The following is a 72,089-nucleotide window of genomic DNA, read 5'->3' as shown; positions in this document are numbered from 1 at the left end:
AAATGTTTGTGCTTTTTTTGCTGCATTGAAAAAATGAAAATTAAATTGTAAAATGAAACTGAATGGCTCTGGAAGATTTATATTTTTAAGTCCAAATCCACACACTTTGTCCCCTGAGACAGAGAGAGAGAGAGAGAGAGAGAGAGAGAACCCACGTCTCTACATGTTTGTGTTCTTGTATTTCTGTGCTATGCCAGGCCTGCACTATTGGAACCAAATGTTCTCACAACGAGAGAAAGATTAGAATCCAACAATTTTAGAGTTAAAACTGGGGTTCAAAGTTGAGTTTAGTTTGTAGGGTTAGGTAACTGAAGTGTGTTGGGTTTCAAGTGGTAAATATGGAATGTGTGCCATTATGCCATTATACCCCAACCACCATCACCGGACCCACACACTTGTATTCTGATTTTATGCTAAGATTAACACCTGCTGTGTGTTGGGAGGGCAGGGTCTCTAGTGGCTGCACCTGAGCATGAAAGCAGCGCTGATTTGCTTTGTTGTCCCCATGTGAGTGTGTATCACAGAAAACAACAGAAGCTAAGACAGATGAATACACCTGGAACAATGCACTAGCATTATTTCTTCAATTACATAAAAATGCATTGTCTTCTTTTGTTTTGATTCTCTGGGTTAAAATACACATAAAAATACAATTAGTGTAAATATAAATTCTAAATAACATTGATCCGTTTCTTCACTATAAAAATGTGACAAATGAAGTCAAGTTGAAAATGGTTAGGGTTAGAGTTTTACCAAACAGGATGATACATACTTAAAAGGTCACATTTCTTAGGTCTACAATGAATTGGAAGATAGGAAACCGTCTCCATTTGCCTCCCTCTCGATCTCCAAATTATATTCCAAAAACATATGTGATAACCACGGTGGAAGGCCCATCATGGATAATTGCATAGCTTTCCAGAGAGTGGGAAGACCACAGATGCAAACAGTGACGTTCACTTAGAGGTTTGGTAGGTGGTGTCCCTGGCATTTCCTGCATGCGGAGGAATTCTAATGGCAGCAACGTGTTAAATTGATGTACTTGTTTGCTTTTTTTCCTTAAAGAAACAGTACAGCCTGTATGTCAATACATTGAATGGCATAAAAGAAAATTACGACCATACATTTTTTTTTAAATGAGGTTTGATTTCATGTAAATCTGACTTTATCTGACTTTATCATGTCAGTAGATGTTGTGCTTTAGTAGTGCATATTCCCAAAGGAAATTATAATTAACCAAATTACCACAAACCAATTGACATAGAGTGAAACTGGGTCTAGGGCCCCTAGGAATCTGGGGCCGCTGGGCAGTTGTTGGTTTTGCTCGACAAATAATCAAGTCTTAAGTAAAAAAGAAGATTGTTGTATGCTTGTACTTTTTTTAAAATTTTTTAATGCACAACTGAAATACAGCTGTCTAACCTACCAAATCTATACACTAAGATTTCTTTTAGGCAGAAAGAATCTACTTTTATTGTTCCTGTGTTTCATCACTGTTACCATAACCTCAACGCTGCTACAGCACAGCTAAGATAAAGTGTAACAAATGTCTGTCTGCTCAGTAATGAAAAAACAATTCGTCGTCTGAAGCTGACACAGTAACCAACCCTCACTCGAATAATCAAATCTCTATGGAAACTGTTACCAGTACACAAAACAGAAAGCAGGGCACTCAAACCTGCTTAAAGCTGGGTACTGAAAAAATAATAATAATAATAATAATAATAATAATAGAATAATTATATATCACCTTTACAAAGTTGCAAAGTGCTTTACAATAAAAGATAAATGTAAATAAGCTCCAGAACTTAAGATATAACAATATACAATAATATAAATAGTTACAGCATGTTTATCATTGAATAAGAAAAAAACAAGTCTTAAGAAGAGCTGTAAAGTAAGATTCTGAGTTTGTCAGCCTGAGATCCTCAGCAGACCTTACACACACACAAACATACACACATACACACACACACACACACACACACACACACACACACACACACACATTTTCCTATCCAAATGAAGGACATTTGTTGGCTCTACATTGGCACACCTGACTGGGAGAAAAAGTTCAAACTCAAGCATGTTTGCATCTGATATGCATATCAATGTGGTCTTCTACAAAATGAACAGTGAGTTAAATAAGGTGTCTAATAAACATCCATAAACAATGTTCATGTTTGTTCATGTTAACTAAGGTATTAATTGATGCATTATTTACCATTATTTAATGCCTTAACTAATTGTTAATTACAGTTGTAATTAATATAACTGTTTGATTATGGTTTAGTAATGCTTATTCAGTATTATTATACATTAATCAAGTGAGCAGGTATGTTAAGTAATGCTTATATAGCATGCACAATAATTTATATAGGTTGGGTTTAAGTTAATGTCTACATGAAGACAAAGGAACAAGCAAACCTCTGCATGGAGACTATGGAGTCTTTTCACTGATCTCACCCTCTAACAAAAGTAAGTCATATGTTGGAAGATGGACAAATATAGTCCACATGTTATCAAACATCTTTATCAACCACCTAGTAATATTAGGAAATACCCTTAAAGTAAACCCTTAGTTGATGTTATCAAGAGACGTTTGTCAACATTTACCTAATGTATTGTATGATGAACTGTTAAGTGATGCTTATTACTGTAATAACTAATAATAATAAATAATAAATAGCATCTTACAAACCATTAAACAATGAATCAATCATTACCTTAGTTAACATTAACAACATTTGTAAATGATAGTTAGACACTTTAGTTAGCTGTTATTTCCAGTTTAGTCTTATTAGTACATTAACTAATGCTAAAATAGACACCTTAGTTAACTGTTATTAACAGTTAGTCAAGGCTTATTACTGCATTAAGTAATGGTAAAATAGACACCTTATTGTAAAGTTTTACCAATTTGGCTTTGATTTCTGCATATATCCCAGTCCTCATCAGGAATAATCCTATGCAATTTAAGTAAATACAGCTAATATTGTTGCAAGCCTGACATCACAACAGGCTAAAATAAATTATGACAGCATGAGTTACTGCTGTTCAATGCGTGATGCACCAAATTGTCTCTTCTAATCTCTTCATCTTTGTCTGCGTCAGTTATATGAGAACAGGTATTGTTTACATCATCAGATTCACTGAATGATCTCATTTCAATGCTTCTACCATCTTATCTGGTATTATAAAGGATATGAGAGAATTAGTTACTAATGGCTGCAAGTGTAATGAGGGGTTTTGTTGGCTTTGTTTGTTTTTTCTCTCTTTTCTGTCACATATACAGTATAGAGTAAGCTTTATGGAAAGACACTACAGTACTGATACGGGAGAAAGAGTAAGAGAGAGAAACAGAAATACAGTATGATGAGTCACAGAACATACGTGCTGCACACAAAATGGATATATATGCTAAAAATACACAGGGAACTGCTGCTTGATGATTATTACCGAAGCCTGGCTGAACACACTCACTCATCCCAGACGGCAGCTAGCAGCTAACAGGGTAGGTGAATTTAAATAATGTCTGAGTTGAAAACGCATCTTGTTGTCATGTAAGGGCCCTGTTCATGTTGCACAGACATTTTAATTGCATTTTGTGTCTGTTAAGAGGCACAAAGGCACTCTTTATGATATGCCCCCAAAACTGCCGTTCTAGCTAAGTGGGAGCTCTCGGCATTAGCTGCAGCAGCTCCAGTTAGCTAGCACTGATTCAGCTCGTTTTTTTTGCTATCGACAGTACTCACATACTTATAGCGATTAAGATTAACGTAAAAATTGCCCGGAGTTCTCCTTTAAGGAAATAGTCTATATACAATATGTTGTGAGGCATGATTCCTCCATTTGTCTGAATGTAAAATAAAAACTTCCCGTTGACTTGATTTTTCTCTTTGATTTCTACCATCCCTGTGCTTCTCCCCACCTGACTAAATCCTTAAAGAGGATGCATGCCCCAAAGTGGAGGAAGAACATAGACACAAACACTGACACATGCACTTCAAAACTAAAGTCACGAGATGTTCGACACATCGGGACATCACATCATGTCCCATGACACTGTGGGTGAAATGTTAAGGATACAATCAGCAGTTTTTCCCTTGCAGTTTTGGATTTACGTTCAGCATTAAGGAGATCTGAAACTGAGCTCACAAACACAGGAAACACAGCTTTGTTCTGTGGTGAAAACATGGGGTGCTGAAATGGTTAAAAAATGGCGGTAAAGAAACGTCACAGTGAGTTTTTTTCTGTCTCTATCAAACAAGATAATAGCCCCCCAGCAAGCAGAACACCATGTGCAGTAGCAGTAGCTACTGTCATAGCTAATGATTAACAATTTGACCAGCTTTGGAAACGCAATTTTGCCTCACATATTGGCCTTGGGTAAATCTCCTCACCGTCATGCACACAGTCCAGTTGAGATACACCTTACTTCCTATCACAGCAAACATTGATAGATACTGACCTTAATAACACTAAAGTTTAGTTCCACAGCTTGAACTGAAGTACTGAAGCAATTTAAGCTCTTTACAGTTATAAAATGCAGAACATTTTGGCATTTCTCAGTTGTGTCAGGGTTTTATATCCAGAAGATGTATACATTTCTACTGTCCATAAACTTTTCTCACTGACAACACACGTTAAAATCTGTGCCAGCATGTTTGCTGGTCAAACTTTGATGAAGGCACAAATGTGAAAGTGTGTCACGGTTGCAGAACGGCACGGCAGCAGGAGAAGAACCCAAATGCAGACAAAGGACTGGTGCTTTAAAATAATGTAATTACTTAGGGTTTACAGAGTCCAAAAACAGGCAGGACATAAACAAAACTCCAAACATCAACAAGGGTGACAAGTAGAAAGAACCAGAAAGGCAGTAAAAAACAGTAACACTGAAAACCAGCATACCGCAGTCTTAGCACTGGGGAGATGACAAACTGACAACAGATAAAGGGAGCACACAGACTAGGCCTAAATACACAAGGCAACAAAGGTGGTAACAAGGGACATGTGACATGAAGCTGATGAACAGGCAAAACACATCAGGGCGGGGCAGACAATCACAAAGGCAAGAAAACACACAAGGCAGGCACATGAGAAGAGAACCTACAAAATTAACAGGAAACTTAAAGTGCTCATATTATGCTCATTTTCAGGTTCATATTTGTATTTAAAGTAGGGATGTCCCGATCAGGTTTTTTTGCCCTCGAGTCCGAGTCCGAGTCATTTGATTTTGAGTATCTACCGATACCGAGTCCCGATCCGATACTTCTATAAAATATAAAAAAAGAATAAAGAAGAGCGAAAAAACAGATCCAGGATGTTCCTTGTTTTTTATTTAATTCACCTTATTTTAACATTCAACAACTCTGTTAACAAACAGAGCACTTCTGTTACATATCTCACAGTTTGCTATGGCAATGTTGTTGTCATCAACTTTATAATCCCTCCAGACCGCAGACATACTCGCGCTTTCCGCTTCAAGCTGCTTCCGTGTTCTACTTTGCCGGCATTTAACCAATAGCGTCTCTGCAACAAAGTGATGTCATGCCGCACGCGTTGCTGTTTCTGTGTGGAGTCAAAAGGGTCTAACTCTGTGCCACCGCATAACTATAGATATGTTAAAAAATAATGAGAATATATATACATATATATCCTAGTCCTGATCGGGAGGTAACGTCCGATTCCGATCGAGTCTGAAACCACGTGATCGGGCCCGATTTCCTATCACGTGATCGGATCTGGACATCCCTAATTTAGAGGTTGTACCAGAATAGGTTTAAGTGGTTTAATTTTTTTTTAAACTATATTTTTGTTGTACTGCACATTGCTGCAGCTCCTCTTTTCACCCTGTGTGTTGAGCTCTCTGTTTTAGCTACAGAGTGAGACATCACACTTCTGTTCCATCTTTGTTGGGAGTCGCACATGCGCAGTAGCTGAGTAAGGACTACTAGCCAGTCAGAAGCAGAGTATGAGGGCGTGCCACACTAGCAGCTAAGTGAGCATTATAACTTGTGTTACAAAGTGACGCACGTTTGTCACGGAAGTAAAGGCTGGACTACAATAGAGCTGTTTGGAGCAGTTTGTGAACAGTGTTTTCTCTGGAAGATGGTAAGTCCCTTTGGGGTGGACTTTGGGCTTTTTCACTTTGTAAACCTATAATGTGCACAGAAATATATATAACAATAAAGGAAAGGGAAAAAGTCAAAAAGCATAATATGAGCACTTTAAAACCACAAGCTAGATAAAGTTGAGTGACTATGTCTGCAGTTTCTCAGCAACATGTCACAGATTCTGCTGCAGAGTGTGTGAGTTGAAAAACCACAACAGCAGTAAATCTGAAATGACACCTTAAAGGTCATTCAAATATAAAGGCTTCCTACGGATCAATTGTGATTCAAGTGCCCTCTGTTGAAGCTCAACACACACACACACACACACACACACACACACACACACACACACACACACACACTCACATGCTCCCTCCCATACTCACTTCCACTCATCAACCTTTAAAGTGCTCATATTAGGCTCATTTTCAGGTTCATAATTGTATTTAGAGGTTATATCAGAATAGGTCTATGTGGTTTAATTTTCAAAAAACACCATATTTTTGTTGTACTGCACATTGCTGCAGCTCCTCTTTTCACCCTGTGTGTTGAGCTCTCTGTTTTAGCTACAGAGTGATGCATCTCACTTCTATTCCATCTTTGATGGGAGTCACACATGCGCAGTACCTAGGTAAGCACTGCACAGAGTATAAGGGCGTGCCACGCTAGCAGCTAGGCGAGGATTATAACGTGTGTTGCAAAGTGGCGCACGTTTGTCTCTGAAGTAAAGGCTGGACTACAATAGAGCTGTTTGGAGCAGTTTGTGAACAGTGTTTTCTGGACTTTCGGCTTTTTCACTTTGTAAACTTATAATGTGCACAAAAATATGACACAATAAAGGACAGGGAAAAAGCCAAAAAGCATAATATGAGCACTTTAACAAAACACAGGATTATGACAAAGTTGGAGGAATAATCTAGTATTTAGGTAGTTAACGCACATTGTTTTGTGCTTGAAAAAGTGTATGAAACAACCTTACATTCCACTTGAAGCAAAATTGGAATTATAAATATATTTTCTCCTGCGTTTGCCCTATTACTACTACTACTACTATTGAATTTTTCACGCTTTGGTCCTCATTCACCATTTATAGCCGTCATTTTTACCTGTCAAAGTTTTCACAGGAAGCCAGAGCTGGGAATGACGTCACACCTGAGTTGAATGCATTCCATTTACAAGTCACATTTTTCATTATGGGGTAGGGTCTAGCCAGGTTAGCCATTTTTAGCAATACCAGTTGATAACAATGAATGACACTGTTTTTTTGTGCACAAACACTATAGCAACATGTCCGCAGATAAAAGTTGGACAGGACTGTGTGATCAACTGATTTGGTGAGACACAAATGAGACAGAAGTGCTTATAATGTATGTTACTACAGCTTTCACAACTGTTGATGCACCGGGCAGCCTTGTTGGATTTTTAGCTCGGGGTACTCGGTTGTTGTCCGAGTTCCGAGCTCAGAAATCCAAGGTCAGGGGGCATGTTTTCGACTTTGACCTCGGAAAATCCGACTTCCGAGTACCAATGGAACGCACTATGTGTCATCAGCCAGTAGATGCAGGTAATGTCTACATTTCCTTTCTAAATGAATGGTCTGATCAGTGATCACCACCATCTATAGTCAAAAAGCCTTCTGATTTGCCCGCACCAATCACAGCAAAAGAGGGCTTGGATTGTGTTAGAGGAACGAACAGACGGACACCCGGGACCCAAAGTCACAGGACCCAAGGACATCGCTGCCAGGATCTGGGCAAAGAGCTACAAAGCTGCTATTGTTCCAAGAGGAGCCTCGAGAAAACAAATGACAAAGAATTTCAACCACCCCTCCCCTTACATCAAGAGTTACTGTAGAAGAAAAAGAAAACTCTGGGTTTAGCATGTTAATCATTTCAACCATAACTTTTCCTGGGAGGGTTTATTTAGTTTGCATGTGTCTACTCAGCAACACAACATGTTGTGCATTCAATCCAAGAGCCTAATCCCAGCAACATTTTTAGTTTGTTGATGCAAAGGAGAAATGTAAAATAAAAACTGAGTTACAAGTTTATTCTTCCATCCATCCATCCATCTTCTTCCGCTTATCCGGTAACGGGTCGCGGGGGTAGCAGCTCCAGCAGGGGACCCCAAACTTCCCTTTCCCGAGCCACATTAACCAGCTCCGACTGGGGGATCCCGAGGCGTTCCCAGGCCAGGTTGGAGATATAATCCCTCCACCTAGTCCTGGGTCTTCCCCGAGGCCTCCTCCCAGCTGGATGTGCCTGGAACACCTCCCTAGGGAGGCGCCCAGGGGGCATCCTTACCAGATGCCCGAACCACCTCAACTGGCTCCTTTCGATGCGAAGGAGCAGCGGCTCTACTCCGAGCTCCTAACGGATGACTGAGCTTCTCACCCTATCTCTAAGGGAGACGCCAGCCACCCTCCTGAGGAAACCCATTTCGGCCGCTTGTACCCTGGATCTCGTTCTTTCGGTCATGACCCAGCCTTCATGACCATAGGTGAGGGTAGGAACGAAAACTGACCGGTAGATTGAGAGCTTTGCCTTCTGGCTCAGCTCTCTTTTCGTCACAACGGTGCGATAAATTGAGTGTAATACCGCACCCGCTGCGCCGATTCTCCGACCAATCTCCCGCTCCATTGTTCCCTCACTCGCGAACAAGACTCCAAGGTACTTGAACTCCTTCACTTGGGGTAAAGACTCATTCCCTACCTGGAGAAGGCACTCCATCGGTTTCCTGCTGAGAACCATGGCCTCAGATTTAGAGGTGCTGATCCTCATCCCAGCCGCTTCACACTCGGCTGCGAACCGATCCAGTGAGTGCTGAAGGTCACAGGCCGACGATGCCATCAGGACCACATCATCCGCAAAAAGCAGCGATGAGATCCCCAGCTCACCAAACTGCAACCCCTCTCCACCCCGACTACGCCTCGATATCCTGTCCATAAATACTACAAACAGGATTGGTGACAAAGCGCAGCCCTGGCGGAGGCCAACTCTCACCTGAAACGAGTCCGACTTACTGCCGAGAACCCGGACACAGCTCTCGCTTTGGTCGTACAGAGATTGGATGGCCCTGAGAAGGGACCCCCTCACCCCATACTCCCGCAGCACCTCCCACAGTATCTCCCGGGGGACCCGGTCATACGCCTTCTCCAGATCCACAAAGCACATGTAGACTGGTTGGGCATACTCCCAGGCTCCCTCCAGGATCCTTGCGAGAGTAAAGATCTGGTCCGTTGTTCCACGACCAGGACGGAATCCGCATTGTTCCTCTTCAACCTGAGGTTCGACTATCGACCGAACCCTCCTTTCCAGCACCTTGGAGTAGACTTTACCGGGGAGGCTGAGAAGTGTGATACCCCTGTAATTGGCACACACCCTCTGGTCCCCCTTTTTGAAAAGGGGAACCACCACCCCGGTCTGCCACTCCTTAGGCACCGTCCCCGACTTCCACGCAATGTTGAAGAGGCGTGTCAACCAAGACAACCCCTCCACACCCAGAGCTTTAAGCATTTCTGGACGGATCTCATCAATCCCTGGGGCTTTGCCACTGTGGAGTTGTTTAACTACCTCAGCAACTTCCACCAGGGAAATTGACGACAATCCCCCATCATCCTCCAGCTCTGCCTCTACCATAGAGGGCGTATTAGTCGGATTTAGGAGTTCCTCAAAGTGCTCCTTCCGCCGCCCTATTACCTCCTCAGTTGAGGTCAGCAGCGTCCCATCCTTACTGTACACAGCTTGGATGGTTCCCCGCTTCCCCCTCCTGAGGTGGCGAACGGTTTTCCAGAAGCACCTTGGTGCCGACCGAAAGTCCTTCTCCATGTCTTCTCCGAACTTCTCCCACACCCGCTGCTTTGCCTCTTTCACGGCAGAGGCTGCAGCCCTTCGGGCCCTTCGGTACCTTGCAACTGCCTCCGGAGTCCTCTGGGATAACATATCCCGGAAAGACTCCTTCTTCAGTCGGACGGCTTCCCTGACCACCGGTGTCCACCACGGTGTTCGTGGGTTACCGCCCCTTGAGGCACCTAAGACCCTAAGACCACAGCTCCCCGCCGCAGCTTCAGCAATGGAAACTTTGAACATTGTCCACTCGGGTTCAATGCCCCCAGCCTCCACAGGGATGCACGAAAAGCTCCGCCGGAGGTGTGAGTTGAAAGTCTGTCGGACAGGGGCCTCCTCCAGACGTTCCCAATTTACCCGCACTACCCGTTTGGGCTTACCAGGTCTGTCCAGAGTCTTCCCCCACCCTCTGACCCAACTCACCACCAGATGGTGATCAGTTGACAGCTCTGCCCCTCTCTTCACCCGAGTGTCCAAAACATACGGCCTCAGATCAGATGAAACGATTATAAAATCGATCATTGACCTTTGGCCTAGGGTGCTCTGGTACCAAGTACACTTATGAGCATCCCTATGTTCGAACATGGTGTTCGTTATAGACAATCCATGACTAGCACAGAAGTCCAACAACAAACAACCACTCTGGTTTAGATCAGGGAGGCCGTTCCTCCCAATCACGCCTCTCCATGTGTCTCCATCATTTCCCACGTGCGCGTTGAAGTCCCCCAGTAGAACTATGGAGTCCCCTACTGGAGCCCCATACAGGACTCCATTCAAGGTCTCCAAGAAGGCCGAATACTCCGAACTCTTGTTTGGTGCATATGCACAAACAACAGTCAGAGTTTTCCCCCCCACAACCCGCAGGCGTAGGGAGGCGACCCTCTCGTCCACCGGGGTAAACTCCAACGTAGCGGCGCTCAGCCGGGGGCTTGTGAGTATCCCCACACCCGCCCGGCGCCTCACACCCTGGGCAACTCCAGAGAAGAAAAGAGTCCAACCCCTATCCAGGAGTATGGTTCCAGAACCGAGACTGTGCGTAGAGGTAAGCCCCACCAGATCCAACTGGTAGCGCTCCACCTCCCGCACAAGTTCCGGCTCCTTCCCCCACAGAGAGGTGACGTTCCACGTCCCCAGAGCCAGCGTCTGCCGCCCGGGTCTGGTCCGTCGAGGCCCCTGACCTTCAGTACCCGACCCCAGCGGTTCCTCCCACAGGTGGTGGGCCCATGGGTTGGAGAGATAGGTGCCACGTAGCTATTTCGGGCTGTGCCCGGCCGGGCTCCGTGGCAAACCCGGCCACCAGGCGCTCGCTGACGGGCCCTCCATCTGGGCCTGGCTCCAGACGGGGGCCCCGGGCTTCCTCCGGGCAGGGTCACTCCATCTCTACCTCGTTTTTTCATAGGGTTTTTGAACCATTCTTTGTCTGGCCCCTCCCCTGAGACCACTTTGCCCTGGGAGACCCTACCAGGAGCACAAAGCTCCAGACAACACAGCCCTCAGGTTCATAGGGACACACAAACCTCTCCACCACGATAAGGTGATGGTTCCAGGAGAGGCAGTTTATTCTTACGCAGTTTTATTTTACTATATTGCAAAAGCCCTGCTATAAATCCTACATTTGTGAGAAATAAATATATTTTTAAGATACCGGTTTAAAAACTGCCTAAACCAGGGCCACAGCATCATAACGGGATTGTGTGCTCATCTGGTTGACATTTAACCTGTATGCCATTGAAGCCAGCACCAGGATTTTAAAACGGAAGTTTCCAAATCCCCACCCGACACCAGACACCAGAAATACTCTGTAAATATTTTAAGTATTTGCATTCTTCATATTATATCTATTGAGTTATATGTTCAATTATATTGTCAAGCTATTTTGTTTTTAAGGTCTAAATTTAGTTTTACTGTCCACACTGCCAGGAATAAAACTCCTGGAAGTAGCCAGATTCAAAATGTAATATTAAGTCTAAAATACACTGCACATTTCCATCTGTCAACACCCTCAGTCTTTTGCTTTAGCCACGAAGTACTCCAACATGGCCTTGAAACATTAGCAATAGCTAACATTGCATGGCTGCTGGTCTGATCGAATGGGGTATGGAGTGGGAAAGTTCATTTGAGCCATTTGTCGTGCAGCCTTATACAAAGTATTTTCCCATGACTCTCACCTGTTGCACAACTGAGCTACTTTCACTTCAGACCTTCAGAGTGCTGTTTTTGTGTTTTATGTAAAAGTTACATGATGTATTCTAAATATCTGAGTGTGTGTGGGTTTATATGTGACCATGTAGATGCCACAGTTGATAAAGAGGACTCTCTCCAGCTTGACCCAGAAGCACAATGTCTCTGCTGCTCAGAGACGTCTCAGGAATTTCCCATCATAAACTTGGATCCCAACAGCAGTTTGTTGTGGTTTAGATGACCTCAATCGCCCTGTGTGATGCTTTGTCTTCCTGTGTTTACAATTCACATTAAGGCTTTCTTTAGAATATGTATGGAACCCCCAAAGTGTTCAAGATTGAATAAATAAAAAAAGACATTATGACACAAATAATCATATAAATGAATTGTGTAAAATATCTGAAATTGAGCTACAGTTTGAAAGTTTACAAAGATTAGAATACAGGGGAGATTTGGACTTGAGACTTGGTGACTTAAACTCGAGCCGACTTGAGTCACCGTTATGATGACTTGCGACTTGACTTGAGGCATGAAGACTCGGATGACATACGTGTATTCATAAGTTTAATTGTCAGCTGTTAAATATAAAATAATATAATTTACTGTTGTCACATTTCTGTCTAACTATCAAGTATGCTATGCAGCGGCAGCAGCACAAACAGTGAATCATGATTGGATGACTCAAAAAGCTCCCACTTATGTGATTGTCATGACTGGATGACTGGCTCTCAAACTCCTTTATAAGGACCAGATACTACAGATACGAGTCCTTATCTTGGGTGTAAAAAAGTGACTTCATTTTGGGACTTGACTTGCCTTAAAGCAGCCATATTATGCTCATTTTCAGTTTCATAATTGTATTTTAAGGTTGTTCCAGAATAGGTTTACATGGTTTAATTTTCAAAAAATACCATATTTTTGTTGTACTGCACCGCTCTCTCTCGCTGCTGCAGATCCTCTTTTCAGCTGGTCTCTGTTTTAGCTACAGAGTGAGACCTCTGTTCTTCTTCTTCTTCTGTACTATCTTTGATTGCACCCGCACATGCCCAGTAGCTCAGATGTAGATCATGTCAGCTAGCTAGCTCCATAGACAGTAAAACAAAGGCTGTTTCTACAACTTCGGTCAGTTACAAGGCAGGATTAGCTGGGAGACTTCTAAATGAGGGCGCACATGTAAGTAGTTCTTTTGTAGATTATGGTGAACTTGTGTGTGTTGTAGCAGTGCTTTGCTATTGAGAACGAGGTAGCATGCTAGCGTTAGCATGCTAGCATTAGCGTTAGCATGCTAACGCTAACGCTACGAGCTAATGGTTGCGGTTAGCCTGCTCGTTTCGGCTTGTGATGTCACAAGCCGTGCCGATTTTGAACAGCTCACCCAGAGACTGAAGGCAGGACACATTCAGAAACTGTATCTCACTCTAAACAGCATGGATGGATTTTTTTCAAAGTTTGTATGTGTGTGGAAGCACCAGAGACACAACAGAACACCCCAAATCCCAGAAAAAGTGATTTTTTCATAATATGGGCACTTTAACTAAGGACTTGACTTAACTTGACTTGCCCCCCCAAAAATAACTTAAGACATGCTTGAGACTTGGACCAAATTACTTTTCGACTTACTTGGCACTTGAGCAAAGATGACTTGGTCACAACACTGGCATACAGTATGCTCAGCATGTGTCTATGCAACCTAAAAGAGTTTCATTTCAGGCTTGTAAGAGTATCATTTTTACAGTTGTTTTCAATTGCTTACACACTAAATTTAAAACTTTCCCACAATAAGCAAAACCTTACACTCAAGGAGTAAAACACTGGCCTAGATTTGCACAACTGTAAGCACATTGTCAGCTTCACACTTTTTGCAAAACATTACACACAGTGATTTGCAAAACACTAAACACCCTTGTATGCATTTGACACAGAAATTTATCATGATGTCATTTCCTTACAATTTCAAAACAAAGGCTTTCAAATGAACACACCCATGAACCAATTGGTTAAACACAGCCACCAGGTACGTAAACACATGATTGCTTAATTGTAGACACACCAATCAGGTTTAAGCACTATATAAAATGCAGCAGGTAAGTTCACCTACCTTCAACCAAAATGGAAGGAGTCAGAAGAAGAAGACTGAGAGTGAGAGGGGGAATCCACAGAGGAGGAGAAGGAGGTAGAGGAAGAGGAAAAGGTGCAGCCAGAGGTAGAGGCCGGGGTGGAGGTAGAGGAAGAGGAAGAGGAAGAGGTAGAGGTAGAGGAAGAGGGAGAGGGAGAGGAAGACCTGAAGCCGGAGAATATGCTCAAAGAAGAAGAGGAACAAATTTATCAAATGAAAGTCGCACAACACTAGTGGACCATGTTGTGAACCACGGATTGACGCTGAGGGAGGCTGGACTAAGAGTTCAGCCAAATCTTAGTATATATACAGTGGCATCTGTCATAAGGACATTTCGACAAGGAAACAGGTAAAAGAAAATCTGTCTACAGTTACAGTAATCAGCTGCTCATTGTATGCACCATATCAGCACTTTTGATACCCCTCCCTGTGACATTTTACAGTAGGTTACATGTATTATTTTCTACATAGGATTGAGGGTCAAGAACAACAAGGAGGAAGGGGGTCCATATTCACGCGAGGGTTTACGATCTCCGGCCCCAGGCTCAGGTACCCCTCATTGAGGCCATGGAGGACACCCGTGACCAAGTCGATGACGCAGCTGTGCAAGGATGGATTCGACATTCAAGACGGTTGTCTTGCCAATGAGGATATTTCCTGTGATGTTGATGAATTCTCTGGCCAGATCCACCTAGGCGAAGAGATAATGTCTAGTATTTTCTGTACTTTTTCAGATAATTTTTGTTGAAAAAGTTTGTTGTTGTTTTTTCTGTAATTGTAACCTGTACTGGATACCGTATTTTATGTTTGTCTGTTGTTTGCTGAGCTAACAGTGTTATGCACACTACTGTAGTAGCATGAAAACTGGGACTTGTTTTGTTGTTGATTCTCCATGTCGACATGTTGACTGATTTGGGTATATAGAGAGAAATAAATTATATTTTCCTCAGTCTGCAGAATTGGTCTTGTGTAGTGTTTGGTGAACTTATTGTAAATTTGCACTTTCTCTGTGTAGTTCATTTACAGTACTCTAATCACTGAGAAGTGTTTTAGGTTAGCAACAGCAGTGTGTATCTGGTTCAAACATAATTAAGTCAGTGTGTTTCATATAGTAACAAAATATGTTTTTTATAAATTAGTGTATAGTTTTTGCAAAGGGTCTGAGGTGTTCTGCTAATTGGGTGTGTGGTTGTGCTAATTGTGTGTAGTGTCTTTTCAAAATTGTGCTTAAGCAACTGAAAAAAACTGTAAGCAGTTGCATCTTGGTTTACTCCTCAGGAGGTGCCACATTTTTCATGTCAGCCGTCATTCATCCTCCACATTGTTGTAGAAATTACAAACCAGGAAATGACTGATCTGTCATTACCTCCACGTTGTTGGCACTGAAATATTTCACAGCACTGTGGTTTAACTTTTTACATTGTTATCTCATGTTGTCACAATAACCATTTTATTTTGTAAACAAAGGGTTTTCTACACACTAGCTCTATATGAGAGCAGTCAGACCCACCTTTGCTGTACATAAGCTCAGTGTTTAACATAACTGACATTAGCAACGGCAATCTTTTATTTATTAGCAATGACCGTGTGTGTGTGTGTGTGTGTGTGTGTGTGTGTGTGTCAAAAGCTGACATTTCAACCGTTTAACTGCACTATAAAAATTACAACACATGTAGCCGAGTGTTACTACTATTCATCAAGTATTGCTTCCTGTTTCTGAATCAACGTTTTACTGGAAATGGAAAGTGTGTGTGTGTTGAGTCTTGGCTCAGTTACCCTAAACAGCATCGCACTCATTAAATATACAGATGAACTGCGCTTAAACGCATAGAGGCTGAGCTGCGACAGCATTATAAAAATTAAAAGATCTGGAGAGAAATATTTAAAGCAATATATAATATATAGTTTTGTATAATTATGTATAGTTTTTGGTAAGATTTGTGTCTTCATTTCAGATCCCATCATTTAACCAAATTGCATATTTTGAATGGAAATCCCAAAACAAAAATTTGACTGAGTCTGCTGGTCATTTCAGGCGTATCGTCACACACAAATTAGTACAATTCATTCTCACACTTGGTCTGAAATCTGCTCGGGTGAAATTAATTCAATGAATTAACTTAGGTTCGGGAGCTGGGCCACGCTTCAACCACACCTCTAATCCCCTGACGAGCCTTTATATTCCTTGCCAACCCACTCAGTGCTTTTTGTCTCCGACTTCTCGACCCACCCACCCTTTCCCTTTGATACCTCAACCTTCCCCCTACCTCATTCATTCATCCCCTCTTCCCTCATCTCTTCCTACTCAACCCAGTGCATACCTCTCTCATTTCTCATTCTCAGTAACTGAGATGGAACCCCACACTGAGTCTCACTCCACCCGGTCTCCAGTACATCCTCCCGGACCAACCAAGCAGACGACATCCCCTTTTCAATCTCACCCCAATCTATTCCTACGTTCACATTCAACATAAGCAAGAATTCAATAAATCTTTATACAACATATTGTTGTGGCGTGGTCCTTGCTGGTGAACCAGTCTTTAGTCATCAGTGCTACTCACATCATTTGTTCCATATTGTATCCAGTGTCAGCAAAGTCTTCCTGTCAGTCACTACTGCGATGTGAGCAAACTTAAAGTGAGTAAACTCGATTCACCTTAAAAACACAGATCAAAACACTTCAGTCAGGCAAAAGATTTCTTGTTTAAATCAGTTGTTTCATCTGAGCCTCTTTGTGTGCAGCGACCCTTTTATTCCTCACTCTCTTTTCCTGCCCCTCATTAACAGCAGTGTGTGTCAGTCCCACTCTGATTAAACCTGATACACGAGCAGCTGGGTGGCAGCAGTACCAGCCTATTCTCTATAGACACCCTTGGGTGATCACTACACAACAAACAATGCATCACTGACCACCTGAGACTCTGGGAGGTGGACAGAAGAGACACCTGAGTCCTGGCTGTCTGCAGGCTTCCTCACACCCGCTGCTCCGTTGGTCATCCTATCCCATCTTGTTACGGTAACATCATTAGACCGGATTAGCACTCTGCCCTCTGTTCTGTTGACATAGTAATTGGGGGAGGGCTTGAATGTACGACAGGCAATTAACTCTAACCCACATTGGACCATATGCATGCATGTATACACGTGTATGACATTAATCTCTAAGAAAAATGAGGTGATCCGCTCATTATATTCAGGACAACTGTGAGGTAATGTCAGTGTAGGGAATCTTTTTTTGTTGAGAAGAGTGGTGAGGATGTGATGGTGATCCATCATATCTAAGCCTTAAAATATTAATATATTAATTCTGCTAGCAGATAATCATATAGGAGGAAATGTTGATGACAAATGCATTAGTCTGCTTCTGAAGGCTAATGTGGTTTTCTCTTAGCACTTTAATATACATTACATTAGAATAAGCCTGTCGTTATTTTATATTTTTGTTATTTGACCAAAGCCAACAGTCTCATTAAACTTTTTGAATTCCCTATCCTGTGGCATGCAGCCCCAAGCCCATTGGTTCTCGCTGTCCTGTCCTAAAATTTTTTGAAGCCTCAGTAATTTCCTAAAACAGCTGGACAGTGTAGCCTTCTTTAGGGACTATTTTCAACTTTTGATTAACTGAAACTTGGTGCACTAGTGCGTATTTAAATCAGCCGGATGGTGTGTGGTGGTTTGGGATTGAGTCACATAAACTACAGTGTGTGTGTGTGTGTGTGTGTGTGTGTGTGTGTGTGTGTGTGTGTGTGTGTGTGTGTGTGTGTGTGTGTGTGTGTGTGTTCATGGTAATGAAGGAACATGTCACCGAGTGCAACAGTGTGGGTCATTGATGTGTTTTTAATAGTTTTCGGACAACAAAGGAGCTCTATGGGACAGGGGACTAGGTTACTCTTTATCAGACTTTTGCTACACAGACAATATAAGAGTCAATTCATTGTTGGTTTCTGTCTTTTCCTGGGATTTGTTGACAATAAGAAAAACATAGAATATCTTTATCTTTAGCCCTGCAGTAAAAAATGATTTTGCATGTTCTTGACATCACTGTTAAACACACTTTCTGCAAATGGCTGCTGCAAATGTACTTATAGCAGCTAGAGGATTAATGAGGAGGAGATACCAGGAGGAGCCTGTGAGGCAAAATGGAAACTACAGTCTTTTTCCATTTTTGCTCACCAGCACTACTTAATTTCCAGTATCTCTATATAATTCTTGAAAACTCACCTGCTCCTTAAAACAAGAACTGAAATCCATTAATGAGTAGTTGAAAGGTGTTACAGTAAAGAAAAAAAATGGCATTCTTGACCGATTGTAGGCAAGAATGTAATGGGTAACAGTGAACCTGACTTTATGAAAATATTTTGCCTGCAACTATGCTATGTGACTAGTTTGTTTGTTTCTTCACTTTACTTCCATATAGATTGTGTAACTCTGCCTGTTGTTTTGGGGAAATCTTGAAGTCATATCTGTACCATCAAGAGAACACACCTGGAGTTCCAGTCATTATTGGACATGAATCTGAAACCACAAGTTTGATCTCCTGTGCTTCGTTGAGCAGTTTGGGGAGAGCGAAGAAAGAGACAACACTGAAAACATAACTTTCAGTCAGAGTTCCTGAGTGTGTGCATGTACAGCATAATCATATGTGAACCTCAGGATTATTATTATTTATGAGCTTAGGCTTGGTGTCCATTGTTTCCATGGGGTGACCAGCTGTGGGTCTGTTACACAGAGGGATGTAGAACCTCCAGTCTTGTACACAGCAGACCCCCTTTTGTCTTGGCCTGGGTCATTAGAGGACAGCCTGATGACTGCCCCCCTGCTGTTTGGAGAAGCCACACCCATCACATACACACACACACACACACACACACAAACACACAGACCTCTGACAAACTTCCATCTGGGGGCCTCTTGTTTGGACCCAAACATGAAGTGAAACAAGAAAAAAAAAAAAAAAAAAGACCGAGACAAAGAATTGGCATATTACGTAATGGGGATGGAGCAAAAGTGTGATCTGGATGACGACATATGAAGCAATTCTCAGTTCATCAATTAAACAAGCTAAACAAGACGTCTTTGTCTAACTAGTAAATGAATAATATTAAAGACCTGCTCTGTCTCAATAATTCTCTGTCTTCATTGTATCTGTAATCCCTCCCACTGAACTGTAACAGGTGTAACTGGTCTATGTTTACAGACTGACAACAGTCTGACAGACTGTTTGTGAGTAAGAGCAAACAAAGAGACAAACGACTTGTCAGCCTGATCACTGTTATAATAAAATAGATGAGTGGAGGGATATTAATATCCAGCCTTGTATGAGTGAGGTATCAATCTTCTCATCTAACTCTTGGCGGATAAAGTGTGCTAGGTGTATTCTCCACAATGTTAAATCATTCCTATAAAGGAAGATAGCTAATGTTTCCCAAAAAAAAACCTGGCCAGTGTCTTCAGACAAATCAAGCTGCCAAATGGATCTTAAAAGTTGCTACTGCTACTGTGAAGACCCTGCTAATAGTCAGCAGTGTCTGTCTGGTCAATTGGTTGATTATGTGATGGGCTACAGTAGTAGTTATCAATGCCTTCTGGTGGCACCAGGGCCTGGTGCTCCTAGATTATAAATTTGGGCTCTGATACTTAATCACTCAGACAGGCACCCTCCCTGGTGATATGGCAACTTTACTTTACCCTTGGTTCTCATTTATCTCGTTTTGTACACTGTACCACATGCACAAAAACCACAATGTCATCCATACACACCCTACAATACTGATCTTAGTTTATTTCAGGTACCTGAAACAAGGCATTGTTTGGTTTTCAGGCACTTCTGTATTAATAAAGAAATGAGTTTGACATTTTGAGAAGTATAGACAGATCGTTGCCTAGAGTTGGAAAAAAAGATTGATACCACTGGCATATATGTATTCAGCTGGACCCAGCAGTCAGTGGCATTAGCATTAAGACCAGGCTGCAGCCTGGCTGTGTCTTATGGTGACAAAAGTTGCCTAGCAGCACCTCTAATGCTTTATAAAAAGCCTAATAAAGCCTCATATTAACTTCAGATAAACTGTTTGCACAGAGCAAGAACTTTGGTCCCCGATCTCTTCCCTTGGAAGCATGTGAGGAAGGGATCTTTTGATGGCTACTATGAACATGAGAAATGATTACAGCAAGTAAAGTGTTCAATGTTGATGTGAGCCTGTGAGTTTTAGACAGACTATTAGACAGAAAATGTGAATTTATAGGCTTAAGTATTCTCATCAACGCAGCAAACACGACACATTTGAAAGCATCATAAATTGGGTTTCAAGTGTGCCTCATTGGAAAGTAGTAGAAAGTAAGCAAGTATTTAAAGTACTGCACTTATAGTACAATTTTAAGGAAGCCTACTTGTTCCTTAATTGAGTATTTGCATTTTTGGCTTCTTTATATTGCAGTATAAAGTTAATTGTATTACTTTATATACTGCAGTAAGCTATAAAGTAATTGAAATTAGCTCCAGCTTTACCAGGTGCAATATTAAAGTGATGAACACATGAATCAATAAATATACTCCAATAGGCCTACACATCCCAATAACGTCAGTCAGTTAATCCGAGACCATTACAGTCAGTCAAACAGTTATAAAAAGAAACTGACTTATATAAAGTACAGTTATTAAGGAAATATTCCAATCTTAGTAATCTAGATAGCCTATGTAAAATGGAGCCTCCTTAACCGTGTGTGTGTGTGTGTGTGTGTGTGTGTGTGTGTGTGTGTGTGTGTGTGTGAGTGTGTGTGTGTGTGTGTGTGTGTGTGTGTGTGTGTGAGAGAGAGAGAGAGAGAGAGAGAGAGAGAGAGAGAGAGACTCGCTCCGCCCAGAATAAAGAGCACAGCGTCATCATCAACATTGAGAGCGTTGAAAGAAAGACAGTTCCGATAGTCTTCAGTCTTGAGTTGTCGGCGGAGTGAGAACAGTAGCAACAATACACGGCAAAATACGTTTTTTTTAGCCGCCGAAAAGACAGTCGCATGGATTTATTCAACTGGTCCGCCATTGTTTGGGTGACGAAGGACGGCTGAAAACGAGTGAGTTAACCAAGCCCCGGAGGAGTTTTCTGTCAGGACTTTAAAGGACAAACTGCGTTCGTATCACTGGCGACAATCTAGCCGCTCATAGAAGTAACGTTAAGCTAACTGAGTTTACCTTAGCTGACTTATTGCATCAAAGTGTGACTTAGGAATACGTTTAACGAACATGTTAATGTGGTTATAAGGTGCATGCGTGTGTAACTTTAATTTGGAAAGATGACCAAAACTCAGAAAAGAAGAGTTAGGCTAGTAACGAATACATGAAACGTGAGAAACACGATATCCTATAGCGATATGAAAGCAGTACGTCAACATTGAAGTTACAGCATTAGGCTACGCTAACTATAGGCGAGGTCTAGTGCCGTAAGGAGTAACGTTAGTGAAAATTGATTAATTGATCGATATAAATTGAATCAACAATTCCATGATTGATTAAGGCATTTATCAATCCAAAATAACAGTCACTGCTTCCAGCTTCTCAAGTCTGAGTATCTGCGGCTTTTCTCTGTTTTTGTATCATAAAAATTACAATGTAGCCCAATAATAGTTTGTCACCTTAGGCTCATGGAAGTTGTTCCATTTTCCACATATTGATTGAGACTAAAATATAGATTAATTTATGGTTTAAAAAAATCATTAGGCTAGTTGCTGTCTTGGGTAGGCTAACATTTGCAAAGTGTACCACACTAGAGGTGCAACGATGAATCGATTTAATCGATTAGTTGTCAACTATTAAATTAATCGCCAACTATTTTGATAATCGATTAATCGTTTGAGTCATATTTTTATTAAAAAAAATAAGATTTCTCTGATTCCAGCTTGTTAAATGTGAATATCTTCTAGTTTCTTCTGTCATTTGTGACAGTAAACTGAATATCTTTGAGTTTTGGACAAAACAAGACATTTGAGGACGTCCTCTTAGGCTTTGGGAAACACTGATCCACATTTTTCACCATGTTTTGACACTTTTATAGATCAAACAACTAATTGATTAATCGAGAAAATAATCGACAGATTAATCGACTATGAAAATAATCGTTAGTTGCAGCCCTATACCACACAAAGTGCTAAGTGACCCTTAAACCTCCTACACAAACAATAACATTATATGGAAAGCAGGCAAACGTTAATCCAGTATTTGAAGGAGATAACTGAGAGAATGTTTTCTGAATGGTGCTTTTGTCTGCCCATTGATTGGTTTCAGGTAGTCTAACCTATATTTCTAATCTGGAGAATTAAGCTACTACTCCAGACCTAGTCTACTCATATTTCCTCCGCCTATACTCTCTCCTCTCTCTCTCTCTATCTCTGATGCCATATGTGCTCTCCATGATACGTTTTTCATCACATGAGCAACATTTTCCAGAGTTGCTGCACAGATGTGTGTGTGTGTGTGTCAGCAGTGTATGTATGCCTGCTATGTTTAGACAGAAAAGTCCAAACCACACTTTGGATGAGTAGCCTCCATCCAGCAGAGGGTAAGTTTCTGTCTTGCTGCTAAAGCGTGACCAGACAGTAATAATCATTAAGCAAATGACAACAAAAGTGTAAATTTCAGGCAACCATCTGTTTTTCAATTGTGCAAACCCCTTTTCGGATTGATTATGGTCTTGACTTTCAAACGACTTTATATTGAAAATACAGCCTTTTGGAACAAAATGATTGGCTTGGTAGTAAACTACTAAAGTATATATATTTTATCTTGGTTGTTGCATTTATATCTCTGTTCTGTGCACCAGGTTGTGCAGTTGCTATGGTAGAGAAAGAGGTGCTGGGATCATTTAAAATATATAATGTATATTATTTATCATCAACTTGTGCTGTATTGTATGGATTTTTCTTTTAAATACAGAAGAGGTTAGTTTGCCAAATGGTATAATGGAGTCTCCTTGATTATCTCAAAGCCATGTTGCCATTCAGACACAACCAACACTCTGAATGATAGGCAGTCATTTCTCCACACCATGTGTTTTTTTTTTGCCATTTTAGGCCTTTATTGGATAGGACAGCTTAGGCATGAAAGGGGAGAGAGGGGGAATGACATGCAGCAAAGGGCTGCAGGTCGGAACCGAACCTGTGGCCACTGCTTCGAGGACTGAGCCTCTGTACATGGGCGCGTGCTCTACCCAGCTACCCAGGCGCCCAGAATCCTTACTTTTAGACATTTACTGATGTCCTCCTCCAGCTCAGTGAGCAGGCACCAGCTCCAGTTTCCTGCTCAAGGACACTTTGACCGTCACAGGATGTACATTCACGTGTTAACAGTCATCTACATAAGGCACAGAGTTTCTTCCTAATGTGTTCAAGAACACAAATGTCAAAGGGGGTCGACTATTTATTTGATGGATGTGCATTTGACTTTATTTAATAGCAGAAAACAGGCTGCTTCAGTTGCAGGCTAGGCCTAGTTGAAGGAATTTGGCTTTCTCAAGTGTTGAATGAAGTACTGAATTGCGCTTGAAGGCTGCAGCAGATTTAAAGATCTGCCCCTTCACCAGCCAGCCTTTCCATTTCAAGGTCAGTAATTTAGCACATCCCAAATGGGAGATCTGGAGCTACCCAGAGGTGCTGCTTATTATGGTAACATCCCATCGAGTCTGTCCTATAACCATGTTGTCATTCGTGTTCGTACAGAAATATGCTCTGTCCTGTTTAGAGAGACTGTCACACAATCTCGAATAGTACTAGTTTGACACCTCAGACCCAAGCGGCAACCTCCTGTGCTGTAAAGGCCCAGACACACCGACCAGACGGCCGACCCTCTGCAGAAAAGTCAGTTGGACTGATCAGTCTCCCCGAGTTGGTCAAAAAAATGCCTCTGAACACACCAAAGCAACGAGACGTAATACGTCTCCATAACAGCAGGTGGCGCTAATCTGTATTGTCGCCCAAAAATGAAAACCGGCAGCTGATTGGACGAACGCGTCACATTGGTCTGGTTTCTCCGGAAATTCAAAGACAGACTGTCATGGCGGCTTGTTCAGAATATGATCTCATATTGTACTAAAATAGTTCACTGAAACATGTTTCTGAAAACATTTTAAGCGAAAAATAGGCCATGCTGTTGCTGAATCTGTCTTCATTTCAGATCAACAAAGGTCAGTTTAAAAGATTTTCGTCAGATTTTGAGAGACTCTAGTCACGCTCATTCCGCTCCCCGTTTCCGAGTTAGCACTCTACCAATCAGATGGGTCATTTGAGTCCGACTGCCAGCAGTGCCCGCCTTCCGATTCAACATGTCAGATTGGCCAAAATGAAGGACGACGGCCCCTCGGACAGACGACGGCCCGGAACACACAACGAACAGACTCGAGTCACTGACCTCACCAAACTGTCCGACGGCCGATTATCGCCTCGGTGTGTCTCGGGCTTTAAATGAAGCCAATGGGGAAGCTCCAAAAAACTGCAGTTTTGACTATCCACTTGAGGTTGGCTCCAAAAGGGAGTAAATCCCCATTGATCCCCATGTTAAAATGCACAACTTTACAACGATATTAACATGCCTGGTACAAAAACTTTGACCAAGTTCTCCCTTCATGAAACTACTGTAACTCACCTTTTTAAAAATGATGTTGTGTTTCACTTTGAGTGACTCTTGGCAGAAAAAAGTGAACTGTGTATTCATTTTTGGCTCTTCAGAAACCTATAGATGACATCACTAAGACTATATCCAAATTGTATACAGTCCATGCTCCGACCAGTTTACAGAGTGAATGCGTTTACCTGCCTGTTAGCCTGAGCTCCTTATAGACAAAATGGGCACTGTCTGTATGATTATGATACCAACAGAAACATGTCTACAGTTGGGCAGATGGAACAGCTAAATAAAGTAATAAACATCCCCTTGTTAACGCTGCTCACTAGCTACCATCTGCAGATATTTTGTTGTATTTAGCAATTACATAAACAAACGAAAGCTGGCTATATACAGTCATAGCATTGGTCTATGTAAACACTCAGTAAATCAACCAGCTCTAGTGTTCCTCTTGGTTCTGGTTCATCTTTAAAGGAATTTTCATGTCCTGCGTTGCCACCAACACGGTCACCACTGTCTGTTCATGAACTATGAAACTCAGGATAAATACTCAGTTTCAGCTAACATTAGTGAGCGACCAGAGCAGAAATACTACTAGCTTTTCCCAGCGATTTCCCTACGACGCTAGCTGGCCGCTAACCAGGGGGGTCACAACATTTTCCCCCAGGATAAATAAAGTTCTATCGTATCTTAACACAACCAGCAGTCTTCTGCATTTTTGTTAGCAGCGGCTTCAGGCTCACCAAACTTCATTCAGAGACAAAAGGCTTGATGAAACTTGATAATTATAAAATTAGCTGTTCAAAAAACCTTTGTTTGCAGCATAGTAAGAAAATATACAGTATTTTGTACACATGGCAGCAGATATAGTTGATAGATGTCACTTTGGCCATTTTGATCTCCAGACCTACTGTGTCACTCTGATAGGAGGCTTATTCTCTGATGAGACACTAGTTAAACCACAGAAGCAAAATAAAATTCAGACTACACAAACCAAAATTGAAGCTCTTTTTAAACACTTGTCCATCCAGATTTCATTTAACCCTTAAAATGGAGCCAGGGTTGAAAGGCCAGGTTTTGGTTCTTTTTCTTTATCACCAATAATGCCTATAACAAGTCTAAACCCAAATGTGTAGGCTGTTTTACAAAGTCGGAAGCTGCTGCTGCTGCTACTAGAGTGCTTGGCTGCTGTTTTCCAAGGTCCATTAAAACCAGCTTACAGGGATATGCTGCTGCATGAACACAACAACTAATCCATAATGTTACAGTAAATGTTCCGACAGCAGTAGCTCCTGACAATGGCAAATACATCAGTGGGTTTAAATGCTTTATAGGCATTAAGGGGAAGATATAAACTGACATCAGTATTGCCTATAATGGCCTTCATGTAAGTGGTACCTTGCATGGATTCGGCACACTGAGCAAACTAAAGTTTCAATTCATTCTAGGTAAATGCATTTAGACGGTAGGACAGTGACACACATTTGTTTTGTTGGCTCTGTACTCAAACACACTATGAGGTGACTCTCTGCTTTACATTTAGTATATAACACTGTCTGTGGGTGGATGTCTTTAACCCACAGACTCTGCCTTGTCTGTTTTGCAGCAATCTTTGCTTCTTGCGTGTGACACAGTCATTGTCCCCTAAACACTATCAAATGACTGAATAGCATTCAACAATTTGGCCACCAGAGGAATTCCTCAGTCTGACTCTGTGATGTTCAGTCACTTTCCAGTCACTTTTCGTTCACTTAATGTACCTGGATCAGCTTTGGGAGTAGGAACATTTGATGAAGGCAATTAGACTGTAGAAGTGCTAAACACAGTATGTCACAAATATAACAACACAAAGCCACTCAGCAGAGCAGTCTTTATTTTATTTTTTATATATTTGTATTGAACGCAATGGTCAATTTACAATCAATATGCAGTTATACAGTTGCTGTTTTTCATTTTCATAAAGAATATCCCCAAACAGATCCCCACCCCCTGTTCCTCCATCCAACCCCTCACACCCCCAATGATCTATAGAAGCAAGCTATACAGGCTAAAAGTACAGCCACTAGTTTGGTGTGGCAAAGTAGGCTGGTAATTTTGTCCTTCCTTTCTGTTAACTGTCTGGCAATGACAATGAGATGGGTTAATGAGGCAACCCTCAGTGCTTGTGCAACAGGATATGACCGTTAGGAGTTAGGCTAAGCGATGTGAGCAGTTGCCATGACACGCACAAACGCACAAGGATGCAACACAGTCACGAAGAAAATTAGCACTCAGTAATTCCACAAGCACGGTACCTCCCTGAAACACAATGAAATCACGCCACAAATACATGTGAAGTTAGTAGAAACCAAAGTTAAACTAAAAATATAAGTTCTTATTGCTTATGCCAGAAAGGTGGACACATCCGTTTCTTGTAACCTTGTCTGCACACTTCCTCTCTCTCTCTCTCTCTCTCTCTTCCCCATGCCCTCTTCGTATCCCCAGGCCCTGAGGATGTGTGACATGCTTATTTAGCCGTTGGTAGTTTATAATCCAGACGTGATGCTAGATATGATGTTTTAAAGGGAGCCAATTGGACTTCCTTAACTTGTTCGTAAAAGGCTCTTCATTTAGCTTTTTAGTTAAGATTAAGCACAGTTGCACAAACACAATGTGATTGCTGCACCATATACTGTAGATACTTCAGTATCCTGTTTTGAAATGTGCTCATGTGTCGTATCATTGTGTCGTGTAAGAAGATAGGAAGTGCACCGGGTGAGGCCGAGTCTGCGCTCACTCTGACGTAAAATAGACATTTTTAGATTATCGGGAAACGAAAGAAGGGTGGATTTAAAACAATAGCTCGCAAAGTTTGAGATGTTTCATATTTCCTCACTCTGATGTTTAAAATACATTTCATGCAACTGCGAAATTATATGTACTAAAATATTATTTCTCCCTGTTTGCTTGTAGCAACTTAAGTGCTTCATTTATTATTGGATTTATCTTCAGAGTTGCAAAGTACTCATCACTTAAACGGCTTAATGAGAATTGTCTTCCTGAATGCAGCGTTAGTTTCATTACTGTAAACAAAGCCACTGCCTGTGTGTTGTTTCATACAGTATACTGACACTCACTACTTCGACTGCCTCACCTTATCTTACAAGCATTCCGTTTGTTTTCTTGTGGTCCTGTGTTTTTTTTTTTTTTTCTTTTTCAAGATGTACTCGGTAATGGGTAGAGACTGTATTTCTCTGGTGATTTATTTGCCTTCCTGTATAACTGCTGTCATTAGTTGCAATTTCCCAGTGAAAGGCTTAACAGCCACATCCCCCATATCTGTAGTGAGGCTTTTTGTCAGTCCATTTAAATCTATACAATTGCAAAAACTCAGAGCAGTGGAACCAGAGTAAAGCCAGAAGTCTTTCTTTTTAACTCTTCATAGTTGCTTTATCATCCCAAAAAAAGCAAACCGTAAGAATGGATACTTCATCAAAAGAATTTTGACTTCTTTAGGATAAAATATTGGATTGCATTTTTCGACCACAATTGTGCCATTTATCAAAGTGTCTGTTTTTTTAATATTTTGAAGAAGAAAAAAAGGCAAGGCAGCTTTATTTGTTTAGTACATTTCAGCAACAAGTCAATTCAATTTATGTAAAAGAAATGGCAGTTAAAAGTATTAAAAAAACAGCTAAAAGAAACTTTTATTTGGTTCATTCTCACCACTCTCATCAACACCATCTCCAGCCACATCAAGCTTCTGTTTTCAAGAAGAAGAAAAAAACTCCCTGCCCAGCCCTAGATGACAGACAGACAGTTGGTGTGTAGCTGATGAACATAATGGAGCATTTAGAAGCTAAATAGCCAAATATTTTTCACAGGAGCTGGTGGAGACCAGTGCGAAGCTAGAAAAATGTATAATAATATTTGCTAAATGTGTAAGTGGGAAAGTGTTTGCTAACAAGTTTGGAAAATGGTTCCTAATAATTTGGTACCTGATGACACTGAGCGCTGTAGATTATTCTAAGCAGCTGCATTGGGACATGCAGGATAATTATAGGTTTTAACTCTATTGCCATTGTATCCATGGATGTAACGCTGCTTTATAATGCCATTAATCTTAATCCTGACTATTTGATGTAGGGTATATATCACTACTCCTACAGTTATTTATCTTGAAGTATAATCATGACAGTATATACTAGTACATGATTTTGCAGCCTGAGATATGTACACAATGTCTTTGCTCATCAGGTCACACTGTTGAGTCATGTGTCAGGATTAAACTCGGCATGTTCTGTGTACATGTTTTATATAATGCATTAACTGAGCATCGGCATAGACAGCAAAAGTGTTTGTCACTCCGGACACACACACAAACACCTTAAGTTTAGATTTGAGTGTAAGTGAACGGGTCACGCCGAAGAGAGAGGTGACCTTTAGCTGCTTGTGTGCGTGCGTGTGCATGCATGCATGTCCACAACCGTCCAAACGGCGAGATATTAACCGATTAGTGCAGAGAACACTCTTGTATACTTTTTATAGCCTGTTGGCGTACAGCGTTTCACAACGACTAAACCCCTTGTCTAATTCAGAGTCCTGCCATTATGTTTGGCTAACAGAAAAGCAGGTTGTGCTAATCAGTGTTACCTCATTAATTGTGTTCTCAGCTGTGTATGCTGAATATCAATTCCATATATTGGCCTTTATTCTATATTTATTATTTTCAACAGTTACTTTGTATATAGATTTGTTTTTTTCTGTAGTTATTGTTTATTTTATATTAATGTTTAATATGTTTGTTTATGGATGCACCTTTTGAGAGACAGACAGACACTCCGCCCAGAATAATATTTATGTAGAATTATAGTTTGCTCTTCTTTTGTAAAATATGCACCTCTGGTAGATGTTTGCGATTGGTCATGCTGTGCAAACACCGCCTCTTTTATATGAACGTGCGCATCGCTGGATTGGGAAACCCTGGGTTGATTGAACTAGTTATTAACCACCGTCGTGACACACCTTATGTGGGTCCGCGGTTGTTAGGTTAGGTGAAGCCGGGTAACTGAAATAAATCCAGGGCATGTTGATCTTGCTTCGTAGTACAGGCCTCTGACCTCCTCCGTCTATCAAAGCAACTGAATGTTTAAAAAAAAAAAAAAGATACTGTAGCTATTTTGCAAACAGGATTACATTACATTAAATGTTCATTCAGAACATGTTGTGTGCGTCTGACTAAAAAATAAATAAAATGACAGCCAGTTTTAAAAGCCAAAGAGATCATCAGTCAAGTTCATGTGTCTGTGACTAGCTGTAATAGCTGAAGTAGGACCTTTAGCCCCCGTAATACTGGTGTTGACTGTCGATATTTGGTGGGTAGACTCCAGCTCCAGGAAGGCCCATCTCTCGGTTTCAGTCCTCGAGGCTATTTATGGTTCTCTCTCTTCGCACCATGTCGCTATTAGGCCCACATTCCCTGATGCAGTAACGTCCTCTTGTATTCTTCAGACCTGGGTTAAGTATAGCGCATAAATATCTCTTTGGTAGTTATAATATACACAGGTGCAAGATGCAATGTGTGTGGAAACAAGGAAGTTATGTATATAGCATGAATCATGCAGAAAGGCAAACCAAAGTGCTTTTCATAATGTATAAAAGCATGAAATAAAACATGCAGCAATAAAAAGTTAAAACGGAGAAAAATGGCAATGACATCCAGGGCTCGACAGTAACGGTTGCCATTGGCAACCAGATTGAGTCAATTATTTTGCGGCCTCTGGTTGCCCCCCTTGGCAACCACCTGTTCAATATTTGTGATGTTTAAATTAAAACAAATAAAAAATGACAGAACTGGAAAATATTCTTATTTCAAAAGAAGTTTAAACACTATGTTCGTGCGCAAACACAACATTTCGGCTGTTGTGCGACCACAACGCAATTTTCTGTCCACGTAAACGGCGCATGTTAAAATCTGGTGCCAATATGGCACCGGTGCCCGGTATCTACCAGACGGAATATCAATGCGGATTTCAGTGCCTCATCGCTGCATGTCACGCTAGTAACACTAATAACACGGTATACTTGGCAGCAGGTAACGTTAGCCTACCGTTAGCTACAGGATTAAACACGGTTAAAATGCTGACAGCTAAATGGTGTAAACTGTGACTGGATTTCACTGTAGAGGATTCCGTCTGCTGCTAAAACAAACAAAAACAAATTACACAACCTAGCACTATGGTCATTGCTGTTGTCAGGAAAACAACACAGATGGGACTAAACGTTGCGTTTACTTAAAACTAGGGCCGTCAAACTAACGCGTTAATTTCGATTAATTAATCTGAGAAAAAATAACCCATTAAAAAAAATAACGCAGATTAATCCATTCCATATTGACGTTTGACCCGGAGCCGTTCTAGCCACCATTCAACTGTAAAATGAAGGAGAAAGATGAGAATGCGCTGCCTAGATCATTGATTGGAACATTTACTTGTAAAAATCTATGCTGTGAAGACGATACAGACAACACAAACACCGCTGCACGTGACGCTAGTTACAGTGAGGAAAATAAGTATTTGAACACCCTGCTATTTTGCAAGTTCTCCCACTTAGAAATCATGGAGGGGTCTGAAATTGTCATCGTAGGTGCATGTCCACTGTGAGAGACATAATCTAAAAAAAAAATTCTAGAAATCACAATGTATGATTTTTTAACTCTTTATTTGTATGATACAGCTGCAAATAAGTATTTGAACACCTGTCTATCAGCTAGAATTCTGACCCTCAAAGACCTGTTAGTCTGCCTTTAAAATGTCCACCTCCACTCCATTTATTATCCTAAATTAGATGCACCTGTTGGAGGTCGTTAGCTGCATAAAGACACCTGTCCACCCCATACAATCAGTAAGAATCCAACTACTAACATGGCCAAGATCAAAGAGCTGTCCAAAGACACTAGAGACAAAATTGTACACCTCCACAAGGCTGGAAAGGGCTACGGGGAAATTGCCAAGCAGCTTGGTGAAAAAAGGTCCACTGTTGGAGCAATCATTAGAATCAGAATCAGAATCAGAAAAAGCTTTATTGCCAAGTACGTTTACACACACAAGGAATTTGTCCTGGTGCTGTAGGTGCATGTCACATTAAAGCAACATGCACAGACACACCGAGTCGCCATATGCGGCGCCAAAACAACTCTCTTAACTCTCGCAGGGACAATACAGCATGACATGAGGAGAGGAGAGGGAAAAAAAAAGCAACTCTCAGACTATCCTCATAAAGATAAGAACAGTGTGGGAACAGGAAAAAACACCTCGGCACATAAGCACACAAACAGTACATTTGCACTGCTGAACATAACATAACATAACATAAATGTACAGTTGCACATTTGGCGGCGAAGGCGTGGGACTGGGGAGAGGGTAGGTTGGGGGAGTTTGGCCTGCTGAGAAACGCACAGCCCGGCAGTCCCACTAGTAGAAAATGGAAGAAGCTAAACATGACTGTCAATCTCCCTCGGACTGGGGCTCCATGCAAGATCTCACCTTGTGGGGTCTCAATAATCCTAAGAAAGGTGAGAAATCAGCCCAGAACTACACGGGAGGAGCTGGTCAATGACCTGAAAAGAGCTGGGACCACCGTTTCCAAGGTTACTGTTGGTAATACACTAAGACGTCATGGTTTGAAATCATGCATGGCACGGAAGGTTCCCCTGCTTAAACCAGCACATGTCAAGGCCCGTCTTAAGTTTGCCAATGACCATTTGGATGATCCAGAGGAGTCATGGGAGAAAGTCATGTGGTCAGATGAGACCAAAATAGAACTTTTTGGTCATAATTCCACTAACCGTGTTTGGAGGAAGAAGAATGATGAGTACCATCCCAAGAACACCATCCCTACTGTGAAGCATGGGGGTGGTAGCATCATGCTTTGGGGGTGTTTTTCTGCACATGGGACAGGGCGACTGCACTGTATTAAGGAGAGGATGACCGGGGCCATGTATTGCGAGATTTTGGGGAACAACCTCCTTCCCTCAGTTAGAGCATTGAAGATGGGTCGAGGCTGGGTCTTCCAACATGACAATGACCCGAAGCACACAGCCAGGATAACCAAGGAGTGGCTCTGTAAGAAGCATATCAAGGTTCTGGCGTGGCCTAGCCAGTCTCCAGACCTAAACCCAATAGAGAATCTTTGGAGGGAGCTCAAACTCTGTGTTTCTCAGCGACAGCCCAGAAACATGACTGATCTAGAGAAGATCTGTGTGGAGGAGTGGGCCAAAATCCCTCCTGCAGTGTGTGCAAACCTGGTGAAAAACTACAGGAAACGTTTGACCTCTGTAATTGCAAACAAAGGCTACTGTACCAAATATTAACACTGATTTTCTCAGGTGTTCAAATACTTATTTGCAGCTGTATCATACAAATAAATAGTTAAAAAATCATACATTGTGATTTCTGGATTTTTTTTTTTTAGATTAGGTCTCTCACAGTGGACATGCACCTACGATGACAATTTCAGACCCCTCCATGATTTCTAAGTGGGAGAACTTGCAAAATAGCAGCGTGTTCAAATACTTATTTTCCTCACTGTAACACTATACTCGACAGCAGCTAACGTTAGCCTACCGCTAGCTAGTAGCTGGATTAAAAACGGTTACAATGCTGACAGCTAACGCTAAACGGTGTAAAGTTTGACTGTGTTTTACTGTAGAGGATTCAACACCGGTATGTAACAATCTGCAGCTGCTGTTGTCGGAAAAATAACACAGATGGTGCGTTCAATGAAACTGGTAAACTACAGCCTTGTGGTGCATTCAAAGTTATTGTTAAATGTCCTTTTCCCATCTGGTGGTTGTTTTTGTCGTTCAACAGCAATTTACTAGAAAAATAAGTTGTTAGGGCCCGAGCGCCGACAGCGGCGAAGGCCCTATTGGAACTGAAGGAATTATTATTTTCCCGGCAAATGAATTGGCTTTTTGAGGGGCTTACCATATTCAAAAACTCACCAAATTTAGCGGTCGCATCAAGTCTGGTGAAAATTTACGTATTTTAAGGGTTTCGGTAATAGGCGCGCAAAAATGGCTCGCTAGCGCCCACTACAAAATTTAAAAAATTGAGCCCTTGCAGTACGTTTAACGTAGACTCACGAAACTTGGTAGACATATGTATCATGTCAAGCCGCACAGAAAATGTCGTTGGAGCCATACCCTAAACCCAACAGGAAGTCCGCCATTTTGAATTGAAAGTTAGGAATTAGTGCGATTTTGGCCATTTCCACATGTCGTACTTTAACGAACTCCTCCTATAGATTTCATCTGATCAACTTCAAATTTGGTCTGTGCCATCTTAAGACATTAAAGATGAAACGTTGTTAAAAGAAAAGAATTTCGTCATAGGGCGTGGCTGTGGCGGGGCGGCCATTTTGTGCGTTTCGCCATCGAAACAGGAAGTGGGTGTAAATTGAGTGTACATTGCCCAATTGGTTCGGAACTTTTCATGATTCATAAGACTCTAACTCTGAGGACATTTACTGGACAAAATTGACTCAATGTCATAGTTCCCCCTAGTGGCAACAGGAAGTAGGCCTAAAAGTCAAGGTGCTATACTTTAACGAACTCCTCCTAGAGATTTCATCCAGCGGACATCAAATTTGGTTTGTACCATCTCAACACCTTACAGATGAAAAGTTATTAAAAGAAAAACTTTTCCTCAAACGGTGTGGGTGTGGCGTGGCGGCCATTTTGAGTGTTTAGCGATGAACGAGAAAGTGGCTGTAACTACAGTGTACATTGTCATATCTGCTTGAAATTTCCCACAACCAACAAGAGTCCAGGTCTGAGGACATATACAGGCCAATATTGACTTTTGGTCATAGCGCCTCCCGCTGGCAACAGGAAATAAGCCTTATATGACAAACCATCTGATTTACATGAAACTTATAATGTGTGGTCGACATGTGATACTGAGCCGCCCCCTATACTTTAACCACGCCCATCATAATCATTCCCCCCCTTTTTTGTGCCGATCCGAAAAACCGATCTGTGAGTCTTGTGATCCGTTGCACCCCTATTTGAGAGGGATGGGAAATTATATTGCAAGCTATTATCTAATTGTTTCATAATTTAAATGTGTGGTATAGTTACATAAGAAATGAATTGCTCCAAATATAGGCTGTTTAAAACATGGCAACCATAATGTCAATTTCGGCAACCAAAAGCTGATGCCTGGTTGCCAAGCCGGCAACCACTGCCCTGACGTCCATATGTAACGTACTCTTCAAAACAAACGTCTTAGTGAACCACAGTAGTAAAACGTATTATTTATTCCTGATTGGCATGCTCTTTGATTGAATGTATGAATAATGATTCTGCTTTGTTTGTGTAACTACAGATTCCTCTGTATACATAGGCCATTTGGAGGACACATTAACGCTGGCAGTGTTTTCACGTAGAGGCATTTTTAGCATGGCATGCATTAGGGCTGCACGATATTTTGTTTCATGCGCAGTAGTCACATCGCAGGACGTTGCGATGTTGACGCTAAAACTTTTTTGCTGCTTGATAGAAAAGTAAACTTTCACCATTCTCTTTTTTACGCGATTGTTACCGGCCGACCCATCCTCTTTAAGACAGGTAGCCATGTGGGCAGCGTGAGTATATGACGTAACGTTAGTCCGACAGGGTTTATTGTTATGGGAAGTGAGGCTCTCCGTGTGTAGAAAAGTACCTTAGGCGGCAGCTGCTGCTGACACAGTGATGCGCATGCTTTTTGATGGGTAGTGAAGCTACAGTAGTCAGTGTTTTATGTTCGCTGCAAATACAAACTAAATCACCTGAATAATACAACGTAATCACATCTCCCAGCCATTTTTCACTGCAGAAAGCTGCTACCAGCCAGGCTAAAGCTAATATAGTTAGCCTAAAGAAACAAGGCGTCTGTCCCAACTAACGTTACGGTTCGGAGCCACAACGCTGGAAACGTAACACTAATCTACAACAGAAGTCTGTGTCTGATATAACGTAATTTACACTGATTTAATTGTTCTTGGATACACAGTTTGTTGCTAGTGCGCGTGACATGCGGGTCTCTGCACAGCAAACCAACAATCACAACCAATGTTGATCAATTTATCAAACAAACAAGCAGGCCCTGCTAGTCGACCACAACCTGAAATTTAGAGGAAGCAACATGCATGCATTTTTAATATCATATACTTTAGCCTGGATTGATAGTATTATATGAATAGGCTAAAATGGTGTCATGTCAGTCAACCAGCGTATTTCTACCTAATTTCCCTCTCAAAAATCACTTCAGAAGAATAGTCACAGCGCTTACTTGCTTTGGTGTTTGTGAAGCTTTAAAGTTCAACAAAGAATGGTTCACATTAATTTTCTATGTAGATGCACTCCCCTATAAAATCACCACAGTAGTCAAGAATGATTTATTATTTCCAAATAGAGCTATTTATGTCATCTTGTAAAAATTACAGTCTTTTATTCATATTGCTGGGAAAAAAGATATCGCAATGTCAGTTTTTTCCAATATCGTGCAGGCCTAGCATGCATGTGTGGCTTCCTTTCTATTTCACACTGAGAACGTATTGAAATTAGAAAGTGGAACATGACAGAAGTAGATAAATTAAAACATGGCTGAAAGAGACAGTCTCTAGTATTGTTTGTCCCTCCTTCTTGTGTTCTTCTCTGGTTGATTGATTCCCCTCTGCCAGTTTAGAGTTGAACTTTGTCCAGAGACCTGATGTGGCCTCAGTGGACACTTGTCTGCTGTGCTGCCTCTTTATCTGCTATTACACACACAAACACATTAGACATGGGCCGGTTACCGGTTTCAAGGTATACCGCGGTTTGAAAAAGTCACGGTTTCAAAACCACTACAATTTCCCATCATACCATTCCTGTGGTATGAGCTGTTTTTTATGAGTCGTCAAGGACAGACAGTGCAGTTTTGAAATCCATCACCCTGCCAGTGTGCAGTGTGTTTAAAAATAAAAGACATTGTGTTCAAGGGGGACCCAGACATTTGAAAATAATACATTTTAAAGCTGTACCATACTATGGTACTATACCGTGAAACTGTGATATTTTTGCTGAAGGTTATATCATACCGTCAGAATCTTATACTGGCCTATGCCTAACACACACACAGCGAGCCACTTTATATGCTGTCACACACGCACAGAGAGCATTCAGCAATATGAGCCTGTTTTGTGTGTGTGTGTGTGTGTGTGTGTGTGTGTGTGTGTGTGTGTGTGTGTAGAGAACACTCATATACTTTTTATAGCCTATTTGCATACAGCGTTTGACAACGACTAAACCCCTTGTCTAATTCAGAGTCCTGCCATTAAGTTTGGCTAACAGAAAAGCAGGTTGTGCTAATCAGTGTTGCCTCATTAATTGTGTTCTCAGCTGTGTATGCTCAATATTATTTCCAGTTGAGAGTCGCTGTGTTGACCTGATTGTTTGTCGGCAGCAGTTATAAAGTCCCTGCGGCAGTAAGACAACCCAGAAATGATTTGAGATGTCAGGAAACCCTACCTAATACTCGCCTTTGACATTTCGTGGTAATTCTTTGTGGCATGTAGTGATGTAGGTGGTGGAGAAGGATTGCAGCATGTTAAGTCATTTCTGAAGTACAGCCCGACCTACGCTGGATTTTTTAGGCAGATATCGATATTTGAATATGATAACAATATATTGGCCTTTGGAGTTCATATTTGTTTTTTCTGTAGTTATTGTTTATTTTATATTAATGTTTAATATGTTTGTTTATGGATGCACCTTTTCACCAAGGCAAATTCCACACAAGTGTTATTGTGGCATTAAAACCTTTTCTGATTTCAAGGAACTGTGAACATGATACGTGCTAAGTGGGACTGTTTCTAAATTGCCTGACTCCTTGTTTGGTGTTTCTGTACTGCATTTTTATGTGGACTGGCTGACCTTATACACCACTACTGTTACATCTGCAATAAGCTGAAGCTCTAGCCTGAATAGGGACGTACGCTTTTTATTTTGCTTAGGTAGGTATGTTGTAAATGAAGTGATTGCAAGTGATCGACAGTGTGTAGGATTATATGGTCTTTCAAACACTAACATTAAAATGCTTTTTAAAGAAAGGGTTAATACAAAAAAACCTGTTAAAAAGATACCTGTGACATTTGTGTGTCATTTACAATTGAGAAGTAGCAGCCAGGAATTGAAGGTGTAATGTCTCTAAATAATTCAAACAGACTTAAGTCTAAGAAGTACTTTTCTTTTGTAAAGAAAGACGCACAAACGGAGCGTGAACTCTAGACTACACAGTATTTAGATTATAGTTAGTGAGTGCATTCAGAAGCTGTAGACAGACATTCCATTGTTGATTAACTCTGCTTTTTTTCCCTTTTTAACATTTTTGGGTGTTAGATAATCTTTAAGTGAATATTTCAGACGGAACGCCACACAGCATATAACAAAGCCATATCACCTTTCACTGAGTGCTGACCCCATATCCATATTTGACCAGTAGAACCAGCGGTTTAATGATTAACAAAACCTAGTTGGGTGTATTAAGGGAGATTTTAGTGACTTTGGCAAAAGCTAAATATTATAGATATTTTTTTTTTAGTGTGTTGCCCGTGTTTGACCATTTAGGGACTGTTCGGTATTTATGGAATGGACCAACGGAGGAAAATAGGGGCGGGTCATGTCTTTTTATTTTTTGCTGAGGGGAGGGTCATCCAACATTTTTTAGTCTGGGCGGGGGGGGGTCACCCAACTTTTTTATTCATGAAAAGAACAAAATTTCAAAGTGGCTTGTTTGGTGCATATTTATCAATGTAGCTCTCAGTCTCGGCCCCCTAGCAGATGGTCTGACCGCATACGCGGAGTTTGCTGGGGGGGGCAGGAGGAGCACTGCCCCTGGTGTCTGAAACGGGTAATTGCATTGTTTAAAAAAATTGTGGAATAATTAGTTCTGGCATGACCAGATAATTTATAAATATCTTAAATAACACAAAACAACTAAATGGTGGTAGGTAATACATCTGATTTCATATACTGCTTTAGTAAAACAAATATTATCTGGCTGACGATGGGAGCAGCAGAACGCAAAATCCATCGTTTTGGAGGGTCATAGGAAAATTATTACTGACAAGGGGAGGGTCATGTCTTTTTAGGTTAAAAGCCACAAAACTCCTCCGGTGGCCCCTTAATTAAATAACAAACAGTCCCTTACTGGGGCAACATGGCATCATGACTTTGCGTAAACATACACGCCACTTTCCTAAAGCCAAATGGCGTGTTATCTGTACGCAGTTTGAGCTATCCACGTGTATGTCTACGCTGTATACAGCGGATGTAAACATGCATACCACGTAGCGTTGCCAAAAACAGTTGATAAACGCCACAAGCGGGACGCGATCCCGGCTCTTCCGGGTGAAAGTCCTGTGTAGGGTTGGATTAGTTATTAATCATTACCGTTTTACAATCCGTTGACAGCAGTCAGTAGCGTGACAAATATACAAAAGGGATATTTATACTCAGTTTGCAGTCAGACTCCAAATGCATGCTTCATATGTGAGTTTACAAGCGTGGTGTGTACCCTGCTAATGTTTTTTTCCCTTGTGTATTTGGCTTCAACCCTGTTTACACACCTGTTTTTATTTTTTTTATTTTGATCACAGCAGTTTGAGAAAGGTCCGTGTACTTCGTGGCCAACGGATTTTCGTTTTGAAAGGAAAAAAACAAAAACGAAAAACGGCCAGTTTCCCAATTACCATTAGTAAATAGGAAAACAAAAAACGGAAAACAACCCATTATTCGTTTTTTGTTTTGATATTAAAAATCGGAAAACGAAAAACAATCTCGTTATCCGATTGTCTTTGATGTATTTGTAGATGGAACTCGGAAATTAAAATGTGTGTATAAATCGTATTCCTTTTTCCGTACCGCCTGTAAAATCCGTTCTGTGCACTGCCTGATCAGTTCTACGCTTCCGCGAACACCGGCAAACTTCACAGCTCTATGCACGCATTGGCGTAAGGATGTTTGGACATTCCTGGTTACCGGAAGAAAACATTAGACAGTGACAGTAGACCGTTATGATGGCAGAGATGAAGTTTACAAGGTGTTTGCTGGAGTTGCCTAAAGTATATGTTAATGATATACGGAGCGTCGTCTGGCCATCCAGTACAACACCATGTAGCAAATTAAATAAAGACTTCAAATTTTACGTTTCGTCATTTCTTTGCAACTTTGAAGGTAATTTGCTAACGCTAGCTAGCCTGAGCTAGAAGCCTTGCTTTGGTGTTTTAAGTCATGACTCCGTCCTGCTTCAGGTTAACCATGTTTTAAATAAAGTTTAAGCATGTGTATACCTCTCACTTCATGTGTTTGTACTTTTATGAAAGTATCAGGTAAAAACAGGGCTACAAATGAGACCTCTGTGAGAGACCAGCTAACTCCTAGCAAACTATTATGTAGCTCAATGCTGGACATTTCACCCCTAATTCCGGTCACTTTACTGTATTTGTATTTGGTTTAGAAGCCTTTATTGGTGATTTTTACGGTACAAAGTCCTGCTACATACGTAAATAGCTAGCTATATGCTCTGCTATGTCGCGTTAGCATGCAGCTACAATAGTTAGCTATGAGTATGCTAACGTTAGATTGTAGTGGAACGAAGCAGCACTTTCTAACGTCAAAAATCACAGATAAAGGCTTCTGAACCAAACACTACACAATCGGACATGTTTCAGCAGGAATGTGACCCGGAATTGGGGAGGATTTAACAACATTGCCAGCTAAGATGACCGTTAGCATGTAGCTACTATAGTGTTTACTGCCGTTAGCATGTAGCTACTATAGTGGTATACAGCAGTGGTGGCTGGGAGAGCTGTCATCCCATCTTCAAAAGGACACTTATGTACGTTTACACTTCATCGCATTAATAATAGACAGTCTATGGTTATTAGTCAAGACGAAGTATTAGGTAAAAACATTAACGTAAACAACACAACAACGATGTCGCTACACTGTTTTGGATCAGTGACAAGTTTCGAATGTTTGTAGCTATGACTATTGTATAATAAAGATTTAATAAAAAAAGATTTAATAAAAAAGTTGTAATGTTTGGTCGTAAAATGTTGACACATGTTACTTATATACAGTCTATTTTTACAAATCGCACAGGGACTACGTAATTATCCGCATGCACAGAACGGATCTTACAGGCGGTACTGGCCAATAAATGCTATTGAAGGGCGGATCTTGGCATGGTGGAAGTAACTTCCGGGTCACGAAAAAAATACCAATGCAAAATTAAGGAATACGACTTATACACACGTATTTTAATTTCCGAGTTCCATCTACAAATACATCAAAGAAAATCGGATAACGAGATTGTTTTTCGTTTTCCGTTTTTTAATATCAAAACAAAAAACGAATAATGGGTTGTTTTCCGTTTTTTGTTTTCCTATTTACTAATGGTAATTGGGAAACAGGCCGTTTTTCGTTTTTGTTTTTTTCCTTTCAAAACGAAAATCCGTTGGCCACGAAGTACACGGACCGAGAAAACACCTCGAAAAAGGTTTCCAAGTTGAGTAGAGGTACTAAAAAGCCTGTCTGGCAATGTGGCTGAGTGGAAGTGTTTCCCCATATGTAAATTTAAATGTGAAAAAATATCACAAATTGTCATTTCAGACATATTTGTGTGTACGAAACTCTTACCTGCATGTAGCAATCCCTCCAGGAATTCGGGATGTCGCGATCGCAACAATTCACGCAAATTAAAACCAATCACCGTGAATTCAGTGCGACTCGCAATTTTGACCAATCACCCCAACTTTACCGCAAATTTGACCAATAACCGGAGTTCCCCGCGACTTAAACCAATCGCAGCAGTCCCGCGTGCCAGGCTTTGCGTTTTATGTGAAGCTGAGAGCCACTGACCAAGCGGGAGTGAGAAGGGGTTGGCATAACACACGTACGTCGCCAAATTAATTTCCTTGTTTCTGATATGAAGACGAGACTGGTGTGACTCGAACATCTCACATTTACCAACAAAATATACAGCGAGTGGCCGGTTAGCTCAGTTGGAAGAGTAGGCACACATATATTGAGGTTAATTCCTTGACGCAGAAGGTCCAGGGTTCGAGTCCGACCTGTTTCCTGCATGTCTTCCCCGTCTCTCCCCTTTCATGTCTGAGTTGTCCAATCATTCAGGCTGCTGCTCAGTTCCCCCCGCGACTGACGCGCATGTACACAAGCTGTGGATGGAGATGAGACGTACACGATGACCTAAATTGAGGACAGCTACACTCGTTATTAAGTGCAATGATAAGTTAAAGTCCATTAAGTACTTTATCAAACCGTATGAATGTATGTCCCAGGCCAGGATAGGAAATGAACTAACAATGTAAAGATCAACAAGCCACTGAAAGAAATGTTCAAATTTGATTCATTCAATAAATTGTTATTTTTTGTCTTAAATCCACCAGCCATTTTCATGTAATACCAACATTTGCAGCATCCTGAGCATTTTTGGCAAGGTTACTAGGAAAACTCAGCCCAGAGTAGTTTTATTCTCCCCCGAAACAAGTTTCCTTTTTATTTTTTTTTGCTATTTTCACTGTCTCTCGCAACTTAATTGCAACAAAAATACAAAAGACATCGCAACTTATCGCAATTTTTTTACAAAAGCTGTCGCAAATTCAGGCATTTTGGGCCGCAACAGTCTCAAAAAAAAAAGCCGCCAAATCCTGGATGGACTAATATAGATATAATCTAGATAGATCTGGAAACCCGATGCAAGGTCTTAAGAGGACCTCGTACTTGTAGTCATAAAATTACTCCGATACTACCACACCCAATACCACCTCATAGCAATGTGACAATAACTTCTCCGTCAAGCAGGTATTGGCGATGGAAGAGGAGCAATACCAGCCGTTTGGAGATTTTTGGCTGTAAAAAAATAACTAGGCTCTTGCCCAATGTATGATTGCACATGGCGACCAGCCATTGTCACCCCCAATTACCACCGGTTGCGGAACGTCTGCGGATCCACTCCGGAACAGCAGCGGAATCATTAGGTTTCCATTAAAGTCAATGTGTGTATCACTGACTGCAGAACGGCTGCAGAACGGCTGCGTTCCGACTCCGGCACAGCTCCAGAGAGCTCCGCAGCCCTCTGGAGCAGATGGCCGAGCTTCTATTTTTGCCGGATGCCGGAGCGCTCAGCAGCAGTTCAAAATAAAATACACCATGCTCACAGCGGATCATATTTCCCTGCACTACACCTTGAAAACACAGCACAGAGTTGTTTCCCCTCTACTCCTCTGGATGGAAACAATCTGTTGTTGGTTTTGTGGTTCTATTCTACGTGAATTCGCGAGATCTTGTGGGACCTCGTGACTACAGCTGTCAGTCATGGCCGCAGCCGTACCGCAACAAATCCGGACCTGGTGGGTATTGACGGACGGTGGAGCATGGAGGCGACACACAGCAGAGCCGGCCCACAGACGTCCTGCATTCGGTGGAAATCCCCAGTCAGTCGTTAATAATACTGCGTTTCACCGTCTTGTCAGTGTACTGGAGCCAAGAGATTTCCAGCCGTCACCACATCACAGAAACCGTGTTTCCAAAGCTGCTTTGTGAAAAAGCACATCAGTAGCCAGTTGCCCGTAAACTTCACCACTGATATTTGGAGTAGCGCTGTTAACCCAATATCTCATCAGTTTGATGGGCATAAACATGAAGAAAGCGATATTTTAATCTGCTCTGTCTGCATGCAGTTTCTACACAGCGCTGTTTTAACAACCACAGTGCTACTCTGTAAATAGCGATTTTTCTTTTTTTTTTTTTTTTTTTTTTTCCCGCAAACTGGCTGATACGAAAGCTCTCGCTATGTAGTCTAACTGTTTTAACTGTTATAGTTTGCCACAAGTCTTTACATTTGGGCAAAATCTTGTGAACTTAGCTGCTGGTGTAAACAAACCATCCTCTCCGTTGGATCGGTAAATCCACACAGGTACTTAATATGCACATGAATGACGTCATAGGTACTTAATATGCACGTGAATGACGTCATAGGTACTTAATATGCACGTGAATGACGTCAATGGACTTTGCGTTCTTCATTCTTTCTAAATCATTCATTCTTCCCTCTTATCCCTTGCTGCTGCAACAGTGTGAATTTCCCCATTGTGGTATTAATAACAAGGTGTCCGCGGGGTTTTAAAAAGTATTTAAAGGTAGTAAATCAAATTAGTAAAAATGAAGGCCATTAAAAGGTATTAATCGCCATTTTACGAGGTATTAATTTTTTGAATAATTTTTTTGCAAACTATGAGTTGTCCATTTGTTTTATTATGTCTATTAAGTTGATCTTGTAAAGTTTGTGTGATATTATATCCATCACCGCATGCAAATTTAAGAATCCCACGTCAAGACCCGCCCTACGAAGCAGCTCGAGTGGTTAAGGTTAGGATAGCCAATTGGTCAGGGGATAGCATCTGTACCAATGGAGTTATGTTGTGTTAATCCAGCCAGTGCACATACCTCTGTTTATTTCCTGTTTTCCGGTCAAGTCCACACTAGTCAATTGTCGAACTCATACAATCCAGTATTGCAGTCAAATTTGCTGTGTTCCCTCAGAAGGAATCGCTGCACATGGGTAGGCACTCGTAATGACATTTCGAGCATGTTTAGAGGCTAAAAACATGTTTAAAACTTTCCCTTTTTAAGTTTGTTGGGTGCTAACCCTAGCAGGGGGATAACACTGTGTAGGCAGCACCCATTGCTTTAGTTTTTCTTGCTACTGACAGCACTCCAAATTTACAAACAACAGATGTTGAAATCGACCGAAATTCTCCTTTAAATAGACGTGGTAAAATAACACCAAATATCCATTCCAGCATTTCCCATATTCACTCTCAGCAGTGCAGCGAGTCCATGAACCAAACTGTCTGTGGTGAGTTCACATGTCTGTAAGAAAAGCAGGACAGCTGCGTACTACTCTATGGTAAAGTCAGTTGAAGTCAGGTGAAGACGGTAACGTGCTGTAGATCCGGTGTAATAAAAGAATATTCTCTGGTCCAGCTCAGCTAAAAACACCGGATCTGCGGCACGTTACCGAGCCTGTGTGTAACCAACATGATCTTCAACTGACTTTACCAGAGAGTACGCAGCTGTCCTGCTTTTCTTAGAGACGTGAACTCACCACAGACAGTTTGCCTTGTTAATGGGCGCTGCTGAGAGTGAATATGGGAAACACTGGAATGGATATTTGGCGTTATTTTACGTTTATTTAACCACAGCAATTCGTGACCATCGTTTTTTGGTGGAAAAAATCAATTTTGGAATATTGGATTGTATGAGTTCAACAGTCCACTTGTGTGGACTTCACCGGAACTAAATAGAGGTATGTACACTGGCTGAACTTTTATGCATTTCTTTCACATCTACTGCAGTCATATTCACTGTGTTCACTCGGAAGGAATCAGTTCACATGGCAAGGCACTTGTAATGACCTCTCAAACATGTTAAGAGGCTAAAAGCATGTTTAAAACCTTTCCCGTTTCAGCCGCCTGGGTGTGAAAGCTAGCAGTAACATAACTCGGTGTGGGCAACACCGATTATTTTAGTTTTTCTAGCTACTGATGGCACTCCCGGACCACAAACAACAGAGCTACGTGTTGAAATTAACCGGAATTTTCCTTTAGGTACTCTGTATCGGCAAGTACTTGATCTTTAAATAAAGTAGTATCTGTGCATCCCTAGCTATTAGCACACTTCCAAGTTATATCGACGTTGTTCTGAACATGCTTCACAGAAAATGGCACAGGTCGAACGTTAGTCCCCTCAGCATCCCTGATGGATGTGCATGCAGCAGCGTGAGCCTACAAGAGTAAGAGAGAGAGAGAGAATAAATGACTCTAAGCCCGAGGGGGGGGGAAATGACATGGGTGGGCACAAATGTCTGTAAACTGATGAAAATCTCTGAAAACAACTATTAGAGCAGCCTCTGCTATATGTGGTGGGAAGAACATATGTGACTGTGGGTCTTCAAGTAAATGCAGCAATTCCTGTTGACACACAGGTTGTTTCATCTGTTTTCAGCTCCCCTCCCTCTCACCTTCCTGACCCCTCCCCCTCCCCCTCCCCCTCACCCCCCCATTGGCTGTGGTTTCCCAGAGGGCGGAGCTAAGTATGGGGTAAGAGAGCTGAGAGGAGACACCAAGACGACATAAGCTGAGGAGGCCCTCTAACCTGCAAAGGTAAGATGTCTACTCACACCTTCAGAAACACAGGCAGCATATGATTAGGTGACACATTCATTTTATCAAAGAGTGAGTTAAAGTGACACATGCATAGAAGTCATATTACATTTAGAAATACCTTTCAGTCTGCAAAATTGTTGACCATAAAAGTGTTTCAACTTATCAGTAAGTCTTGGCATTCAATTTGTGTGAAGATGATTACATTTGGAACACCGTGTTCAAGAAAATGTCCAAATTTCATTTAATTTCATCTTGTACCAACCAGGGATGATCGATGACCGTATCGGTAAATTCACCCGTGTGGCAACACGTAAACAAACAACGAACGGTAAAGCATGTGGGCACCGACTGGACTTCATGGTGCATCAGGTGCAAATAAAACATATTTTCAAAGTCATTGTTATATCTGTAATGCTGTTAATACACATTATAGTACTCATATATGTACTCTGTATTGGCAAGTACCCAAATGTAAATACTTGAACTTGGTCTGAAAAAAAGTGGTATCGGTGCATCCCTAGTACCAACCTGGCTCCATACAGAGGTATTTAAATTTGTCCAATCAAAACCCTGAAACTCATTTAGATTAATGCTTAAACTCAGGGACACACACACACACACACACACACACAAAAACGCACACACAGAAACCTGTCCCTTTTTAACCTGCCACGGCCATTGTTTTCTGCTGTCTCGAACCCATCCCCCACACAGGTAAGATGCCTTGCTCCCCTGAACCTTTTATCATGTAGAAACCACAATGGTAAACACAGCCTGGCATTGTCCAGTAAATTACTACCAGATGTAATCAGTGTGCCACATACCTGCTGTCTGTGCTGATCAATGAAACTAAAAACGGCATCAAAGTCCATCTGGCTCGCTGTTGTTCTTACCTGCAGGATCTAACCTGTAATATGTAAAATGTTAACCTAAAAATATAATTTCCAGATTATTTTAACACCAGTTCATTGGTTGTAGAAAAATAGGACCATCACAGTAGAATTTGATATTTGGTTTGTTGCACTCTGCTTTTTTCCCTGGGTACCATTTGCTGCAAAGTGTTTAGTACTGACTCATGGTGCAAAATCTCAACCAAACAAGAAGAAGATTCAACACATTGTACACATGCTTTTCTAGTCCTCCAGATGCATCCATCTACGTGGTCAACTGTAGCTGAAGTTGCAGTCTGGGAATAATCGGGATAACCACATGCAAAAAAGAAAAACAGATTGACTCTATTACATCGATTTTTGTCCTGTAGATTTAGACCATGAAGCTTTTTAAGTTAAGTTCACTCCAGTTGGAACTTAATGTATTTCATAGGCAGGAATATCCTGTATACAAATCACACATGGCCTGCACGAGGAGGCTGCTCAATTTATAATTGGATTAAATTTAAATTAAACTAATCCACCTTTAATACAGGATGTTCATTATTGATTGAATTATTTACAGGATATGTGATTATTATGATTAACATTTGAATCCTGCAACTCGTGATGGGGTGTATAGTTCTTTACCAAGCTTGTTATTTCATTACTGAACTGAGTGAGTTGTGTGGATTTGAAGTGAAAGACGCTATAGACTGTAAAAAGGAGACAGGGGATATAGTATGGTTAAAAATCTATATAGATGGCAAGGTAAGGTTTGATCTCTGCAAAATCCACTGTACAGCACATAAAAGCAAGTTCAGCTAACATAGCATTTTCTTATTACCATAATCCAAATAACATCATAGTCACTATAGGCAAAGCCGAATTAAGATATGTGGAATATTCCTCATTTAGTAAAAGGCATTTAAAACATGGACACTCTTATGTATTTTAGGTAGCCTGGCCTGTATTTGACTGCAAATAGCAATAGCAGTACTGATGGTTCCACACACTAATGCTAAACTCACTTACAGATAAGGCAACTAAAGGTTGCTCTGCTTTGCCTCCTCACTGCTCTCTGGTCCTTTTTTATTTTCCTATATCCGATTCCCCTTCCTCATACATTATCATTATCATGCATTACCACATACATATGAAACAATTCGTCTCCATACATTAAAAAGTCAATCCAGCAAAAGATGTTCCCCTGAGCAGGCTTTCTCCCTCTTCCACTGTTATGTCATTTACGAGCGCTCTGTGCAACTATTAAGTACAAACATGCTGTGCTTCCTGTTGGAATGCTTTTTGACTCGTATGTCTTTTCTTGGCGAAACGGTGCTTGTGTGCATCTAAATATGTGCTTATGTATGTCTGTATAAAGAACACCTTAATGCAACATTAGTTTTTTTTTTTTTTTGCAAACATTGCAACAAGACAACCACATGTGTAAACCACAGCAGCAACAAAATGGAAAGAAGTTTGCATTTGAATATTGGAGGGAAATCACTTTAACACTTTTTATTTTTATTGAATGTAATGAGGGCTCCCTCAAATGTAAATCTGCTCTTTGCTTTGGCATTAAAACTGGAATGTGAGTGGAATAGTTTCCATGTAAACCATTTCATCGAAGGCCAGATTTTAGATTATTACAGCCGTTGTCCACTGATGGGAGCATCAGCTAACACACCCTTGTTGCAACATTACGGCTGAAACAAATGCCTTCTAAATAGCCACAGATGTTCCATCAGGGTGATGCAGGTAGGTGTATGTTTAGCCTTGCGCTACTGATGGTTAATTAGACGTACAGAAGCTGTGGTCTTGTCAACATGTTGTTCTTTCTTTAGAATTTCCCCCCCTCCCCCTTCCCTCCACCCACCCATTTCCCCAGAAGTCTCCTTGTTTGTATGGGGATGCAGAGGACAGGAAAGCATAATCATCCATGAGAAAAACGAGAAAGAAGGGGGCCCAAAAGAAAAGGCTATGTCTGTGCTTGTCCTTGTTGGTAATATAACACTGATATACCTTCAGGATTATGTTTCATCAAACTGTGTAAATGTGACTGGCCTTTCTCTCGGTTTTCACGTAAATGTGAGCAAAATTCAAGGGAAAGGAACGAGAATAAAGGGGAGGGTAGGAGAAGGCAGGTAGAGGAGGTGAGGATAAAAGGGGGTAAACAAGGAAAGGGAGGAAAGAAGGCAAACGGGCGCAGCAGTGCAGAGTTGTTGCTAGGAGGCCGAGAGAGCAACACGATGGAGAGGGAGTAAGGATACATGCAGTGGTGCAGAGGACGATAAGCCCACTGAAGCACGAGTCAGGTATCCATTTTAACTTAAAGTTAAAGGTAAAGTTTGTACACCTGTATAAGTTGCCACTTTAGTGTTCTTCATATTTCTAACGGGGATCAGAGAGCTAAAATTTAAATACATTTTCTTTTTTGTGTACCTCTTTTATACTATCTACAATATAGCTCTGTCAGGCTGTGTTGCATTTCTCTTTCCTTATGTCTGTATGTCTTTCTTTGCATCATGATGATAATAATCCATCCATCCTAACCTGCAAAGCTAATGACATTCCTATCCGTCTCAGCTGTTGTTTGGTGCTAATATGCAAATGTTTGCATGCTAATACGCTCAGTGATGATGGTGAACATCAGCATGTTAACATTGTCATTTTAAGCATGTTGGAATGCTGATGTTAGCATTTAGCTCAAAATTTCGCTCTGCCTAAGTGCAGCCTAACAGAGCTTCTAGCATGTACTGCCCCCAAATGACTGTAATATCTCCCAGATGCTGAGACTTTTGGCTGTCAGACTCACCCTCTGGCCTGTTGGCCCAAAAGCTGCACGCTTTTTCCTATTTATCGGTTTGTTTTTTTATATCATCCAGTCATCAGTTTGTTTTATTGGTTTCAAAGTGTTTACAGCCTCAGAATTAAAATTGGAAAGTTCAAGTAAGGCGTCCTGGTGGCCCAGGGTTTAAGCCGTTGGCCATGCAGTCGTCAGTTTGGCTGGGGATCATGTTGCATGTCATCTCTCCTCTTTCCCCTCGTTTCCTGTCACTACTGCCAGCTATTAAAATAAAGACAAAAAAAAAATGTCATTTTAATAATAGTGGATTGTTTTTGTCATTCAGTGTTTTCTGATAATCTGGCATAGAAAAGTTACTAGCACAAGAATCTCAAAGGCATAGTTCATCAATAACTTAATAAAAACCCTGCAGTGGCTCGAGCAGATGTACAGTCGATGTGGCTGACTCGCTGGCAAGAAGGAAGGGGAAAAAAAAAGTGAGGCAGGATACAGTCGTTTTCAGTAGAAAAGCGAAAGAAAGGAGGACATGGCAAAGAGAATGTATCAGCTAGGATGTGTGAGCCTGCCAAAGCAGAAACCTGAGGCACACTCTAACCTCCTGAAAGGCTGTATTGTCCGTTAGAACTGTTCGAACCCTCTACTCACATGTCCTCATTTATTTTCTTTTTTTTTGGTTCAATTGACACTGGCCAAGAAGGACAAAACCAAGGTGAAGAAACTTACGCAAATATTTTGCTTTATTGAAACTGTCCTCTGTCGTTATATTGCTTAAATTAAGTAAGCAACATGTCATCATCACTCAACAAAAGACGCAAAGCAGTATGCTCGGGTTGTAGTGCAAAAATGGATCATGTTTTACACACACACACACACACACACACACACACACACACACTCAGGGTTCTATATTAACACTTGCCAAATGTAGAGTACATTTCCGTTTGGCGAGGAGTAAGTTTCAGAGGGCTGTTTTCCACATGGAGAGTAAATGTTTGTACCAAAATAGTTCTGTTTTTCAGTCTTCATTTTGGTGAAGCTGCAGCTACTTTCTTCTGTTCCTCTGCACGTTGGAGCTTCGCGGGGACGGGCAGACACGCACACACAAACATACACTGACATACTACACCGGAACGCCAGCCACCACGTCACTTCTGTTTACTGATAGCTAGCATTAACCTTTTTTTTTAAGTATGTGGTGATTTTTGGCGTCAGATAAACCAGCAGGACTTGCAACCCCAACCAGAAAGTTTTTATGTGATGCATGTTACAAAAAACCCTGCAATTTTATATTTTGGCCGGTTTAAAAAAAAAAAAAAAAAAAAGAAGCTTAGACAGTGGATTTTTTTCATCTACCTGCCAACTTGGCCGGTGAGTCAAAAAGTTACACACACTGCTTGGTAACCTGAAGGACATCTGTTGATTGTTGATTTGCAGAATTTGCAGAATGATTCTCTGTTTCAATGTTGTACAGCGGGTAATAAACATCACAGCTTGCCAGACTAATGGAAAAGGATTTGTGATTTGACTTGTGGTTAATCGGTTTAAGCTCTGTTGTGTATATGAGAGAGAGACACTAACTCTTGTTAGAAGTGGAAATGTGATTTGGATTTCAAGATATTCTTAGATAGATGGATCTCTTCTGAAGTTTCCTCCAGCCATTTGTAATAGATAAAATGTTTGTGCATATTCATGTGACTTAGTATCACAGTGGTCTTGTGGTTGAAAAATCTTCCCACCAGTTCCTTCTTAACAAAGAGAAGTGGCAAAACTACAAACTTCACCATTGTGCCAGCCCTAACTAGCCATAAAAACTGTGACGACTATCTGCTTTTCCCAGAAATGGAAAGCACATGATCATTACCCTGAAAAATCAATTGATTTTTCCATCATAAATTCCTGTCAAGACTGACCAAGCTCTTAAAAGCTTAGTTGCATGAACTATCTATTACAAACATATTTTTCAACAGTAGTTGCCCATTTACAGACCTATTTGGTTAGTTACAGTGAGATTAAAGTGACTATTTGTTAATGCTACATGCAGTTTACACATAAGCCACACTGAAATCAATGTATAGCAAAGATATTTATTTATGCTCCCTTTTTAAATTGTAAATCTCTGGAGTGACAGGTTACTTAAATGTTTGATGGCTCTACAGAAAGTTGTATGCCTCCTTGTAAAATGGTCATCCTCCACTAGTTATGAATCTAAAGCAACATACATATCTAAAGGATGTATTCTGTGGCTTGCTTGTTCAACCGCTGCTTTCCCTGAATTTGCATTTGAGCTGTCGATCTGCTTTTTTTGTTGGGCTGTCACACTCTGTTGTGAAGTTGTATATTTTGTAGGTACATCAGGATTTATCCCCATCTAGCTACACAGACTTTGAATGTAATAGTCCATATTGTCTGTGACCAACTACATAGAAGTCCTCCCAGGTTGTCCTTTCTCTCATATGGTATTCAAATGCAGCTTATGAACAAAAGTATTTTCCTATCCTTGACATCTTTTATTTCTTTCTGTGTGTGTGTGTGCTCAGGTGCTGTCGGGGAAAGGACACTGTCATGGCGCTGTTGTGGAGGAGGCTGAAGCTTGTGGTGACAGTGATGATGGTCAACCTCTTCATCTTCATCATCATCGCCCGACACAACAGTCAAGACAAAAATGGTCATAAGGTCCGCATCCCCTCCAAACCGTTCTGGAACAAACTGGTTGCCAGCCCTGCTTACTGGAATCACCAGCAGCAAATTCTGGACCTTCACAACAATCCCATCCTGGGGGCAAACTACAGCGATGCAGACTTGCCTTGGGCTAACGACACCAGCTTGACCTCTGACCCCTGCCAGCCTAACTCCAGGGTTACCACTCAGGTGAAAGACTACAACTCCCTACCGGCACGCTTCAAGGACTTCCTGATTTACATGCACTGCCGCTCCTACCCGATCATGGTGGACCAGCCTGATGTCTGTAGGGAGCCGCCGTTCCTGCTCCTGGCTGTCAAGTCCCTGGCACCGCACTTTGACCGCCGCCAGGCCATCCGTCAGTCCTGGGGAAAGGCTGGTGTTATAGCCAATCAGACGGTGGTTACTATCTTCCTTCTCGGCAACGCCACAGCTGGGGACCACCACCCGGATCTGTCCGAGATGCTGCACTATGAGAGCGTCCGTCATAAAGACATCATCCAGTGGGATTTCAGGGATTCGTTCTTCAACCTGACTGTCAAAGAAGTTCTCTTCCTGGAGTGGATTCAGACTCGTTGCACCAGTGCTCAGTTCATCTTCAAAGGCGACGACGATGTTTTTGTCAATACCTACCGCATCCTGGACTTCCTCAAGGGCCTCTCGGAGCCCAAAGCCAGGGACCTGTTTGTGGGTGACCTGATAACCAACGCAGGGCCCCACCGAGACAAGAAGGTCAAATACTTCATCCCAGAGAGCATGTACATCGGGACGTACCCTCCATATGCAGGAGGTGGTGGGTACCTTTACTCTGGTGTCGTCGCTGCTCGTCTGCACAATGTGTCACAACATGTAGCGCTCTACCCGATAGATGATGTCTACACGGGTATGTGCCTTCGGAAGCTAGGGCTGGCCCCCGAGAAGCATAAAGGCTTCAGGACCTTTAACATAGAGGTGAAGTACAGGTCAAACCCCTGCGCCTACAAGAGTTTAATGCTCGTTCACCCGAGGACCCCACAGGAGATGATACAGATCTGGGCCTGGCTCAGCAGTCCTAACCTGAACTGCCAGTGATGGCTCCGCAGCAGGCAGTTGTGACTGAAACGGCCCTAGAAAAGAAGACATTTTTCAGGTTGTTCCCAAGAGGTCAAAGCGACAAATATTTAATTGTGAACAGGGTCATGACTTAAGAGTTGGCAGCTTTAAGTTAAGATATTATTATAATGGTCAGTTGAAGAAGTTGATGCATTGTACCTCTAAAAATGAGGGTGTGTTGTTAACTATTTTTCAAAATGGCCACCATAGTATTTTGACTTGATGTCAGACTTCCGTAGACAAGCTATCCCTGCTTTACTGTCGATGGAGCTCCACCCAAAGTGACCATGTCTTTCTCTGCGTGCACATATTTATATCAAAACTATTTATATGGCCTTATTAATGCTTTAACACTGTTTCAGCTCCGTGTTGGAGCGTCTCAATGCTGTATTATATAAATAAGGAGACTAAGAACTGTCTACCTGGAACTCTGTGTTTGGTCAAGGGAAGAGATACTGTCTTTATTGGCAGTGGTGAAAAGAACAATCGTTTTCAGCAACTTTCAAAAGTAAATAAACAAGTGAAGTTCTTAAACTTCACGCCATGTTGCTGCTAGCTTTAAAAGAGTTTCCCGGTAAACACTTTCTAGTAATTGTTGCTGGAGGCTTAGTTCGTGCTGCTATTCCCATCCACACTCCCTAAGGTATTTACTTGTAAATAGCTCAATTTAAACTAAACCAGTTTTTCCTCATAGAAAAACTCATACTGTCAGAACTTCACAAACCATTTATTCATTTTTTAAAAGTAGTTTTGATTTATGTTAAATTCATCATTGTTACTCTTCATTTTATTGACAATAGTTCCTTTGTGTTTACCTTGTAGATAAATCATGTTACGACAAAACTCTCTCAAATTGTCCGTAGAGCTTCAAAATGGGGTGTTTGGTGGAGTGAATACACACTTTGCTTTCAGGAAACAGGAATGTGAGTCCAGCTCTGTACAGCTCAGCAGGTCTGGGCTTGTTTCGACATGGATGGAGAAATCAAAATGCTGTCAAATTCTGCTTCAGGTTCACACTTTACACGAAAGGATAAAGCGCTTATATGAACCCTAAGTGCATTTTCAGATGTTATTTCAAGCTGCCAGCGTAGAGCTTCTGTCTGAAATACTCGCTGTAACTTGCCTCATGAGTGTCTGCAGCTGTTGTGCGGAAATGTTGAATGCTGTTAAATGTTGTTTTACTGTGATGTCAGTGAATCAAAAGTGCTTTAAAACAGGTTGATTATGGTGGAAAATCACGTGTAAGCTAACTAAGATTTTGTTACTTGACAAATTGTCTCTGCAATGTTCACTGATCATTTTGAAGGCTTCATTTCAAAATGTTACATATCTGTTTATGGAGGAAATTATTTCTTTTGTCTTTGTTTTACCTTCTTTTCAGGACTTTGTTGGTGGTGATTTAAAATGGTGTATAACTAATTTTGCAATGAAAGTCTTCATATTATTTGAAAGTTACTGCTCAGCGCTCTACTGTATGACTTTAGTTTTCATGAGAGAAGTGCTGCACATATTTACTTTTCAGCTGTATGTGAGACAGTCAGAGATTTCAGATGCACCTTTTGTAATATTACATGTCTCAGTGAAGCAGATGCTCTCTTGTTTCTCTCAAACTCCGTTTAGAAAGGGTAGGAGAAGTGTGTAACATGAATGTATATATTTTTTTAAGGTTTGGGTGCAATCCACTTTGAAGTGGATTTTCTTCCATATTTAGTATTTATACTCAGAATGTCACTGACCCGATCCAGGAATTCAACACTGATAAGTTTCAGTCTGACCCTTAACCTGGTTGTTCCACTTTTGATCTGAGAGAAGGGCAACAGTCCTACACCTCTGTTAGAGCTCCCCCTGCTGGTCAGGATGGTGATCTGTTAAGACTCAGAGCTTTATACGTTTATCGGTGTTTTAAGCCCCCAACGTCTCCTTCCAGGCAGCGCTGCCTAGGATTAGGCAATGGTTAGGGTTAAGGTTAGGGTTAGGTGCCTTGAAGTCAACGGTCGCAGCGCTGCCTGGAAGGAGTCGTTGGGGGCTTAAAACACCATCGGACGCTTTATACAGACACTGACAACTCCATGACTTAAAACTGTATTCCAAGACCGAATACATTATCTCAGTATTTGACTCTTCAGATGCTCCAAACCGTCACTTAAAGCAACTCATCTCTCAGTTGTTTGACTGTAATGTAACAACATGTTTTTTTTGGTTACTTTTAGCCTACATCGGTGTCAGGTAGTTGGGGTTTAACACAAGAAAAATAATAAAGTAAATACCGTCACTGAGGTTCTTAAAGGTTAATTTTGTTTGTTTTTTCTCGGATTACCGACTTACTGGACACTATTTTTTTTAATTACCATCATGCTAGAATCCATCTAACTCCATGTAGGATAAAACAAACGCTAAAAAGACTAAACGGGAGCCAAGAACCGAGTGGAGGCTTTTTCTCTATTTCTTCTATTGAAGTCCAAGCAACAGCTATTCTATTCTTGTTCTTTGGGTCACGTATCGTCATCTTCACGCGTACCAATAATATGTTACATTCTGTCCTTGCTGCACACAGTTTATTGCTACTTAAAATGTTTACATGTTTTTAAAAGTCATCACTTTTTTTTTTTTTTATATATATATATAATTGTTACGTCTGCGTGATGATTGGCTGTAGAGGTATTTTCTAGTTGTCCACACTGATGAGCAACTTTTTCTGTTTTACTGTCTGACATTTCTGTCCTCTCACCTTTTTTTACTTTTATCCATCCATACTCCTTATTTGTAATTTTGCTTCACTGTTTTTTCACATTACTTTTGACACACCAACTTGTGTTTGTACCGTGAGTGTTTCTCTGGTCTCAGTAGCCTGGATGTATCATTGTCTGAGCTTCTGTAGATGTTGTTTTCAAGGCAGAACAATAAGCTTGCGGGTGTAGAAAAACATTATTTTACCATCAATATGCAGAAAAACCTAAGTAGCTCCAGCTTCATGATGGTGATACACAGGGCAATGTATTAGTCAACTCGACAGGGAAAAATGTATAAACATAATTGCCAACCAGAGGGATAATATCCAATAACATCTAACTAGAGCAAGAAGTAGTTATGTGATTTGAATGGACAAGTGTTTGGACATTCAATCAATCAGGATTTGGATCAAATATCTGTCATTACCTTGGATGAAGCCTTGCATTTCACAAGCCATTAACTTATATGTCCATGTATTTCAGACTTCTTTTGAGATACCCATCACACTGTGTTACAGCTGCACTAGTGAGAAGTGATTACCAAATATGTGCCTGATGTTTGTATGTACTGTATGTGTAAGATAATCCTTCAACCATGTTAAGCGTGATTGCTTTTTTTAATACCTAGACTTGAGTATTTCAATAAAGTTATATTTTGCTGTTTTTGTAAATACTGTTTTATGCTTTTTTTTTTTTCTCCAATCATTACGATGGATGCAGCATTTCAATAACTGCTCAACACTTCACTCCCCTTTATCAGACTTTAATGAAACTAGATACGCACATTAAGGTCTTCGTGCAGGATGTCTCTACCAAAATGTATGATGATTGGACAAACTGTTAATGAGTTATGGCCCATTTTCTGCTAAGCCCGGCCCTTTGTTTAGTCTTTGTGAAGCTCTTGCTCAATTATGATGTAAAATGTGTATCTCAGTCCCACAATGCTGAACATCAACAACAAATAATAATAAACCCGCACAAACTCAAGGGTTCTACCCCTTTGGGGTTTGAACCCTAATTTTGTGTCTCAAGTCATACGTTTACTAGCCTGGTCCTACCAGACTCTCGTACATTTCATTTGTACGGAGAGTCTGGCCACTCTCCATTGACAAATTAGTGTTAACGTTTGGTCATGACGTCGGCTTAGCATCACTATTAGCCACTCCTTCACCACTAACGGAGCGAGCTGGAAAATCAAACTTTTCCCGAACCCTGTGGGGAGGAGGGCCACAACATCATGGCCACCAACAAAACTCAGCAAAGATTGTTCTTGCTCGGGCTTTAACTTCTGGATATTCAGCAGCGTTGCCACAACGGACCAAATGGCTTCACTCGCATCTTTCTCCGCCGCTATTACGGAACTACACCTCAAATCACTGCTGTTGTGCATAACAAATCAATCAATCTTGTATGTGGACAACAAAATTACCCTTTAGGATGAAAATACAGGCAGACCGGGTGATCTTCCATTTTATTGACTTTTCCCAACTAGACAGCATTTGCCCAGTCTCCCAAGTATGACTTCAAGTTGTGAAAGAATTGAAATTCTGCCATAGTCTGTGGTGATGAACAAGTGACATTTACATGTCAGTCTGTGTAACTACAGTGTAACATATAATTAAACTTCACAACTGTCTCGTGTTTACTGTTGAATTTAGTCTTGAATCTAACATTACTATGAATAAATGAATTGGCTAAATAACGGAATGGGCAAGATTTCTCCTTCAACCACTTCTTTCGCCTTCAATCTATTTATCTCTGGGAATTAAAAGGTTAGATCCAAGTTCAATTTGACGTGTCATGTTTGATGGTCTCCTCTTGAGTTTGGCAGAGTGTCCTCAACTCACAAGTCATCCTCCAACACCTGCTCCAAGTGAGGATCACAAACACACATAGTAGTAACATAACCTGGCAAATGTTATACATACCTGTATAACTTATATCTGTAATATAACTTGTCTCACAAGTCGTCGAAGCTCCAACACCTGCTCCAAGCTGTCTATGGCTCCAAGCGTGTGTAGTGTGTGTAGTGTCCTTAATTTCCTTCGGAATAAATAAAGTATCTTTATCTATCTAGATTCCGGCAAAAGTTTCTCTATCTAAATGTTCGCGCGTCACAAGTATGTGTAGATGCAAGGGGGTAAGCTTCGCTTCAGAGCTTGAACCTCCTATGGCGCCATTTTGATGCTACCAAACGATCACCCGACGTTAGCATTCCATTGACTGCCATTCATTTTGACGTCACTTTGACAGCGAATAACTTTACATCTGAAGCGTTTAAAGACTCTATTTGTCCATTGTTTATTTCTAAAGAAACACGACAATGTATAAAAGGCTCCATTACCTTGTAGCTCACATTATGGCTCCGTAATAGACGTTTTTGTAAAAATAGGCTGACAATTGTGAAGGCCATTAGAAGCACTTTTCCGGTGATGGCTGAGCGTTACTGCGCAGCCTCCAACTGAGAGAGACGACGTAGATGTGACGTGAGCAACGTGTCTGAAAGTTGTAAGTCTTCTGGTAGCTGTGCCAAGAGAAATCTCAATCATTCCCAATCTTACAGAGACGGAGAGCGTAGGTATATAGTTATAGTTATAGTTAACATTAGTAATTACACTTAAACAGCTAATGTGAGACGAAACTGTCTGCGCGCTTCTCCTGTACTGTACGGTAATTTCTCTACTGTGCGACAGTAAGTCCCGTGGTTATGACACAATCGTTAGCCTATTTTTACAAAAACGTCTGCTACGGAGCCATAACGTGAGATACAAGGTAATGGAGCCTTTTATACATTGTCGTGTTTCTTTAGAAATAAACAATGGACAAATAGAGCTATAAACGCTTCAGATGTAAAGTTATTCGCTGTCAAAGTGGCGCCAAAATGAATGGCAGTCAATGGAATGCTAACGGGAGGTGATGGCTTGTTAGCATCAAAATGGCGCCATAGGAGGTTCGCGTTGTGAGGAGAAGCTTACCCCCTTGGCACAATGGGATCTGTTGATCCAGTTTATATACTTTCTATGTGTAGATGTCGCTGCGTCATTGTCGCAATTGTCGCAAAGTGACGCATGCACGACTCAAATCTGCACTTGACTCACATCGGGCAGTGACAGTCTGCAGTGCAAAACCTCTGGTTGTATATTTCAATTTGATCCCAAGCAGTGAGGATTTAGATACCCTTGAAAATAGCTAATTCTGTGGTGAATGCTTTAATAAAACATGCAGATTTACTTTCACTACTGTTAATGATGTTCAGATGGTCTTCTTTTTTTCTTTAGGGAAGAAGATTTGTAACTGCTTTCTGATCCAGGTCTGAATGAGACTGAATCAGAGAGCGACAGCAGAGTCATCAGCGTTAAATCAATTGTAAAATGCAAAATTGAAATGTGTGTTTTTCTTATTACACCTTTTGAAGTCATCTAACAAGTTGTAATTTCTCCATTGTCCTGTATCTAAAAGAAAAGCTTCACACAGGTGAGAGGGTTGTTTTTAAGATGAACTTCATTTTAAAACCAACTCTACTCAAATTTAAACCTTTACATAATTTTGGACTCATTACTGATAACTGTATTGGTACAGTTCAGCTAGTCACTTTTTGCCTTGACACTAGCTGCTAGTGTCAAGGCAAATTCAAAAAGTGGATTTTCCTTCTTGGATTGTTTTATTTTGAGGGATTTTTAGAGGCTTGAAGAGGTGAAAGTATTCAGTATTTTACGTTTGTATAAGAACATGGAAACCAGTGTACTAAACTATTCCAGCACATGTAAAACTAGAAATAAATCGGATGGTTACTGCAGCCCGTATAACTAGTTAAAGATGTAATGCAGAAATTTAAAATATTCTATTTTAGAACAATTAATTGGATATGACCTGTAAATGGAGACACCCAAGCTCTCATTCCTATTGGCTCATGCAGTGAAAGTACCTCAACAGCAGAGGGCAGCAGAGTATCAACTGCCTGAGCACTGACACATACGCACCCTACATACCAATTACTTTTTAAGCAGGTTTTAAGTCTGTAAAGAGCCTAAATATACCCAAAGCAGACAGTTTGCATACTAAATACGGTTGATTTTTGTGTGTGCTGTTGATGCGCACTATTCTCCCACAATGCAATGCACAAAGGATTTTGGAAGAGCTGCTCACTACTGGTAATACATTTGAATAAAACAATAAGTATTGCATCTTAAGAGGAACATTTTGATGTCTCTGTTAAGTTTAATGGACAGATTTTCAAAGTCGCAGTTTGATTGACAACCAACATATATCGTTAGTATAAAATTATAACAACAAACAATCTACAACAGTAACCTGCTGATAAACACACAGAAATTAAAACGTTCTTGTAGCAAATATGTGTGCGTAAATATGGTGAGACTGAGCCAAAGAAAGACTTCATAAGACACAAGCAGCAGCAGCAGCAGCAGCCCCAGAGACAAACTCATTGCCCTTTCCTCTCACGGGTCCTCTCTCCACTTTTTCACATGGGGATAAGGGAAAGATGGGACATGTTGTCATGACAACCATATTCCTAAAGTGGTAGCAGTCCTCATCTGGTGCAGGTATGGGAGAGCAAAGAGGTTCACAAGAGGGATATAGAGTGTGTGTGTGTGTGTGTGTGTGTGTGTGTGTGTGTGTGTGTGTGTGTGTGTGCTTGTTTTACTATATTCGTGGGGTCCAAAAACCAGGGAATACAGTATACTTGTGGGGTCTGCACAGCCTTGTGGGGTCCAGCATTTTGGGCCCCACAAGGCTGTGCAGACCCCACAAGTATACTGTATTCCCCGGTTAAAGGGCTGTTTGAGGGTTAAGACTTGGTTTTAGGATTAGGGTTAGAATTAGGTTATGGTTAGGGTGAGGGTAAGGGTTAAGGTTAGGGTAAGGGGCTAGGGAATGCATTATGTCAATGACGGGTCCCCACAAAGATAGTGAAACAAACGTGTGTGTGTGTGTGTGTGTGTGTGTGTGTGTGTGTGTGTGTGTGTGTTTTCTCTGCGTACTATTATCTCACTGATAATGATCCAATGACCGTTTAAGGAAATTTGAAAAAGACAAATGTGTTCTGTTTTATCTTGTTCTTTGCCAGGAGAGATAGAGAGTCCACTTTGTGAAACAGTCTCAGCCAAAGAAAGCCTAGCCTGCGTACCTTCGGAGACTCAGACCAAAGTGGGCGGAGCAACTTACCACCCACTTTGACTCACAATCTCTCTTAAATCCCATGCAATTTGGTTTCAGACGTAAATACTCAACAGACTTTGCCTGTTGTTACCTCCTGGAAACTATCAGGGCATATGTGGATCAGGGAAGGGTGGTGGGAGCAGTATTCCTTGATCTGCGTAAAGCTTTTGGTACTGTCAATCACCAGATACGCTACAGTAAATTAAATCAATATAGTCTCTCTGGGCACACTCAAAACTGGATAAGATCTTATTTGAGCGACCGACATCAGTGTGTACAAGTGAATAACATCCAATCTGCGTTTAGAGCCACCTCTATGGGAGTGCCGCAAGGGTCTATTTTGGGACCCTTGCTTTTTAGCATCTATATAAATGACCTCCCTAGAGTGTGTTCGGACGTTGACGTAATCATGTACGCTGATGATACGGTGATCTTCACTTTTGGGGAAAACGAGCTGGAGGTTACTGACAAATTATCAAAAGAGATGCACAAAGTTGCAGAATGGTTGCAGACGTCCTGTCTGACCTTAAACGTTGATAAGACGGTCTAAATGTTTTTTTCAAATAAACGTAAATTACAACTAACTCAAGAAATTCAAGTAAATGGACAAAAAATTAAGAATATAAATGAAACAAAATATTTAGTTCTAGTACTTGATTCGAACCTTGGTTTTAAAAGTCACATAAAAAAAATTGGTAATACATTGAAATTCAATTTGATGAACTATAAACATATTAGAAATTCATTAACTACGGAAGCCTCAAATATATACCTCAATACTATGATTGTTCCACATCTTCTGTATAGCATGTCTAGTTGGTCTCAGGCGTGTAAAATATCGTTAAAATTACTTGAATCATTATATAAAAGGGCCATAAAAATTCATGATAAAAAGCCTCGTCAGTACCATCATTGTAAAGTACAAAGTAAATATAACATTTTGAGTTTTGAAAACCTCATTAAATATAATCAAATTTGTACTCTATTTAAAATTATTCATAACATCGCTGCTCCCCCTTTGAGAAAATTTGTCACACTAAATTCGGAGAGAATTTCTAGAGCCACATGGTCGACAGTCAGAGGAGAGTGGAGCGTTCCAAGACGTAGAACCACATATGGTCAACAATCGTTCTCTTATAAAGCAGCGAGCCTTTGGAACACTCTTCCAAACAAAATTATTTCATGCATACACTATAGTACATTTACACGCCTGACCAAACAGTGGTTATTATCAAAGCAAACCTGTACGCACTGAATGACTGTGATATGAATGATGTAAACTATGAGTGAGTGAGTGATATATTCCTGAAGTATATATTTTATGAACTTTTGTAAGTATAACATCAACCTGTCCAGGGACTGCGGGTGGAAATTAGCATTTTTTGCTATAACCTGGCACATGACATCTCTTCTTTTTAGACTAATGTTTTTTGTGCATTGTCCCTGATCAAATAAAGAAATAAACATAAACATTTCACAGGAACAAGACTCGTAAAATCCAAGTTAAACATCTGTGCCCTGATCTGCTTCACTGTATTTAACCTTAATAAGGTGCACAGCATCTCTTAAGCCTCACTGTAAAGTCTGCAAAGCAAAGCATCCATGTCCCAGATATAAATTACAACCAATAATACCACCACAGATTATTCAAAACTTGAATTTTCACAACTATCGTCGTATGTTTGTGTATTTTGAAATCTCCACCCTTGTTTCCTTTTCCTCTAGACGCCACGTTGCATCTGTTGGCAGGGATTATTCTTAGGACGACAGCAACACATGTAGCATCTCATAACTCTTTTCCACTTTCTTCTCCAGCAGAAGGATTTCCAACACATTTTACTAAAAGCTTGGAATTTGATGCTGAGCTCAGTCCAGTTACATTTTTTTTCAAGGACGTGAAAGGTTTCTCTCTTCTTTTTTGTGGCATTTTAGGCCTTTATTAGACAGGACAGCTTTAGACATGAAAGGGGTCGAGGACTAAGCCTCTGTACATGGGCGCACGCTCTAGGTGAGCTACCCAGGCTCAAAAGGTTTCTCTCTCTGTTCCTATTTAGTTTTCTCTCTTCCCCTATCTGTTGTTTGGTTTTATTTTGTTGTTTGGTTTTAATTTGATTTACTTCAGTTTAAATTGTACTCTTATACTTGATGTATTTCATTGAAAATAGAGAGTATATATCTGTATCAATTTTGGGGAAATTGTTTTGATATTCCTTCATAAATTCTCTATTTTAGGATGGTTGTTGCTGATTGGGTAATGCAGACAACGTAATATAAACGTATGATTTTCATCTCACTTCGAGGATTAGTGTACTAAATGTTCAATAAAAAGGATACTGGGAAGCAGCAAGATCACAAGGTATGTGTGTATGTGTTGTGGGACAGATTTGGGGACAAAATGTGGACTTTAAACCAGCTGAGACAGACATGGACAGTTGATCTGATCATGGGTACAATTTGACAAAAAACACAATTACAATCTCCATTTTAGGGAAGTAAAGGTTAAGACTAGTTTAGAAAATTACAATCAGTATATAATAAATCCTCAAAAGTCTATTAAAGCGGTCTCTGTTCACTCAGCCAATCTTGGGACTGGATTTAATTGGATACAACAATCTAAAAATCTGACTGCCCGAGGTGATCATCAAAGCTGACCACATCCTGACTCATGGATGGCATCATCAGCACGCTGCCAGGAAGCCGGGATGATATACCGAAACTTAAGTTCTCGGAAATTGATGGGAGCAGTGATTCTCTCTCTCTCTCTCTCTCTCTCTCTCTCTCTCTCTCTCTCTCTCTCTCTCTCTCTCTCTCACTCACACACACACACACACACACACACACACACACACACACACACACACATACACACACAGATGAGCTGATTTGTACTTCAGGGTCTCAGGAGGTTTCACTTCCTCATCGAAATGAATATAATCTGTCTGGGACTAAAGAAGCAGCATCTTATTGTGGACCACGGACACACAGAAACCCTGTCCCTCCTTCCCTTTCTCACCTACCATCTGACACACACACATGATGCAAACACAGCATACATTTTTAAAGCTTGTAGAGGCTAGTGAAAGCCTCTGGCATTAACTGGTGCCTGCAGATAAAATGAAAGCAGAAGCAGATAACCCATCAGATCCTTCAGGTTGAATGGTTCTGTATTCGGAAGCACTTTGTTGAAGGAAGTGAGCCGATATTAATCACACTTCAGACTTTGGATCAGTCCTGCAGCAGTTACAGGAAATACAAGGAAATAAAAAGAAGTAAAATGACATTTTCATGCCTTCGTGAAACCAAAATAAGAGGGTGAAATTACACTACCAGTGCTGCTTAAATACGTTTAGTCTTGCATCTTTATATAATTGCATGTATCATGTACTGTATGTCACATTTAGTAGAAAAGCTTTAGAGCAAAAGTTTGACATTAAGGGAATACACTTTTATTTGACAAACCTCTAATGGACTGAGTCTCATTCCTACAACCAAAGACGTTGGAAACTCTTTTTTTTTCTAAATTGGAACAAGTGAAGTGGAGGAAACAGTCGGTCACAGGTTTGCCTGGCGAAGGATGTGACATGGAGGGAGTGAGTCACTACTCTGATCCAAATTTCCACTTTCCAGCTAAATCACCCACATGCAAGAAATTTCTGTTTGTTGATTTTTAAATGCCACAATACGACATGTAGTGGTTTTTCAGCCAAGATATACTATATTTGAGATTGTTTCTGAGATTGTCTGCCTTTACCTCCTGATATAGTTGTAATGAAAAATAGCATTAAAAACCATCAACGTGTCTTGGAACTACTTTCAACTAAATAAATATACATTTCTTGTTCATGCTATGGAAAAGTTTGCTTTCTTTTATTACAATATTTTGTCTATTTATATGTACAAACTATATTAGTAGCAAACCAAGCCGTAAACAAAAGTTACACAGACTCAAAATGAATTGTATATAAACACCATGATACACATGCACAAGAGAGTCACAGGAAACAATGCATGCACATTACAGACATGATGCTGCAGATGACAAAAGTTTGTGAGCTCAGTTTGAAACTTAGCTGATGCGATGAATCCTCTCAGCCCACAGTTTAGGTTTCAGTATACTTCAAACTAACTTAAGTCTTATATGTTGTCCGACCACATCTAAAGACAAATCTGTTTATACCTGTTTCAAACAGCTACACTGGAAGGCAGGGTGAAAACCCTGCTGCTTCCCCCAGGCTTCATCTCATTGCTGTTACAATCTCTCTCTAAGACTTCTGTGTCTTTTGCAAGTCTTTGTTGGCGCGTCATGATGTATCGCACTAAAAACAATTGGAAAGTCTCTCTTTCTGTTGCACAAAAAGTGAAAGAAGACACCTGGCTAATCACTGCTTAAGTAGCCATTATTGTGAGATTGTCTGTTTTGGAAGGCCAGAAAGGGGTTTCAGATGCTGTCAATTCGTCATGCACTTTATTTTAAGCATACTGAACCTTTCAGTTTGGATGTGCAGTAAACCAGTTGTTTTTCTTCTGTTGCATTTCTGACAGAGTAGCCACTTAAAGGAGAATTCTGGTCAATTTTTACGTTAATCTTGATCGCTATAAATATGCGAGTACAGTCGATAGAAAAAAAATGAGCCGAATTGATGCGGTCAACACGGAGTAGCTGCAGCTACGTCCACTTAGCTAAAACGGCAGTTGTCGGGGCAAGTTTTAGAGTGCCTTTATGCCTCTTAACAGACACAAAACACAAAATGTCTGTGCAACATGAACAGGGCCCTTACGTGACAACAAGATGCATTTTCAACTCAGACATTGTTTAAATTCACCTACCCTGTTTCTATCCTGCCGGTAGCTAGCTCACCCTGCTAGCTGCTATCTGTTAGCTGCTAGCTGCCGTCCGTGATAAGTGTGTTCAGCCAGGCTTATTCTGTGATAATCATCACGCAGCAGTTTCGTGTGTATTTGTAGCTCATCCATTTTGTGTGTGATCGATCTGGTGTTGTTGAGTAGGAGGTTTGGCAGTGTTGATTTGTGTGGTAGTTCCCTTAGCCACGCTAGCAGGCCCGACCGGGATCCTTGCTTCTGATTTCTCCCCACCTTCGTTGCCTCCCGCTCCCGAAAACAATCCAGTGAGCGCCCGGTGGTCTGGCTATGTCCTCCAGAGGACAGGTCATGCCTTTGCGACAAAAACTTTAAGTTTATTCCCCCTCAAAAATAGGTAATTGAGCACTGTAGTGGTTATGACCATATCAGTGACTATGTAACTGCATGGAAACTGGCCAAATGATGTCTGTGGCTTGCAAACTGATAGCGTTAGAGAAGGCTAGCTGTAGTCTCGCGCTGAAGTCCTGGTAGCAGGAAAAGGTAAACTGTGTAGATCGCTCCAAGAAGCAAACCTGCCCCGACAACTGCCATTTTAGTTCAGTGGAAGCTTGTAGAGGTAGCTGCAGCAACTCCAGTTTGCTAGGACTGATTCAGGTCGGGTTTTTTTCAATTGAAAGTACTCGCATATTTATAGCGATCAAGATTAACGTAAAAATTGGCCAGAATTGTCCTTTAAGGTGTTGAGATGTATAAAATATGAAATAGTCAGAGTTTGCAACAAACATACAACAAATGAACATATAACAAAAATGAAGAACAAAATGAAGAAAAAAATAAAAATTATATATATATATATATATATATATATATATATATATACAAAAAAGATATATATATATATATATATATATATATATATATATATATATAAATAAAACAAAAAAGAAACACTTAGCTAAAGAGCCACTGATTATCGTAATAAAAATAATGATCCTGCTTAAACACAAACCCTTGAGACTCAGTGTTTACCAAACACTGTCAGCCAAATGGTACCTGACTCTGAACATGAAGCACTTTCTGCTCACAGGAGGGAAAGAAGGGCAATTTACCGCAACAGTAGAGTTGAAACAGTGTCCTGAAGGGAGGGAGTTATGATGGATGAGCCACCTCCTGGTTTTAATGATCATATAGCTTCCAGCTCTTCCAGTCTGTGTTTCAAGAGGGAGGAAGTTGTGCTCTAATTCTCTGCATACTTTGGGGAGAAGAGAAATGGAAGGGAATCAAAAGGGAGGCAACCCAGAAGAAACAGAAGCAGCAGTGTAGAATAAGAAATGATGGATAATTGTGAATGTGGCAGGAGAAAGATGGAGAAAGAAAGAAAGGCAGGCGAGAGAAAAGAGAAATATTTCATTACAGGCTAGAGAGTGGAGAAAACGTAAGAGAGAAGTGTGAGGAGGGGAATGATGGTATGAGCAGAGAGGCCCTGGAGAGTCGTAGCTGAGCATATCATCGCCCCGACTCATGGAAGAAAAGAATTTTAAAATGCAAAGATTGCAGTTCAGAGTGTTGCTGCCGCAGCGTGCAGACTTACTATGTGCTTTTAATATGACTCCGCCAATGCTGCAGCACACAGGAAGATCTTTACCTGCATTTAAACACTGCTGCATGTCAGCCACGTTGTTTTCAGTAATACTGAAGTTAACAGCACAAAGACTCGTTAAACCAGACCCTGTGAACATACACTCATGATCCAGGATCCATGATGTTCCCAAGAGACTAAACACAGGTAAAATGTTTTATTACAATGCGTGTGTGACCTCTACAGTGTGATGAAGTGCCTGGTGCAGCAGCCCCCATGTCCCCTCTTGTACTCTTGAATTATGGTGGCTTGAAACTCAAAATAATTAGAGATATTTTTAAAAGAGAAAGGAGTAAGAGTGCAAATATCCAACAGAAATATATGTGTGAGTTGTGAGGGGTTTTTTTTGGCTGAAAACACATACCACAAATTCTGCTTCATTATTGTCTTTTTCTGACAAGGCTGCGCAGGCGTTTGTATGTTCGAGAACCGTCAAATTTCTCCTACAATATCTACCAGAATTGGTTTCTGAACAAATTAGAGGTGTGAAATTGGCAATCCAGTATTCAGCAAAAAGAATGCTTTGAGGAACATAAATAGGCACCAAATATGAAGAGGAATAAACTGTAGCTATGAAAGACGTCCTTTAGCCACTTCATTTGCTGTTTGCTCCAGCTTCGAGGCTTGTTTGATTCTCAGTCAATGTTTTCCAGACCAAAATCATGCAGAGAAATCTCTAGAAATAGAAACGCTACAGTGTTCACTCTAGTTAATATAATACTAACTGAGACATTCCTCGCCCGACCCCTTAAGTTGTTTGTTCAAGCAGCAATTACGCCCCATATTTAGTAGTTTCTGTCGCCCCCATGAGGAATTCTAAGTAATGACAACAAAACTGTCGGCGCGTCCACATGATACGAGCCTTCCGTGATCGCGCACACCCCCACCCCTCCTCCACGCAGTTGCTGTTAGCCAAGGAGGACACGGAGGATTTAAAAAACATGATGGACTCTTCAGAAGAGGTAAATATCTTCACTCGAGTTTCTGCGCGGGAAAGTCGCCAGACGACACAATCTACTGAACATAGCCATACTGAGGAATACAGAGAGAGTTGTGTGGAGCTGATAGTCTTAATTAGCTTTGTAGCAACTCATTTGGCAACGGCTTGAATGTAATGGACATTTATTAATATCAAAAAGTTACGCACTAAAGCTTTAACTAAGTAGTTTTGGTTTGTAAAACCTAACCAAACTGCAACCATTTCAAAACATTAACAACGTGTTTTGGTTTAGATATGAGGATGGAAAACGCTCCTGGGGAGTGTATTTCCTTCCGCCGCTAGGGACGCTAATTTATGAAATGCTCCTGTGGGTCGTATTAGAGGTTAGGAATAAGAGGTCGTATGGTTTGAAAGACTTGTTGGCTAATTTGGTTTCACTCAGTGGTAATAAACATCATCACTGGATTGGATGGATAAAAAGTTCAACAATGCTGTAGTTACTACCAGTGGATATTGTCAGAAAACAAATGAGATTGTCAGTGTTGCTTTTACTGATACACTTATGGCGTTTTTCCATTACATGGTACCTGCACGACTCGCCTCGACTCTACTGTGTCCCTCAATCGGTCTCTGTCTTGTTTTCTGTGAACCCTCTCCTCTTTCTTCTTCTTACCTTTTATCTCATACTCTCCTCCTTTTGTTGAAGCGAGTGAAATTCTTTAAAACACTTCATCCTCTGTTTATTTTCACTCTGTGCTTCTCCCTTCTCCCCTTTCCTCTCCTTCCCTCAGACGATCTGACCTGCTGGGTGTGAGGACTGTTTGTCATACCATTGCTCTCTTACCTGCGTCAAACGGCCTTCTCACTGTATCAAACCAAACAAACACAGTAAAGCGAACTGTATCTTTATCTCCCTCAGTAAAAGCAGATGTGGCCACGGAGGAAAGTAAAGTGGTGGCACAGAATCCCAACTGGAATAACTGATTTCAACCTGAACCTTCACTGCTGTGTCTCTCCTACTTCCTCTCCCTGCTCATCCGTAAGTGTGATTTATGCTTCTGCGTAAAATGTACGTCGTGGCTATGTACGTAAGTACATGGAGACACAGACCCTACAACGGACCCTACGCCGGACCTTATGCCGGACCCTACGCTGTAGCCTGACTTGCACCTCTCGAAAAATGTAACTACATATTGCGGCCACGCATGTCGCTCTGCCGTGGCTTGGTAGCGTTGCGGAATCTGCTTAGAAATATAGGAAACATCACATTCATTATTAATTTCACAGACAGCCAAGTGACAGTACTCTGATCCAATGGAAATCACAGTTGTCAGATTGACAGCACTCTAGCCCAATGGATTGGGGGGAGGGGGTACCGGGGGAGGGGTGGCGGGGGGGCAATCATATTTCAGGGGGGGGTTGGTGCCACCCCATGCCCCCCTTCTAGCCCCAGCCCTGCCCATACCGCACCCTCTGTGATCACTCATTTTAAATGTCACTATAGTCGATCAAGCTGTAGCCATGTTATTCAACTTTAACTTTATTCTATCATACAACTTCCCGATCATAAAATATTGATTTGACCAACGTCTCAGGACACAAAAGCACAAGAGTTAAAGTTGGTTACAGTAACAGGTAGCTTTCGATCAAATCATTGTGTTATGCTTGTTCAGTTGTCTGACAACTGAGACATATGTAAATGAGAACAACTAAATTGTGAGTTTGACTGCACAAAAACACCAACCATCTGAAAGGAAGGATGGAGGAAAAGTGATTCAGCCATGGTCATATTGTTAAGCTGTTTAGGTGCAAGAGATTTTCACGAAAATGACGTGTAAACAGAAGTAGACGGCTTTGTGTGTCTACAATGATAGTTCATTGTAGATAGTTTCTGATAGTTTTTTCATGTGAGGCATTTTACATTTTGACTTGAGTTTTACATAATAAATACTGGGTAGTCTGGTGATAATTAGTCTACATCCTTGACGTTTCACTTCCAGGATTGCTCCAGTGCTGCAGGAAATTCCGCCGGATGCATGTATTTTCGCCGATGTCCGTTTCCTTCCGCATTCTTTGTGTTGGAATTTTAAACTCCTGTGGGTTTATGAGGACTATGGTTAACTGCTCCTCAGATCTCTGCAGGGTAACTCCAGACAGCTAGCTAGACTATCTGTCCAATCTGAGTTTTCTCTCACACAACTACTTTACAGCGGCTCCATCCGGCGCTTAGCGCCGCCCATGACAATTGTGATTGGTTTAAAGAAATGCCAATAAACCAGAGCACGTTTTTCTCCCATCCCGGAATGCTATGTGGACTAGCCAGACCCTTCTCCACTCCGCAGCGTGTGGATGGTCTAGCAAAGCGAGACTAGGTGATAATAGATAGTTATAGAAATAGAAAGCTGGATACAAAAGAGCACAACAAATCGGAACTTCGTCAACAGTAACTCAACATCAAAAGACTGTTTGACAGGTGATCTCTAATGCAGTGCAGAAACATATTGTCAATATGATCAAATTTATAGTAATAAATCAATATGGCTTAAAGGGGCTTTATTTCACACAAAAATCAACTAAATCAATGGGCTTTAACACAAGTTTTTACATTCAGTAATCAGGTTTTCTATTTGTATTTCTTGTATTAGCTGCTAGTTTCTGAGTGACACTGAGGCAGCTTTGTCTACATTTTGTGTCAGCCGTCTGTAACTTATGTTGTGTCAACTGTTTGTATTCACTTATAGCGGAGCAGTCTGTTTAGTGAAGTAATGAATTGAATTATTCTGATTTAGTTACCCAGGAGGCCTCTGTGTTTGCTGAACATGAATGGGGTTGGTGTGTTGTTTGCAGCACTTCAAATGCTTGATTCTCAAAGGGAAAACAGGGTCAGTTGGAGAAGTCAGCAGCTCACTAAGTGCTGGTTTTAAGGGTTTATGTCATATGTCTCAATAAGATACTACCTACAAACATATAATAGAGTTACACATACAAACCAGCACGGCGGCATCGCTATATACTATACTAATATACTATCGAGTCCCTGAGCTAATGATCCATGTCCATAACAGAATTATCATCTTTCCCAAAGAGAAGGGTCTATCATTGTTGTGATATTTTTGGTTTAAAATCTGAGATAAGTCTGTTATACTCTGGGGAACTTGTTTCTTGCTTCCATCATATATAACCATTTTTTTAATTTCATATTCATGTTTAAATGTTT

The 72,089-nt window shown here is 41.0% G+C and overlaps 1 protein-coding gene across 3 annotated transcripts; it reads left to right on the top strand.

The window, feature by feature from the left end:
• Positions 1 to 21,137: 21,137 nt before the first annotated feature.
• b3gnt2b (UDP-GlcNAc:betaGal beta-1,3-N-acetylglucosaminyltransferase 2b) lies at positions 21,138 to 54,965 on the top strand. 3 transcript variants are annotated; one of them, XM_031316014.2, is made up of 4 exons: positions 21,138 to 21,326; positions 46,031 to 46,113; positions 46,382 to 46,485; positions 52,332 to 54,965. In XM_031316014.2, the coding sequence occupies exons 3-4, from the start codon at positions 46,391 to 46,393 to the stop codon at positions 53,542 to 53,544; spliced, it is 1,308 nt and encodes a 435-aa protein (XP_031171874.1). In that variant the 5' UTR covers positions 21,138 to 21,326; positions 46,031 to 46,113; positions 46,382 to 46,390; the 3' UTR covers positions 53,545 to 54,965. The 3 variants fall into 3 exon arrangements, with proteins under 3 accessions (XP_031171874.1, XP_031171873.1, XP_031171875.1); XM_031316013.2 differs by having other exon boundaries at positions 45,956 to 46,113; XM_031316015.2 differs by lacking the exon at positions 46,382 to 46,485 and having other exon boundaries at positions 21,143 to 21,326; positions 45,956 to 46,113.
• The last annotated feature ends 17,124 nt before the right edge of the window (positions 54,966 to 72,089 follow it).

This window comes from Sander lucioperca, chromosome 15 (genome assembly GCF_008315115.2).
Source record: "Sander lucioperca isolate FBNREF2018 chromosome 15, SLUC_FBN_1.2, whole genome shotgun sequence".
Lineage (NCBI taxonomy): Eukaryota > Metazoa > Chordata > Actinopteri > Perciformes > Percidae > Sander > Sander lucioperca.
The sequence above is the reverse complement of the archived record's forward strand: the minus strand, read 5'-3'. Positions and strand labels throughout refer to the sequence as shown.

Excerpts from the sequence above, each read along its gene's own strand:
- b3gnt2b (XM_031316014.2), top strand. The coding sequence starts at position 46,391 with ATGACCGTATCGGTAAATTCACCCGTGTGGCAACACGTAAACAAACAA. Across the intron at positions 46,486-52,331 it reads TGGACTTCATGGTGCATCAG|GTGCTGTCGGGGAAAGGACA; the intron begins GTGCAAATAAAA and ends GTGTGTGCTCAG.